The sequence below is a fragment of the Ornithorhynchus anatinus genome, chromosome X1 (assembly GCF_004115215.2).
Source record: "Ornithorhynchus anatinus isolate Pmale09 chromosome X1, mOrnAna1.pri.v4, whole genome shotgun sequence".
NCBI lineage: Eukaryota > Metazoa > Chordata > Mammalia > Monotremata > Ornithorhynchidae > Ornithorhynchus > Ornithorhynchus anatinus.
The window spans coordinates 831,099-903,187 of record NC_041749.1 but is presented as its reverse complement, the minus strand read 5'-3'; positions in this window follow the sequence as shown (position 1 = coordinate 903,187).

The following is a 72,089-nucleotide window of genomic DNA, read 5'->3' as shown; positions in this document are numbered from 1 at the left end:
ATTATTATTATTATTATATTTATTGAGCACTTATTGGGTACAGAACACTGTTCTAAGCACTTGGGAGAGTACAGTATAACAGAGTTAGTAGACGTATTCCCTGTCCACAGTGACCTTATATTCTAGAGGATGAGGTAACCAAGGCACAGAGAAGTTAAATGACTTGCCCAAGGTCACACAGCAGACAAGTAGTGTCAGAAGATAGGCTCTGAACCTGTCCTCTGAGGGAAGAAAGACGGATGGACCCTTTCACAGCAGTGACCTAAGGTCTGCTCCACCATGGCTTGTTGTGTGCCCTTGGGCAAGCCACTTAACTTCTCTGTGCCTCAGTTTCTTCAACTGCAAAAAATGGGGACTCAATACCTGTCCTCCCTCCTACTTGGACTGTGAGACCCATGGGGGGCAAGGACTATATCTGGCCTAGTTAACTTGTATAGACCCTAGCACTTAGAACAGTGCTTGACACACAGTAAGCTCTCAACACACAGTGAGCGCTTGACAAATACTATTAAGAAAAAAACCCTCTCATCCTGAGGAAGCCATTTATGCACTGAAAATGCCCTCTCCATTCCCCTAGGTTGTTTTTGGCATTATTCAGGGCTCGCATGCAGTCGGATCTGTGGTCGAGACCACATGCCCGTTCTAAACTACTCCAACTTTCTGGGTAGTTACAAAACGAGGTTTCTGCCCAATATCTAGCTTTTGCCTTTCAAGATTCAAGTGAATCAATGAATATTTCTCTTCCTTTAGTTGTAGAGTGCGCTTCTTTTTTTTTTCACCTGAAAGGAGAAAACATTCCAAGTATATTGCTCTAGCACCTGAATTGACTATTTCAGTAAAGTACTGCAATTCAAAGTTGGGGTTGATACAGGCAGTAAGGTAATGTTCCCCAGAGATATTCAGGTAAAGGGCAGTGTTTTAGGGGGCCCTACAAAAACTACCCTGCTCCCTGAATTAGCAACACACACATAAAATCTTCCTCAACATAAGGGCCACTGAGGGAGTGCCACAGGATCGCCATTACCACCCCGACCTTCAAGAAGAATGGCTAAAAGTCAGATTGCAGCATTTACAAATAAATACAAATAAGGGCCTCGTCATTCTCCATTGCCAGCAAGATCCTAGCCAAAATCCTCCTAGATCGGCGGCTGAATAATGTTATCAACCAGACGCTTCTAGAATCACAATGTGACTTTGGACCACAGCATAGCACCTGTGCAACTCTAGACTTTAAGCTCGTTGTGGGCAGGGAAGGGGAAGGGGACGGTGTCTGTTTATCGCACTGTGCTCTTCCCTAGCACTTAGTATAGTGCTCTGCACACAGTAAGTGCTCAATAAATCTGATTGAATGAATGAATGACTGTAGCTAGACTGTAAGCTCATTGTGGGCAGGGAATGTGTCTGTTTACTGTTATATTGTTCATTCATTCAGTTGTATTTATTGAGCGCTTACTGTTTGCAGAGCACTATATTAAGTGCTTGGGAAAGTACAGTACAACAATAAACAGTGACATTTCCTGCCCACAGTGAACTTAAAGACCAGACAGAGGAGACATATAACAGCTCAAATTTATGAAATTACAGATACATACATAAGTGCTGTGGGGCTGAGCGGGGAGAAGATCAAAGAGAGCAAGTCAAGACAATGCGGAAGGCAGTGGGAGATGAGGAAAAGTGGAGCTTAGTCAGGGAAGGCCTCTTGGAGGAGATGTGCCTTCAATAAGGCTTTAAAGGGAACTAGGAGAGTCACTGCTGGATTTGATGAGAGGGTGTTTCAGAGGCAGGCCGTGGGCCAGGGGTCAGTGGCAAGACAGACAAAATTGAGGACTGATCTCCCAAGGGCTTAGTACAGTGTTCTGCATACAGTAAACGCTCAATAAATATGATTGAATGAATGAATGAATGAATGAATGAATGAATGAATGAATGGACATGACCTTTGGTGGGCATCTGATGCAGGAGAGCTGAATAGAAAAGCATCAGGACATATGCACAATTTTCATAGACCTGATAGCTGGACATGGGCTCTGGAAAATCCTAGGCATGTTTGGCTACCCTGAAAATTTCATCAAGACTCTGAGACTGCTTCGTGATGGCACAGACTGGCCATGTCAATGATAGAAGGGCCCGGTCCAAGCCATAACCCACTGCCCTTAGTGTAGAGATAGACTGTGAGACTGGTTCTCTTTGGCTCATTCTATACAGCCCTGCTGGGGTACCCAACAAGGGCCCTGCCTTGATTCAGATGTTAAAAGTCACTAGTCAGTCAGTCATTGGTATTGAGCACTTACCGTGTGCAGAGCACTGTACTCAGCACTTGGGAGACCACAATATAACAATGAACAGGCACATTCCCTACCCACAATGAGCTTAAGTCTAGAGTAGGAGACAGACATTAATATAAATAACTTACAGATAAGAAAATAAGTGCTCCCTCTCTCTTTATAGCTGCATTGTACTTTCCAAGTGTTTAGTATAGTGCTCTGCACACAGTAAGCACTCAATAAATGCGATTGTATGAATGAATGAAGTACTGTGAGCCTGGGACGGGGGATGAATAAAGGGAGCCAGTCAGAGTGATGCAGAAGGGAGTGGGAGAAGAAGAAAGAGGGCTTAGTCAGGGAAGGTCCCTGAGAATTTCCTTCAATAAATTAATCAATCAATGGTATTTATTGAGCTTTTACCATTCCAGAGCATTATGCTAACTGCTTTGGAGTGTACAAAACGACAGAGTTTTTGGTGGATGTGATCCCCGCCCATAGGAAGCTTATAGTCTTCAACTCATTAGACTTTGAGTTTCATATAAAATCCTAGAGACCTGAATTCAAGAGTAACTGTCTCGAGATGATTGTATCCTAGAAGCACACACCTCTCGGTTATAAACTCCACCTCTAAGCTGTAAATTCCTTGTGGGCAGGGATAACATCTCCTGACTCTGTTATACTCTCTCAGGCGCTTAGTACAGTGCTCTGCACACAGTGAGTGCTCGGTAAATACCATTGAGGAGGAGGAGAATGCTATATTGTACTCTCCCAAGTGCTTTGTACAGTGCTCTGTATAAAACATGTGCTCAAGCTCAATAAATATGATTGATTAATCGATTAATTGATAGATCATGAGCCCTATGGGGTCTAGGCACTGTGTCTGTCTCAACCATGTACTTTTTTCTCAGCAATCGATCACTCAGTCGTATAGCATTTAGCACAGAATAAATTTGATTATTACTACTATACTTGTGAGTGTGTGTGTGTGTGTGTGTGTGTGTGTGTGTGTGTGTCCCCATCTGTGAAATTAATCCAACTTCCTACTGGAACAGTTAATTTCCATTTCATTGGAACAACACTCCCCATATTTGGCACCAGCAGTCTCACTTGCCCAGTTCCTACCTTCCCATGGAAGACAAGAAGGTTGCGAATGTTCAACCCATCCCCTGGTGCCCCTGTGCAGTACAGAGCACAGCTTAGCGCAGGCTCTCGTAACATGCTCATCCACTCCACCAAACCTACCCCACCACGAATGTCTACCCAGTAAATTCAGCCAAGGAAGGGCTTCGATCGCTTCAAAAGTGATCTAAACTTAGAGACTTGAGTTGAGCTGGAGATGGGACTTGCTGATTCCTGAGGAGATTTTCTCCTCCCCTGCTGTTAATTTTATTCCATTTCATGCTGTCAGCATTTCCCTCCCAGGCTATCCAACTTGTACCCTCAAATTCAGTGCCAGATTTTCACCCTTGGTGCTGTAACGTAAACCTCACGACACATTTTCCCTCCTTCCTAAGTCACCAATGAGAACCTGCCTCCCCTTCAGATGTTGGGTTATTCACTCTGCACTCATTAAACTCTGCAGCACTTGATCAATCATCACCTCTCATTCTGTGAGATCCCTCCCCACCCTCCAAAGTGTTACAGATTATTTACAAACTATACTGGAATTTATGGTTCCACTTTGCTCTTTATCCCCTATGTTGTATAGGTTTCCATAATGTCTTTGAAATTTCTCTTGCTCCTGCTTCTCTACCTGCCTTGCTTTTGTTGTTTTTTTTAAAAAAAAAAGTGTTAAAATTTCCCTTTTGTCTGCAATAGCTTCTTCCAGTGTTCTGTATTTTCTTTGGCCTGGTCCACCTTAGAAATGTCCCCGCTATGACCTGCAGGTTCTCTGTTGGGATAAAGTCCCTCTCCCACAGGCATTTTGTTTTTCTACACCGCACCAGTTTTCTCTTGTTTCTCTAGGTCTTTATGCTGGTTTCACTACTCAATTGTTATTTCCTCCTCACAGCCCATGTGCTTCTTTTAGCTTTTTCTTCCTCCTCCTCTGCAGCTGTGTGAGCAGACCCTGTATTTCTATTTTATATCTTCAACTATGTAACCAGGAAAAAACTAATAGCTTCAGATATATTTCATGGGACTTCTTGGATCCACACCAGCGTACCAGCAGCGGACACAGTCATACCAGCACTGCTGATAGTGGAGAAGTCTGGCCGTGTCCTCCGGGACAGCTGAATGAACCTTAAACTTGGAGATCGAACACTGGGTTTGAACATCAAAACTCCCTTCAACCACAGGTTCAAATTGCCGCCCAGCTGACTCAGCACTTCAGTTTTCTGAGGTGGTGACTCTGAGCATTTATGTGGTTCTTGGTATTTTTATCAAAGGGTCTTGCAGTCACTAATCAATGAACACCCACAACATCCCTGGGTAGTGGGGTCAGCTTTCCTCTCTCCATTTGATAAATGGAAAGCCCGAGGTTCTCTACAAATGGCTAATGGCTTGGGGACCCGCTAGCAGGAGAGAGCCAGAAGTGAGTTCCTGGCCCTTCCACTGTGTTCAGGCCTCAGACCAAGGTCCACCAGGTTGACCCTCTGACCTAGGACAAACGCCAACTCTGGGCCTCCTTCTGCTATGGCAGCCTCACTGGACCGGCTGACACCAATGTCTCCGGGGTACCTGAATGCAGTAAGCTCGTTATGGGCAGGGAACCTGTCCACTGATTCTGTTGTATTGATGCTAAGTGTACAGCGCTCAGCACATAGTAAGTGCTCAATAAATGCCACTGACAGATTGATTCATGGAAATGGAAAAGCCAAACCTCTGCTCGGGGCTCCTGCCAGCACTTCCTGGTTGGTTAGTGGAAGGGGACCGCTTCCTGGTTGGATGCCACAAGCAGCACCAGTGGGCAGTAGCAGTGAGCAGCAGCAACGGGAAGCAGCAGTGGGTTGTAGCACTGGGCAGCAAAGCTCTGTCCTAAGCACTTGGGAGAGAACAGTAGAAATAATAGACAGGAGCCCTGACCTCAAGGAGCTCTCTCCAGTATAGCTGTCTGTCACTGGATGTCACGGTCGATCTGTTCTTCCTCGTTATGATGCTGTCACAGACCCTACCCGGACAATGCCCAGAGATACCGTGCAGAGGAAACCATTGCAAGAAAACATCTCCAATCCCTTTTTCTTAGTGATGGAAATGGTCCCGCCTGTTTTTCAATGCAAGGGGAGAAAATCCACAGCCAATTTTAGTGTGGTTTAGGGAAACCGAAATGGTTCAGGTTCAGTTCAGCCCGACGGCAGAGCCCGAACCTGGCTCTTCTGTGCCACAGCCCCTGACTCTCCTGCCCCTCTGGGCCTGGACATCCCCTATCCTTCCTCACTTGGCTCTCGCTCCCTACGTGACCTAGCTCTGCCCCAACATTGGGCTTGGCTGTCCTCCATCCCCCTGCCCTGGCCTGGACCTCCCCATCCCTCAATCTGACTTAACTTGCCCCTCAACCTGACCTAACTCCCCCAACACATGGGTCCTGGCTCTCCCTCCCTCCCACACCCTTCAGGCCCCTTTTTTTTAAAAAAAAGGTATTTGTTAAGTGCTTACTCTGTAGCAGGCACTGTACTAAATGCTGGGATAGGTACAAGCTAGTCAGGATGGGCACACAGTCTCAATCTCCATTTTACAGATGAGGTAACTGAGGCACAGAGAAGTTCAATGACTTGCCAAGACAAGTGGAGGAGCCAAACCAAGGTCCTTCTGACTCCCAGGCTCGTGCTCTATCCACTAGGCCATGGTGTTTTCTTGGGCCAGGGAGGTCTGGCCCCCCTGCCTCTCTAGGCCTGGCTCTAATAATTATGATAATAAACTATGGTATTAGTTAAGCCTTACTGCGTGCCAACCACTAGCCTAAGCACTGAGGTAGAGCTAAGATTATTAGTTTGGAAACAGTCGTGTCCCAAATGGAGCTCATCATCTAATTAGGAGTGAGAACAGGTACTTGAGTCACTATTTGACAAATGAGGAAACTGAAGCCCAGAGAAGTTAAGAGATTTGCCCAAGGTCACACAGAGCAGAACAGGTATTTGAACCAAGCTCTCTGATTCCCAGGTCCACACTCCTTCCACTAGATCACACTGCTCTCTCCACCCAACCGGGCTACCCCATCCCTCACAACCCTCACCCAGCACTCTGGGAAAAAGGAAATGTGGCATACTTGAAACATGCCCACTCAGTATTGTGTCAACTCAAAACAAACTGGTATTTCATTACCCTGGGGCTCTGCATCCACAAGTCATAGATCATCTAGAGTATCTTGAGCCCCTGGGTTGGTCACATCCTTCTGAATCGTGAGCCCATTGTTGGGTAGGGATTGTCTCCATCTCTTGTTGAATTGTACTTTCCAAGCGCTCAGTACAGTGCTCTGCACACAGTAAGCACTCAGTAAATACAACTAAATGAATGAATTAAAGACCTGGGTCCACCTCGGGTAAACATTTTAATAATAATGATAATAATAATAATTATGGTATTTGTTAAGCACTTACTATGTGCCAGGGACTATACTAAGTGCTCGGGTGGTTACCAGTAAATCGGGTTGGACAAAGTCCCTATCCCACATGGGGCTCACAGTCTCGATCCCCATTTTACAGATGAAGTAACTGAGGCACAGAGAAGTGAAGTGACTTCCCCAAGGTCACACAGCAGACAAGTGGCAGAGTCAGGATTAGAACCCATGACCTCCTGACCCCAGGCCCATGCTCTATCCACTACGCCGTGCTGCTTCTCAATCACTTCTCTTCCTGTTCTGCTAAAAGCTCACACTTGATGCAATCACCCAAATTCAGAGACCAGGCACTCTGCCTCTACTGTTTGCTTCCACAAGCTCAGTCCAACACACTGTATCCAGTCTCTGTTCAATAAATACTGTTGGCTATTGATGAAGACCACTTGAGAAACTGTTGTCTCTTCCAATCTCTCCATATCCACTCTTGAATGCTAAATATTTGCTCTTTGCCCTCACTCCTCCTGTCCCTTCCTTCCGCTTCTTCCCTGCCTGGCACTGCAAACATTCACCCTCCACCACGTCAACCAGAGGCTGCCTTCGTGTGTGCACAATGTGGCCAGGGCTGTGAGTCCCCCCACTGGCCCTTGCAGTTGTACACACCCTCACAGGTGAATTTCACCATCTGTGGCATTGTCTTTGGGTGTGAAGGAGAACTTCTCCTTCTTTTTACCTTCTCTCCATGCTTTAATATCTCCAAGCAGCAACAGGAGAGGCAAAAGAGGGAGAGCACTTTGTGGTTCCCAAACCTCCCAACCACATTAGAGGCAGAAAAACTGGGCATCTAATCATCTATCTAGAGGCTGGCCAGGGCACTAGCAGTAGGTGACCCAGGCTATGGTCAGCTGAGGGGCACACGGTGTGGTTGGTCGGCGATTCCAGAAGCAGGCTCTGCAGCAGAACACAAGCCAGACAAGCTCCAGAAGCACTCCCATGGGATCCAGGAGGCAGGTTTACTCACAGAGTGTCTCATTTGTTCTGACTTGTGCATCTTCGAAGCAAATACAGGTCTTTAGCTGGAAATGCTGTATTGTCTTAAAAATAACTACTTTTTAAAAAACGGTGTTTGTTAAGCACTTACTAAGATCCAGGCACTGAACTAAATGTGGGGGTGGATACAATATAATCTAGTTGGACAGTCCCTGTCCCACATTCAGATGAGGTAATTGAGGCCCAGAGAAGTGAAGTGACTTGCCAAAGGTCACAACAGCAGACTAGTGGCAGAGCTGGGATTAGAACCCAGGTCCATTGACTCCCAGGCCTGCTGCTTCACACTTGTCCTATTAGGGGGCATCCATTCCCTCCACTGGCCAGCAGGTGTGGAATGAAATAAGTATGCTTTCCACTTGCATCATAGTTAAGAATATAATACCGAGATTTGGGTCCAAAATGTCAGCGCCTTGCTCCTCAGCGGCTACCACCCAAAAGTTTCTTGCCAAGCCACCCCTCAGGCACCATCTGAGTGGGTCAAGATCAAAAGCCTCAGAATCAATCAGTTGGTCAACCAGTGACATTTACTGAGCCTTGTTCTCAGCGACTGGGAGAGTACGAAGCAGCCAGTGGACATGACTCCTGCCCTTGAGGAGCTAACTGTCCCTGCTCTACCAAAACTGACCAAGAAAGATTTCTCGGTTCCCCAGGGGGCAGGGGGCAGAAGGTCCCGAGGGCAGAAGCTTGCAGGCTCTGACCACGTGGCCCCTCTGATTGCATCTGACTCAAAGAGCAGCGATCGTGACAACCTTGTCAGAGTTGGGATTAGTAAAAACAGCCCTTTCCTGTGAGAAGGGTCTTCGTGGGAAGCCAACGGCACCACACACCATTCAGATTGACGCTTGCTGCTGGGGAAGCAGTTGCTATTTCACTCCCAAACTGAAGAATAAAGAAACATACTTTCAATTTGACATAGGGAGGCTGCAGCCAGTCCCACCCCTCGCTTAGGTCACGGTGAAGAGAGCAACTCTTTCTTCTGGCTCACCGTCGCCAACACGGCCCGTCCCTACCTCAGGGCGAGGCGCAGAGGGATTGCTTACAGTGAACTCATTTAACCTGACCGGATGCCTCTGCACACGTCGCTTTTCCCCAGGCAGCTCTGCAGCTACGGCTTCACAGAAGGCCTCGGCCCCTCCTTCCCTTCCAGGCACTAGACCGGAGGTTCCCCTGCGCTGCTGAAATTTCAGAAGTAGCTCATCCATGACAGGCATCCAGTCCACTTGAACAAATTCTACGAGCTGCTCATGGGAGCCGGGCAAAGAGGGCCTTCAGTTTTTGCCATCCTGAGGCTGGAGGACCTGGAAAACAATTTGGGGGCTGGGGCTCCCTAGGCCAAGCTCCTCCACGACAGATTCAGAACATGGTTTTTTACCCCAAGACTTTCCAACCACAGATTTGTACCTCAGATTATATTTTCTACTTTGAGATGCTGCGGCACTGCTGAAGACAATAGGCAAGTCATTTGTAGCTGTGGTCCAGAAGATGTCTCGCTGATCGAAAATGCTTTCATTCTTCATTTTTCACCCCAGCTCCCACTATAAAGTCACTAATTCCCACAGCAGACATCGAGTCATCTTTCACTGAACACCCCACTGGGGTGGAGTAGAGGAAATAGTATCTCTCATCGATTTTTCAACTCTCTATCAAGCATGAACAATGTTGTGGTGGAGGGAGATGTTCAAAGGAGGTGGGGATTTTGTGATCTGCTCTGATCTTCCACAGCCTTTATCGCAGAAATGTGTGCAAATTTTTAACAGTTCCAGTATCTCCCTCAGACAGTAATTCCTGAGCAAAGGAAGCACTAGCCCAGTCCAAGAAAAGATTTTCATCCAAGCAACTTGGCTTCAGTATGATCCCTCCTGAGGGATTGGAACTTTCTGCCTGCCTGTCATTGACAGTTCTAGGGATCAGCCCCACTATTTCCAACTTCCAAAACTGTAGATATTGATTGAGATTGGGGGAGATTGTCTCCACATACCTACCAACTTTAAGTCTGATAGAGATTGAGTTGTCACTATTATTAAAATGATTATGAACATTTTTTAATCCATCATTATGTGCAGAGCACAGTTCTAGGTGCTAGGGTCAATACAAGATAATCAACTAGTCCTGCCCTAGCAGCAGCGTGGGAGCTAAGACGCATTCTCTCTTCTCCAAGGCTGTACCAAGTTCAGTCTCAGAAGTTGACGACCTCCTGCTCTCAGACAGTCTTCAAACATCCAACCCCATAAGCCCCCTGTCCCACAGAGTTAAAAGTGTCAATATTCCCTGTCCCTCCCTTTTCTATCCATAGGCAAATGGAGGCAAGACTTCTGCATTTGGCGAGAGCGCAGGCTTCTGTAGACTTCATAACCTAGCTGTCTGAGGCTCATCCCCAAAGAGGCATCTGCAAAACAAGATCCCCAGTACAGTTGATAAGATCCCCCAAGTGCAGAGAGTGAGTTCTGACTCAAGTGTCCATGCCCATTTTTTCAAGCAGTGTAATCTAGTGGTTAGAGCACTGGCCTGTGAGTCAGAAGGACTGGGTTCTAATCCTGACTCGGCCACTTGCCTGCTGTTTGACCTTGGGCAAGTTGCTTAACTTCTCTATACGTCAGTTACCTTATCTGTAAAATGGGCATTAAAATGGGGATTAAGACTATGAGTCCCATGTGGGACATGGATTGTGTCCAACTTGATTAGTTTGTATCTCCTCCAGCATTTAGTACAGTGGTTTGTACATAGTAAGTGCTTAACAAATGACATAAGAAAAAAAAGGGTCCCAGGAAGAGTCTCCAAGGCTTCACTACATCAGCTTGCTGCTCTGCAAGGTAGAGGGAGAGAAGGAAGCAGCATGGCCTAGTGGAAAGAACGCAGGCCTGGGAGTCAGAGGACTTGGGTTCTAATCCCAGTTCCTCTGCTTGTCTGCTCTATGACCTTGGGCAAGTCACTTCATTTCTGCGGGCCTCAGTTACCTCATCTGCAAAATGAGGATTAAGACTGTGAGCCCTCTATGAGACTTGGACTGTGTCCAATTTGATTATCTTGCATCTAACCCAACACTTAGCATGTAGTGAGTACTTAACAAATACCATTCAAAAAGAAGGAAAGTTGAGTGTGGGGAGTAAATGGCTAATACTGACTGTGCTAAGCGCTCTTGGGGGAATTTCTTAGTTTGAGCAAAGAGTTCTGGCCCAAGACTTCAAGATCTAAAGCCTTTGCTTAGAGCTCACATAACTATGGCCCCACATGGAAAGTTGCTGTGAAATGCTGAAACTGGACTAATGATAATAATAATTATGGTATTTGTTAAGCGCGTACTATGTGCCAGGCACGGTACTAAGCGCTGAGATGGATACAAGCAAATTGGGTTGGACACAGTCCCTTGTCCCACGTGGGGCTCGTAATCTCAATCCCCATTTTCCAGATGAGGTAACTGAGGCCCAGAGAAGTGAAGTGACTTGCCCAAGGTCACGCCCATTAAGTACCCCACTGCCCCACTTCTTGCTGGTTTCTCTTCTCCCGTTCCAGATCTACCTTTCAGAACATTTTCTAACACCGCCATACTCTCCCCTACAAATTGGCATTTCCCCAGGTCAAATCTCATTTTCCCATCAGCATTTTTTTACCTTTGTGGGAAGGGGGTATTCAAAGTCACTCAGAGTATGTTCCCAGCTGTGGAGATAGGTCTCTGTTCAGTTTGGAGAAGAATGCACCCCCGTGTCTCTTAGGTGGTCAGCCCCTGCAGGGCAGAGCTAGTGGCCGGGGCTCATTCTGGAAAGCCATTACTTACATTACGCTAGGGAAGACTGATCAACGGGTAAGCTGATCCCTACCCGCCGGAAACTGCCAAAGCCAACCTCCCCACTCTGCCATATTACACTCCCTGCCCTGCTTCCCCTGAAGTGGAGGTTGGGCACGTCACCTTCCCAGACTGGGGAACACTGGGAAGGACGTGGAAGCTAGAGCAGGGATAGGCCTGCCTGAACCAGTGAGAGATCAAAAGACCAAACAATAACCAACTGCTACTGGTCTTCTTAAGCACTCAATGAATATCATGGATGGGTTCTCTGGTTGGCACTTGCACTGTTGAATTTAGTCTGTTGTTTTCTAGTTCTCGTCAAATTTTCTCTGTGTCTAGTATAGTAATAGTAGTAGTAATAGTAGCGTTTATTGAAATGACAAGCCCCTTGAGGGCTGTTAATATCAAAGGTATTTCCTGAGCACTTACTGGGGGCAGAGCACTATACTAAGCACTTGAGAGAGTACAACACAATAAACTTAGGAGACACGATCTCTGCCCACAACAAGCTTACAGTCTACAAGGGGCAACAAATCTTAAAATATATTACAAATCATCTCAGTGTTTAGCACAGTATTTTGCATACTGTGAGCACGTCATGATATTATGACTGATTGACCAATTGAAACCTCCTACTCACCTTTCGCTTCAGTGAGATTTTAGGTGAGCCTGATGGTAAACAACAAGATGAACTTGGTTAGTTTCAGTCTTACAAATGGATTCAAACCTTTACCAACCAGCAAAATTGTCATCATCCCAGCCGCCTGGCCCGACAACCTCCGGATGCACCCTCAGGATCTAGGAAAACAAGAGGAGAACCTTGAGTCCTATTTCCAGTTGGGTTCAAATTGGAATGCATCGGAAGTTAGAGGACTCTTACTGCTTTGCTCCTTTCCCCACATGACCTAAGGTCAGAGACGGCCGCTCATTTCTTGATTGTTTTTTCATAATTTCTGCTTTCAGTGACATCTTTCCTTCGGACAGGCTTTGTTCCTCTTCTTTTTCTGTGTTTTGAACTTGGCTCTGACAACGTGGATACATTCCTGACCCATTCTGTCTTCACGCCAGTGAGCCTAGGGTGGCCAGGGAACCAGGGACTCAGCAGAGCAGCAGCACCTTGGTTCTGATCAGATCCAAACCTTTGGCCCTGGGAAAATAATCCTACCACTGGGGAACTGTGTAGGCAAAGGAGAAAGTGAAAAGCACAAGAAAAAATGGCTAAATTCAAGAGTAGCACTAGTACCAGGATTTCACCAGGAAGCATTAGAGCGATTACTGAGTAATATCAGGAGCATATATAAGATAATGCCTTATTTGACCAGTGTAGATGAAATAAAGGGTAAATGGAGCCTGAGCAACAGTTAAAATGCCTCTTGGACATTAGCATAATCACTCTCAAAGCCCTTGCTGCTCTTTAACATAGGAACAGCTAAAATCGAAAGAATAAGTGCACAACTTTCAAAGGTGGTTGCACAGTTAAAATTAGGGGGTTTTGGTGTACATGTAAACAGGAATTTAAGTCTTCTTGGCCCAGTACCAGAGACTGCCAAAATTTCACCCAGACTATTCATTTAGGGAGGAAAGGCAGGACCTCAAAAATTGCTTCAGGTCCATTTATACGGTCTATTCCGTGTCTGCAGCCAGCGAGAGCCGGCAAGTATGGGGCACCGGATTGTTGGAGGGAAAGTTCTAATCCAGAGCTAGGCCAGGGCACCTAAAGCTCCGGCCAAGCCAGCCACATCCCAGACCCATACGCTCACCCTGAAGCGCTGCTCGCTGCTGGCCAATCAAATTCAGACTCCTCCCTCTGGGTCTTACAGCTCGGTGACAAGGGCACGTTGGCCCCGCTCCTGCCCCCTGGCCCTGCCTGCTCTCTTGACTCTACCCAGTGAACCTGCTTAACACAACACACCCCAAAACAAAAGCTATTTGGAGTTTAAACCAAAACACACAAAACACACACATAGGCCAGGGAAGCTGGCTGGCCTTTAATACTATGCATTTTTCAATTTGAGATTTCTTGCCTTGCCACTGCAACTTTCTTCTTCTCCTCTTCCCCTCATCTTGGAGTAGAAGAACAGGTGGAACAGGTTGGAGGATGTGACTATTATTATTAATAACAATGATATTATTAGCGGTATTCGTTAAGTGCTTACTATCAAGCAATCAGTGATATTTATCCAACGCTTACTTAATGTAGAGGCCCTGAATAAGCATTTTGGAGAGTACAATACCAAGCACTTGGCTAAGCGCTGGAGTAGATGCAAGATAATCAGACTGACATACTCCCTGTCCCCTCTGGGGCTCACGGATGAAGAGAAGAGAGAACAGGTATTGAATCCCCATTTTATAGATGAGGAAAGTGAGGCACAGAGAAGTTGTGACTTGCCCAAGGTCACCCAATAGGCAAGTGGCAGAGCTGGTAATAGAACTCAGTTCTCCTGATTCCCAGGCTCCCAAGTAGGGCAAGGACTGTGTCGGACCTGACTGCATAGAGCACAGGCCTGGGAGTCAGGAGATCATGGGACTAATCTCTGCCACTTGCCTGCCTTGGGCAAGCCACTTCACTTCTCTGTGACTCAGTTACCTCATCTGTAATATGGGGATTAAGACTGTGGGCCCCATGTGGGAAAGGGGACTGTGTCCAGCCTGATTTGCTTGTAACCACCACAGCATTTAGTACAGTGCCTGGCACATAGTAAGCACTAAGCAAGTACCACGATTAATATTAAATGCTTAAATATGATAACAATAACAATAATAGGGATTCAATACCTCTTCTCTCCGCTATTTTAGACCGTGAGCCCTGCGTGGGACAGGGACTGTGTCTGATCTGATTATGCAATATTTTTGCCCCAGAGCTTAGTACAGTGCTTGACACATAGTAAGCACTTAGCAAATACCACAATTATTATTACAGTTATGATTATCATTATTATGATTATCATTATTGGTCCTATTGTCAGGGCTTCCTTTCCAACGCAACTAAACAAGATGTGTCAGTGCCAGCCTCTCCCATGATGACCCCGGCTGCCTGGAGGGTGGCTGGTTTGCAAACAGCCAGCAGGACTCCATTGCTTAAACCTAACACTAACCTAGATGTTCTTCTCACAGCAGTGATTTGATGGCCTTTGTTATCAAAGAGACCAGCTGGAAGTTGTACATTTTTCTCCTAGAAGACCATGGGTTCCAGTTTCAACACTCTGAATATTAACAGAGCCCTGTTGAGCACACCACAGAATGGACTGAGTTTGAGGCCAACTCTGCATTTATTCAGCCGGCCAGATCACCTGGAAAAATGCTCATAGGTGAGAAAGAGCCTGAGAACAAGCCCAGCAGATTTCCTTCCTACATAGCCCTTCTCACCAGCAGAAAAGTGATTATCATAGGCATGTTGGAGAAACTCAAGCCCAAACTTCTTCAGACGGCCTTCCGGCACCTTCAGGAAGGCCAAGTCAGAGTTTAAATTAGGCAGGTGTTTGCTGAAGTAATTCAGAGAGACACACAGCTTGTCAGGGCCTGTAGCCCCAGCCTCCATGTTCACAGTTCCACAGCAGGAAAAAAATGACAGTAGCATTTAACCTGCAAATCCTCGGATGTGGTTTCTGTCACTGTCAATTTGTAAAACCCAAGAGGCAATTTATGGCTACATCTCAGGACTTTAATGGTGACCAAACTTGTTTCTGGAGGCTCTCCCTGCTTCTCCCTTTCTTTTCAGCCCCAAATGACCCAGGTTTAATCAGTCTTTTTCTAGTGCAAGCTCCAGATGAGAGAATCTGGGAGAGACCTCAGTAATTCAGATTCTGGCACAACTTGTGCCACAAGTAAACAAAAATCCCAAGAAATCCTACATTGACATAAGGGCATTGCATTAGCCATTCCTTTTGTGGAAAATCAAGACCACCACCATCTTCCCCCTGCATTCTATTTTCCTCTAAAAATGTACCAAGAGGCAATGGCAGGTCAGAGAGGTGAAGTCTGGGATGAATCTATCTGAAAGCCTTGCTGGGGAACAATAAGTCCTGATTCGTACTCTGTCACGGTCACAGAGGTAAGCGCTTAGTACAGAGCTCTGCACGCAGTAAGTGCTCAATAAATATGATTGAATGAATTTATTGAGCTCTTACTGTGAGCAGAGCACTGTACTAAGCACTTGGAAGAGTACAATATAACAGACTCATTCTTTGCTTACAGACAGTCTAGAGGGGGACAAAGACATGAAGAGAAATCGATAAATTAGAAATATGTACATAAGTGCTGTGGAGGTGGGAGGGGGAATGAATAAAGGGAATAAGTCAGGGTGACGTAGAAGGGAGAGGGAGAAGAGGAAAGAAGGGCTTAGGGAAGGTCTCTCAGAGGAGATAGGTTCAAAGCTACCATTCCATGTTGAAAAGCCCCCTGGATCTCCCAGGGAGGCTTTAGGATGCCCAAAAGAGCTGCAAGGCACACCCAGCACCAGAAGGCCTTGGAGAACCTGACCAGAGTCTGGATTGGGATGGGCTCAAGAAACAATTCCCAGGAGCTTGACTCCAGCCATCCCACCTCATCACCTGCTCTAGGAACCTTGGGGCTGCCCTGCCTCCAGAGGAGAAGTCCCCAGACAGGGGATCAGAACTCAGGCCAGACCCATCTGGGCTGCCCAAGGGCACTTTGCTGGTAGCAGGGTCCTTTGAACACTTGGTCTTGCTTCCAGGACCTGCAATTATCTGTTCATCCCTGAGTGAACTCTCTCCTCAGAGCTGACTTCCATCATACCCCTGGGATTGTGCCTGATGGCCATTACCTAAATATGTATAATACCAGATTGGCACAGTACATCTTTGGATGATTCAGAGATTGCCCCCTGACCTTTCGGACACAACTAACTGGCCGGATCACTTTTCTGAAAACCGTTCAGTACATATCTCCCCCTTCATGGAAAACTTCCAGTGGTTATACACCTACCTTCACATCAAACAGAAACTTCTTACCACTGGCTTTAAGACATTCAGTCAGCTTTCTTCCTTTTACCTTGCTGATCCCCTACTACAACCCAGTCTGCATTCTCCACTCCTCTAATGCCAGACTAGTCTCTGTACCTTGATTACGTATATTAATGTCTGCCTTCCCTTCTAGACTGGAAGCTCATTCCAGGCAGGGAATGGGCCTACTAACTCTGTTGAAGTGTAATCTCTCACGTACTTAACAGAGTGCTTTGTACACAGTAAGTGCTCAATAAATACCACTGATTGATTGATTGATTGATTTATCTATCCTTCCTCTGGCCTGGAACTTCTTCCCTGCTCATATGTAAAGATAGTATCTGACAGTCCACCACTCTCCCCACCTTCAGAATTCTTTTAAAATCCCATCTTCTCCAAGAGGCCTTCCCTAACTAAGCCCTCTCATCTCCCCTATCAGCCCTCCCCTCTGCATCATTTGGCTGTGTACCACCTTAATCACTTTGATACTCACCCCAATCCCACAGCACTTCAGTAAATATCTTTATACTCTACTATTTCACCTATCTGTAATAATCTAAAGTCTGTCTCCCTGCACACAGGAAATGCTCAGTAAATATCACTTATTGATAGATTGACTTTTCCTGTTCTCTTCCAACACAATTTCAGTTTCATCCCTCCTCATTCTTCAAAGTATCTCCAGATAATATAAACGTGGGTGGGAGACACAAATAAAATTTGGAATGACCTCTGAAAAATTAGAAAAGTGGTCCTCCATAAAGAGGATGAGAACAAGGGCAAGGTAGTTTCTTATGGGACAAAATATGATGGACTGTTACGCATGACAGAGAAATCCCAGCCAGGCCCAGAGTCAACCGATAAAGATCTGGTGGTCACAGTTGTGCACAGGTTGAACAAGAGTCAGCAGTGTTGTGCCATTTTTGAAATGTCTGCCATGATCCTGTGATGACTCTGTGGGACGGGGGCAAACATCTAGGACACTGTGGGACACGAACGAGTGGGGAAGTTATCTTTCTTCTGTAGCGTGCACTAACCAGGATATTTGAGAAGGCAGTTTGGTCCCCACATTTTAAAAAAAGGTGGAGACTCCAGAGAGGGACCATTGAAATGAAAATACTGATCAAAGGATCATCTGACCTTTCAAGGGACGCTGCTTCTACATTTCTGATGACTCCTCCCTGACCTCCCTGCCTCCAGTCTCTCCCCACTCTAGTCCATAATTCACTCTGCTGTCTGGATTAGTTTTCTAAAAAATCATCATTCTGTGTCTCCCTATTCCTCAAAAAAGCTCCATTGGTGGCCCATCAATCAATCAATCAATCATGTTAATTGAGTGCTCACTGTGTGCAGAGTCTTGTACTAAGTGCTTGGGAAAGTACAATGTAAGAGAGCTTACAGTCCACCTCTGCATCAAACAGAAACTATTTACCACTGGCTTTAAAGCATTCAATCGCCTTGGCCCCTGCTATCTTATCTTGCTGATTTCCTAGTACAACCAGGCCCACTCACTTCATTCCTCTAATGCCAACCTACTCACTGAATCTCTATTATCTCGATCTCATCTATCTCACTATCAACCCTTTGCCCACATCCTCCCTCTGACCTGGAACTCCCTCCCACTTCACATCCAACAGACCACCACTCTCCCCACCTTCAAAGCTTTTTTAAAATTGCATCTCCTCCAAGAGGCATTCTCAGAGTATGGTAAGCCCTCTCTACCCCTACTCCCTCTCTCTTCTGCATCACCTTTGCACTTGGATTTGTACCCTTTAAGCTTTTGATATTCAACCCACCCTCAGCCCTACAGGACCTGTGTACAAATCCATAATTTATTTATTTTTTTCTACTTGTTAATGGCTTACTATATGCCAGGCACCGTACTAAACCCTGGGGAAGATACAGCTAATTAAGTTGGACCCAAAGCCTGTCCCTCATGGGGCTAAAAGTCTTAAACCCCCTCAGTAACAGATGAGGTAACTGGGGACCAGAGAATTTAAGTGACTTGCCCAAGGTCAAACAGCGGACAAGAGGCTGAGCCAGGATTAGATGACTGTTTACTTGTTTTGATGTCTCTTTCCCACTTTCTAGACTGACAGCCCATTGTGGGCAGGGATTGTCCCTCTTTATTGCTGCAATGTACTTTCCAAGTGCTCAGTACAGTATTCTGCATATAGTAAGCTCTCAAAATATACAATTGAATCAATGAATAAACCTACGTCCTCTGACTCTCTGGCCAGTGCTCTTTCCATTTGCACATGCTGCTTTCAATGTTTGTCTCCTACAAGCTTTTGTGGGCAGAGAACATGTCTCCCAATTCTACTATACTGTACTCTTCCAAGTGCTGAGTACACTGCTCTGCACAAAGTAAGCTCTCAAAAAAAGCAATTGATTGATTGATTGATTAAATATGGAAATCAATATATGTTACAGGAAGATTTACAGGAAGCCTGAAAAAGAGACTCGCCACAAATGACTGCCCTTCTTCACCCCCCTAATTGCCCAGCTGCACACTGCAGACATGCTGGGCTGGGGTGATGCTGGCAGAGTCAGGAACTCATGCCAGGAGGCAGGAACCAATATGCAAAGGAGGTTCCCCTCTCCTCTGTGCTTTCCCCTCCCTGCTGACCCCCCAGACTTCAGAGACTACTCCAGGAGAATTAACAGACCTGCCCCAGTGGATTCATCTTGTCCTCCAGGACTACTTGGAGTATAGAGCAGCATTCCTCCAACCGAAGAGCTTTGGCCATGTAGATACGGAAGGAGGTTGAGACTGTTCTGAGAATTCGAAAATTCTCATTAAAAAGGCATGGACCTAAAAATAGGCCTGTGCATCATCCCCACCCCTTGAAAATAAGTATATTAATCAGAAGCACAACAGAAAAAAAATCCAACAGTTCTGACTCAACTCCCCTAGTATAAATGATTTTCTTTAGAGTTAGGGACAACCCCATCACTACTCACATTTCTATTCAATATAAAAATATTTCCCCAGATTGCACAGGGAAAATTGACTTTGTCACCAACAGTCTGAACTGAAAAAGAAGAAACCTCAGTGTGAAGTGTTAAAATGATTTCTTCTCACACATTTTGCTGCAGAACAAACTATGAGGCACAATTTCAACAGCACCTGCCCTACCTAAAATACTTTCTGTAAAATCTCAAGGGCAAGGCTTGTCATCCAAGTTCCTGGTCTGATTTCCTGTCTTCTAAATATAATCTTTGTCCAATGCTATCTGATCCCTCCACGTCACAGATACAGTCACCTTTTACATTACAAATGTCTTGAGAATTGCTCAACGTCAAGGAAACTTAAGTGACAAAGCCAAACAATCTAATGGCCTCAGTAAATACTCAAGAGGCCACAATTAGCCACTGGGACTCTACTCTCTTATTATACACACCTCGGACATAAAGATGAAATCAAAAAACTTTCCTTTGGGGTCCTTAAACCAGCTGTACCTTTAATCGTTTTATCAAATTGATAAGCAAAGGTAGGTAAGCAAGCAGTCTATTAGCTAATCCCCTTCATGCTAAGCCCTTCTTTCTTTTTGGACCCAAGAAGGTACAGAATACCCAAAGCTACCTTCATCTCATCTATTTCACCACCGATCTCTCTCCCACGTTCTGCCTCTAGCCTGGAATGCCCTCCCTCCTCATATCCTACAGACAGTTACTCTCCCCATCTTCAAATTACTGAAGGCACATCTCCTCCAAGAGGCCTTCCCTGCCTAAGCTCTCCTTTGCTCTTCTCCCACTCCCTTCTGATCGCCCTGACTTGCTCTCTTAGTTCATCTGCCTACCCAGCCCCAAAGAACTTATCTATATCCATAATTTATTTATATTGTCTGTCTCATTCTCTAGACTGTAAGCTTATTGTGGGCAGGGAATGTGTCTGTTTATTGTTATACTGTACTCTCCCAGGCGCTTAGTATAGTGTTCTGTACCCAGTGCTCAAAAAATATAATTGACTGACTGGCCAATGATCTGTGACTTTTAATCAACCAATCCAAACATTGTTCTTCCCCTGACTATCCTAGAACCATAGACAACACCACATTCTTCAGGTCTCCTCATAAGCCTATAACCTTGGCATTCAAGGCATTCATAGTCTCCTCATTGACCTCCATGCCTCCTGCCTTTCCCTACTCCAGTCCATACTTTACTCTGCTGTCAGGATCATTTTTCTGAAAAAACATTCGGTCCAAAAAACACTCAGTCCATATCTCCCCATTCCTCAAAAACCTTCAATGGTTGCATCACAAAGGAACTTCTTACTCCTGGCTTTAAGGCACTCAGTCAGCTCCCCTGCTGTTACCTGACCTCACTGATATACCAATCCACCAATCCACACACTTCACTCCTCTAACCCCAACCTACTCATTGTGCCTCAAAATCATTTCTATCTCATTGCCCACCCCTTGTTCACAACCTGCCTCTGACCAGGAACTCCCTCCAGCATCATATCTGACACACCATGCCTCTCCTCACCTTCAAAATCCTCCTAAAATTGTATCTCCTCCAGGAGCACTTCTCTGACTGAGTCCTCATTTCCCCTATCTGCCCTCCCCTCTGTGTCACCTATGCACTTTCTGTGTAACTCTTAAACACTTTGATACTTACTCCAGCCCCATGGCATTTATGTACATATCCTTATACTCTCCCATTTCCCCTATCTGTAATTTATTTTCATTCGTTTATTCAATTCATTCAATTGTGTTTAATGAGCACTTACTACATGGAAAGCACTGTACTAAGTGCTTGGAAAGTACAGTTTGGCAACAGAGACAATCTCTACCCAACAACAGGTTCACAATCTAGAAGGGGGAGACAGACAACAAAACAAGTGGACAGGCATCAATAGCATCAGTATAAATAAATAGAATTATAGATATATACACATCATTAATAAAATAAATAGAATAATAAATATGTATATGTATACACAAGTACTGTAGGGTGGGGAGGGGGTAGAGCAGAGGGAGGGAGTAGGGGTGAAGGGGAGGGGAGGAGGAGCAGGGAAAAAGGGGGGCTCAGTCTGGAAAGGCCTCCTGAGGAGGTGAGCTTTCAAGAGGGCTTTAAAGGGAGGAAGTGTGTTAGTTTGGTGGATGTGAGGAGGGAGGCCATTCCAGGCCAGAGGTAGGACATCGGCCAGGGTTCGACAACGGGACAGGCGACAACGAGGCACAGTGAGGAGGTTAGCAGCAGAGGAGCGGAGTGTGCCGGCTGGGCTGTAGAAGGTGAGAAGGGAGGTGAGGTAGGAGGGGGCAAGGTGATGGACAGCTTTGAAGCCAATAGTGAGGAGTTTTTGCTTGATTCTAAGGTTGATAGGCAACCACTGGAGATTTTTGAGGAGGGGGGGTGACATGCCCAAAGCGTTTCTGAAGAAAGATAATCTGGGCAGCAGAGTGAAGTATAGATTGGATTGGGGAAAGACAGGAGGTTGGGAGATCAGAAAAGATGCTGATGCAGTAATCCTGTCGGAATATGATGAATGATTGTACTAATAAGGTAGTGGTTTGGATGGAGAGGAAAAGGCGGATCTTGGCGATGTTGTGAAGGTGAGACGGGCAGGATTTGATGATGGATTGGATATGTGGGGTGAATGAGAGAACAGAGTCAAGGATGACACCAAGGTTGCGGGCTTGTGAGACAGGAAGAATGGTACTGCCATCCACAGTGACGGGAAAGTCATTTCATGTCAGTTTCCCTCTAGACTGTAAGCTCCTTGTAGGCAGCGATCGGGTAAACCAGCTCTGTTGTACTGTACTTCCCCTAGCCCTTAGCACCGTATTCTGGCTCTGCCACTTGTCTGGGTCTGTCACTTGTCTGCCGTGTGACCTTGGAGGGTCTCTTATCTTCTCTGAGCCTCAGTTACCTCATCTGTAAAATGGGGATTAAGACTGTGAGCCCCATATGGGACAACCTGATTACCTTGTATCTCCCCCTGTGCTTAGAACATTGGTTGACACATAGTAAGCACTTAACAAACACTATAATCATTATTATTGTTATTCTGCACCCAGCAAGCAATCAATAAATGCCAGTGATTGACTGATTTATTGATTGAGTTCTGCCTTGATCTCTTAGTGGGTCGGGGCAGCGTCAGACATTCCTGGGCTGCAGCATGGACGTTTACCAGCCTCTGAGTTCCTGGAATCTCCACCCAGGATCTGACTCAGCCTACAGCTGGATCCCTAGCCCCTCCATCTTCATGCATGGCCAAAAGTGGCCAAACATCCTCAGCTGGCACTGGCAGGACAGAGAAGGATGCTCTGTGATGAGCGGGACCAGTGGTCCGAGGGAGAATAAAGCTACCCATGGCCAGAAAGACTCTAGCCAGGATTCTTCCAAACCATCTCCTAGAAAACACATTCATCCCTGCCTGTGAAAGCACAGTAGGGAAATAAAGCATTAGACAAATTAATTATATCATTATTATTACATTGTGATCATGCAGAATGAGAAATATAGGAAAAGCTCAGACACAACACTAGGACCACTATGCTGTTTTCATAAGCGCTTAGTACAGGGTTCTGCACACAGTAAGCACTCAATAAATATGAATGAATGAATGAATGAATGAATGAAAGCATAATGAAATAATCCTCACAAACACATTTGGCAGGCTCACCAGGTCAGGTCTCTGACAACTGTTCAGTCCACCCAGCTGTCCTGAGAAATCCAGACTCTCAGGCTAATAATAATAATAACTGTGATTTTTGTTAAGAGCTTTCTATGTGCCAGGCACTGTACTAAGTTTTGGGGTAGATACAGAATGATTGGGTTGGATGCACTCCCTGTCCCACACAGGGCTCACAGTCTCAACCCACAGTGAAGTGACCTGCCCAAGGTCACATGGCAGACAAGTGGCAGAGCCAGGATTAGAATCCAAATCCTTCTGATTCCCAGGCCCACACTCTATCCACTAGGTCACTGCACTAAGCACTTGGAAGGGGACACGTTCCTTGTCAAGTTAGAGCTGAAGGCATCCTGCCTGACCCTTTCCCAATCACCATCAGAGCCAAGTCAGACTGTATGGTCGATCCAGTCTTGGTCAACTTGTTCTAAACTGTCTTCTCACTTGCTGCCCTGCATGCTGCAGTGGAAGCTTGACAGGCAGGGACAAGAGAGTACAAGCAGTGCTGTGTTTGCCACGAGTACTCATCAATTCCACCACACAGGGTCTTGGGGAGAAGCACGTGTCATTCTTAGAGGAGATTCCACCAGGCACCCTTGAGGGGAGGTTTCTGATCACTAGGAAACTCTTCCAGCTCAGCGGGCTGTGGACAGCATCCACGGTCTTCAAGACAGTGGTTCAGGAGCTATTGCAGGCCGACGAATGTACATGAGAGGTGCCAGCACAAGAAGACCTGCAAATAGGTGGGAATCACTTTGCAGAGTCAGTACGGGACTGTACAATGTACAAATAAGAAGAAAAAATACCCGATTACACCCAGAAAACTCTACCCAGAAAACTGTCTTCATTATCAACACAGAATTTAATGCTGTCACCAAATTCTAACCCCCAGCCAGTTCATTGTCCAAAATGGCAGAGATGGTCAAAAAAGTAGGAAACAGAATAACAAAGGTCTTAAAGACTTCAGCAGATGGACAGAAAGTGGCAACAATGAAACAGCTACCTCAGTTCTAAGCTGAAGATTTACCAGGCTGTTGGAGGGTCAATCTTCACTGTGAGACTTGAAGCTTCTGCTAAAGACATATCCAACTTTTTGAGCAGTTTCATCAATTTAACGAATCACATGGCACTTCGAGGTGCAGGACCAGATTACTCCCAACAAGGTCTGGGATGCAGTCAGGTAAGCAGTATTGCTGAGTATTGCTGCAGCCGCACACCTCTGCCAGCCATGGCACAGGAGGAGATTGGATGACAACAGAATCCTCAAACAGGGGCTATAGGGTAACAAAAAAGAAGCAACCGCAAGCCAGCAGGATGGAATGGTTCTTTTAAAGTTATGGTGGAGCACAGTGTGACATTATAATAATAATAATAATTTTGGTATTTGTTAAGCACTTACTATGTGCCACGCACTGCTCTAAGTGCTGGGGTAGATACACGATAGTTGGATTGGACACAGTCCCTGTCTCACATAGGTCTCATGGTCTTAGTCCCCATTTTGGAGATGAGGGAACTGAGGTCCAGAGAAGTGAAGTGACTTGCCCAAGGTCACACAGCAGACAAGTGGCAGAGCCAGGACTATAACCCATGACCTTCTGACTCTCAGGCCCGTGCTTTACCCATTAGGCCACACTGCTTCTCTGTACCACCCCATGGGAATAGAATAGCACCTGCAGCCTGAGACGTCATCGAAGCCCGGGAAGCCTACTGGCTGAGGGAACCAGAGCTGTGGACTCTTGAACCATGTCAAGAAATTCTGCTTCTCAAGACGTGATTTCCTATTGACTTTTGTTTTTATTTTGTCCACTGCGTATTTGTCCTAGTCCCTTAGGTCATTTTAATATTCTAGTCTTTTATCACGCCCAATATGTCTGTCTCCCCTTCTCCTTCTCTCCTCCCCACTTACATTCATGATTGTCAGCCCCTTGAATGATAAGGTCTGTGTCTAATTCCCACCTGTGTACTCTTTCTCAGCGCTTGGTTGAGTCCTCTGTACCCAATGAGGGTTTAAAAAATGCTATTACTACTCCTCTAAGAAGCACTTAGCATAATGCTCTGCACACTGAAAGTGCTCAGTAAGTGCCACTGATTGATTGATAACATCAACAAAGCCAGAAAAACAACATTTAGGATGCATGTTCATTTATTCCAGCTCTGCAAGAAAGTCAGCCCTCTCTCTAGAGACATACTTAGTGACCCGGAAAGTTAGTTTGTATGCTTGTTTGTTTTGCTTAGTGCATTGCATTTCACTTGACAAGCTCCTTCCAAGAATTAAAAATCTTCAATTACATAACTGCAGCCTGCCTACCATGAGCCCTCCCTTTTCCTCTGCTCCTCCTCCCCTCCCCATCTACCATACTCCCTCTCTCTCCTTTATCCCCTTCCTCTCAGCATTTGTGTGTGTTTCTACATATTGATTACTCTATTCATTTTATTAATGATGTGTATCTATAATTCTATTTATCTATTTCGATGGTATTGATGCATCTACTTTTTTTGTTTTGTCGTCTGTCTCCTTCTTCTAGACTGTGAGCCCACTGTTGGGTAGGGATTTTCTCTGTTGCCGGATTGTACTTTCCAAGAGCTTAGTACAGTGCTCTGCACACAGTAAGTGCTCAATAAATAGGACTGAATGAATGAATTTAAAGGGGTAGGTGGGTTTACAACATTAATCAAATAAATAATAACACAAAGGTATGTATGAAATTGATTTGTTTTCCAATAAGAAAATACAAGTTTCAGACTGCAACCCTGGTCACTCCAATTGCTTCTTGTGTCATCTGTGATTTCTGAATAAAAAAGCCTCATTTCACATTGGCGATTTCTCTCACTGACAACTAGGCTATTGTGTTATCATCACCAAAAAGCCACCAAACCTGAATCGTGTCAACCAGAGTCAACTCCAGGCCCAACTGGGATAACTGGCAGCAGGTGTTTCCTCACCTCTGTGAGCCTTGACAGGTTCTGGCTCAACTCTGACACTTTCTGGACAGAGAAAACAACAGGACAACACCAGTGAACTTCAGAGACCCCAAAGGCATGGAGTTTTGTTTCCATATCTGAATGTGGGGGCACGATGTCCGATAATCACAGAAGCATAGACTGAGCCTTCAGATGTGAGGTTGAACTTCAGGGGATCTTCTTCAGCCACACAGAAGGAGTACCAATGGGCGAGACACGGAAATGCAGCTTTGCTGCTGCTTTGAATGTTTGTAGCTCCTTGGCACCCTGCAGGGCCCAAGGCCTCCCTCGGGTCTCCCCACAGGCCCTTAAGTCTCCTTTGGATCTCCCTACAGGGACCAAGCCTTCCCTTGGCTTTCCACCATCCTCCACAGGCTCCCCTCTAGATTGTAAGCTCAATGTGGGAAAGGAATGGGCCTGCTTTACTGTTATATTATACTCTTACAATCTCTTAGTATAGTGCTCTGTACACAGTAAGTGCTAGATAAATACAGTTGACTGACGATGAACTGACTGACTTCAAGTAGTCAATAAATACGATTGCCTGAATGAAAGTAGGTGCTAATCTAAAAAGAGGAAGCCAAAGGAATTCTGAGAAGGAGGGAGGCAGGCAGGGTCCCTGCCCCCCACCCCCTTTCAGAACTGTGTGTGTTTCAAACATCAACAGCCCAAAGGCTCCACATCAAGCCTAACCTCCATTTGCCCTCCATGAAAGCCAAGGAAATGACATTGTATTTATGGAAACTGCAGAATATTTAATACGCTTGAACCAAAGCCCCCACAGAATTTCTAAGGCGTTCCTTTAAGCTCCAAGAAAACACAGTGGAAAGAGCGGCACATAAGCATTCTCTCTTGGTACAAACACTGAAGCAGCAGAGCTTCAGGAAGAGAGCACAGGACTGACAATCAGGAAACCTGGTGGTAATCCCAATTCCACCATTTGCCCACTGTATATGATCTAGGTGAATCACTTAATTTCTCTGTGCTTTCACTACTTGATCTGTATAATGGGGATTAGATATCTACTTTTTCCCCTTTGTAGATCCTAAACTCTATCTGGGTCAGGAACAGTGTCTAATCTGATTTGCCTGTATCTACTCCAGTGATTGTCTGGGAGAGGTATCTAGAAGTGAATCAAAGAAGAAGCGTAGCTCAGTGGAAAGAGCCTGGGCTTGGGAGTCAGAGGTCATAGGTTCGAATTCCGGCACTGCCACTTGTCAGCTGTGTGACCGTGAGCAAGTCACTTCACTTCTCTGTGACTCAGTTATCTCAACTGTAAAATGGGGATTAAGACTGTGAGCCTCACTTGGGACAATCTGATTACCCTGTAGAGAAGCGGCATGGCTCAGTGGAAAGAGCACGGGCTTGGGAGTCAGAGGTCATGGGTTCAAATCCCCGCTCTGCCACTTGTCAGCTGTGTGACTGTGGACAAGTCACTTGACTTCTCTGTGCCTCAGTTACCTCATCTGTAAAATGGGGATTAACTGTGAGCCCCATGAGGGACAACCTGATTACCCTGTATCTACTCCCAGTGCTTAGAACAGTGCTCTGCACATAGTAAGTGCTTAACAAATACCAACATTATTATTATTATTACATAGCACAAAACCAGACACACAGTAAGCACTTATTATTAATTACATAGTTTGTTAATGGGCAATTTTCAGGGGCAGTGAAGAAAGACAATCTATTCGGAAAAAAGATGGACATACACTTATGCCATACGTATAAAGGAAAATCAATCAATCCATCATATTTACTGAGAGCTTACTCTGTGCAGAGCACTCATACAAAGAAATATTTAATTAAGACTTTACTATCTCATGGTACACATCAAAAATTCCCCGTCTCAGATATTTTGGCTGGTCCATTGCATTCCTAGAGAACAGGACCAAGCCATCTTCCCAGTTTACACCTGAGTTTTTCCATCCCCAAAGCCACCTTGGGAACTGCTATACAAACCAACTTAAACACTGAACTACTGAAGCACATACTCAGCTATGTACTGGCATTTCTACTCTTCTCTTCTTCCAAGCTGTGTTCTTCCTCTTTCGTGTCTAGCTCCCCCCTAGAATGTAAGTTCCTTAAAGGCAGGAATTGTGTCGTCTCACTCTATCATAGTCTCCCAAGTGCTTAGTACAGAGCTCTGCGCACAGTAGGTGTTCAATGGTTACAATTGATTAACTGATTGATACAGTGTTCTGCACCCAGTAGGTGCTCAATAAATGCTATTGATTGATCATTTGGCACAGATCTCTGCACACAAAAAGTGTTCAATAAATATTATGGACTGATTGATGGCTTCTTTGGTCCTGGGAAAACTTAGTTTTGGCATGCAGTTTCAGCCCCTACAGAACAGGGTAGGGGAAGAGATGTTCAGAATGAAAAAATACTATTGCAATTACTATCAATTAATCAATCCTATTTATTGGGTGTTAAGTGTGTGCAGATCACTGTGCTAAGCTTGAGAGAGTTAAATTAACAGAGTTGGTAGACACATTCCCTGACCACAGTGAGCTTACAGTCTAGTCCTACTACTACTAAAAATAATAATAATAATAATGATGGTATTTGTTAAGTGCTTACTATGTGCCCCGCACTGTTCTAAGTGCTGGGGTAGATGTAAGGTAAATCAAGTTGTCCCACGTGTGGCTCACAGTCTTAATCCACATTTTACAGATGAGGTAACTGAGGCACAGAGAAGTTAAGTAGCTTGCCCAAGGCCATACAGCAGACAAGTGCTGGAGGTGGGATTAGAACCCACATCATCTGATTCCCAAGACTGGGCTCTTTCCATTAAGCCACGCTGCTTCTCTACTACTACTAATAAAAATAATATTAATGACTGCAATGGCCCCTATCCCACAAGGGGCCCACAGTCTAAGTTGGAAGGAAGACAGGTATTGAACATGGGAGCCACCATCATGGAGAGAGGGGAGCCACCATCATGGAGAGAGAGGAGACCAGGAGCAAGTATGGAGACCTGAAGAAAGCATCACCCACAAAATGAGACTCGCTTTTAGGTCATAATTTTTCAATATCACTTACTATTGGAAGGTAATTCTCTGTCTCCCCACCTGCACTCCCCTCCTTTCAGGGTATTCCGACTACCTCACCACTCCTCCTCCAGCAGCGAGTCCTTAGTTGTGCTTTTAAAGCAACCACCACCATCTTGGATTCAACAGCCTGTTCATGCAGCCTTATTTATCAGGCATTTCTGGGCAGTGCAATTGTGAGCAGAGCACACAAAGTCTGAAAACTTGGTCACGGTGCTCATCAACTTACTTGCAAATTTCATTTCAGTCATCTGATGCACAGAACTGTTCATCTTCCCATTTTCACTTCACGTTGTTGCTATCAAAACCACTTTTACGGCAAGTTAGCAGAAACCTGCTAACTGTGCCCCGTCTCAGTGGGAAAAGGAAGAGGAAGAAACTTCCCGAGTGTCTAATGTCAACACAACCCTCGGAAACGATGATGTAGCAGACTCTAAATGATGCTCCCTAAGCAAATATCCAATCAGCAGGTGGGAGCTGGCAGAGAAAAACAGAAATTTCGCTTCTCCCCACCCTGCTCTCCACTTTTTAAGCTATGTGTTGTTACAGGCACCCAGAGCCACCCAAAACCAGTGGTGCTCACTGCCAATCAAACCAGAAAACCACCTGAGACAAGCTGAGCGATGACACTGGTGGGTTCCCCACTGGCCTTGAAGGGCATAATCCCAGAGAGAGGCACACTCTGCTTTCTTGTCGAGTGTCTGTCCCCCAAGCTAGAATGGAGGCTCCTTGAGGACAGGGATTGTGGCCACTAACTAATGTGCTCTCCCAAATGCTTTGTAAGACTCCCCTTCCTTTTATGCCTAGGTCTAGCACTGAATTCTACTTCAGCTTGAAGACAAAGTTGCTGAAAGGGAGGTTTCATACATGATTGTGAGACTCTTTTGCACCCCAATCCCCATGTAATTGCAAATAGAATCAGGAACCTTTTCTGGGCCCTTTCCATTTGGGGGAGCACTGCTCAGACACTGATGGCAAAGAGGGGAAAGTTTTGTTCCACCACCACCAGGACACGTGTTTGACTTCTGTTTACAATAGCGGTGATGGTTTGCATGGAGCCATCCACACTCTCTCTCTCCCAGTCGCCCAGTGGCACGGATTGTGAGACGACCAGTAGGGAGAATGGGGGCCCTTACTGCCCTACAATAGGGCATCTCTGAGACCTCAACAGCAACAAACACCACTGTGCCCTCTCCGTTATCATAAATCAACTCCAAATATAATATTCAGAGTGGCTTAGTATGGGTAGCAGGAGCCTTTTCCACCTTCTTGTCAAAACCAAATGAAGAACGAAAAAGAAGAAAAGAAAAACAAAGGCCAACAACAGCTACAAGAAAGACGATGCAGTTGTCTTTTCATCCCAGTGGCCATCTGTATGCACTGGAAAACAGCTGTCCAGAGCTAGAGAGTCAGCACAGTCTGTGATCGTAGAACAAAATATCTCTTTGTGCCCTCCTGAACAGAAGGTACAGCTGTGCTCTCTTCTTCTTCACTGCTGAGAGCGCAGCAAAAATCACTGGCGTCTGTCTTGGTGTAATAGAATCTGGCAGGTACCTGTCAGCTACGTGCATTTCAAATGAAATGACTGTCCTTCAAATGAAAGGTGAGTTGTCAGAATCCTACCATTTAAACAACAGTCAACTCCACCAATCAGTCAATGGCATTGACTGAGCACTTACTTGAGCAGGGCACTATACTAAAGCAACAGAGTTGGTGGTCACATTCCCTGCCTACAAGGAGCTTGCAGTTTAGAGGACAAGCCTGAGTAGTTAGGTATCATGACTCGTAGGTACAGTACAGACATGGAAAATTGGGAGGACCATGTACACACCACTGCAATTAGAAAGGTTAGCTTTTTTATCTGTAAAATAATAATTTTATTTGTTAAGCACTTACTATAAGCCAAGGACTGTTCTAAACTCTGAGGTCGATACAAGATAATCAGGTTGTCTCACTTGGGGCTTACAATCTTAATCCCCATTTTACAGATGAGGTCACTGAGGCACACAGAAGTTAAGTGACTTGCCTTAAGTCACAAAGCTGGTAAGTGGTTGGAGCCGGGCTTAGAACCCACAACCTCTGATTCCCAAGCCCGTGCTCTGGCCACTAAGCCTCACGGCTTCTCTAAAATGAGGCCTGCTCTCCCTCCCCCTTACATTGTGAGCCCTGTGTAAAACAAGGACTATATCTGGTCTGGTTATCTTGTACTGACACCACCTCTTTGCACCTTGTAAATGCTTAATAAATACCACAACTCACTGGTACCGACATAGACACCTACTCTGTATCACTAAAAAATTATCTTTAAGAAGGGGCTCCCACCTCTGGCCTGGTCACAAGGGCAGAGTTCCTCCAGGTCAGCCATTCCAGACCCCTCCCTTCCCCTTCCCACCATTTACCTCAACTCCACATACCAGTGAAATCTCACTGCCAGGAGCATCATCATCATCACACACATTCCCTTCCCACAAGGAGCTTACAGGCTAGAAAGGGAGACAGACACTGAAATAAATTATGGGTATGTACATAAGTGCTCTGGGGCTGAGGGTAGGTTGAATATCGAGTGCTTAGAGACTACAGATCCAAGTGCACAGGCAACACCGAAGAGAGATGGAGTAGGGGAAATTAAGGATCATTAAAGGATTCTCCTTCCCCACTCCACCATCTACCCTCCCCGCCCCCTCCAAAAAAAACCCAGTGGTAACGGTGATTATTTCTCTTGACCAGGCTTGCTGGCAGCCCGGCTAGGTCATCTCACTGACCACTGATCATTTTCCAAACAAGCCATGTTACATAGTTTTTCAAGAACTGAAAAGGCTCTGCTGCAAGTTATCATGATTTTTTTCTTCAAGACATGCCTGAAGATTTTATTACTAAACTTACACTGCCTTTTCTCTCCTTCATCACCGATTTTCTTGGATCACAGTCAATCCATCTGTCTCCCAAAAATGGAATACCTCTTGTCCATCTTAGGGTCAAGAGAGCACTCATCTTGTCCCGTCTAGAAGAAGAAATCGGTTTCCTGTTTCAGTCCTCCAGCTCTCCCTATGCTCACGCTGCTCCGTGCTTGGTTCCTCCCCTGTTGAATTGAAATGACGAGTGTAAGGAGCAAGGAGAGTTCAGCATCTGAGGTTGGCAGAGCCCCGGGGGAGAAAGAGGTGTGGGTGCTGGAGCTACCGCCATACAATAGGAAAACAAGTTAGAATTGGGCTCGAAAAGGTTCTCAAACAGGCACAGAGCTGGAAAGAAAACAAGAGGTATTTCAGACTGGACCCTGGCCAGCTGGTCTGTATATGCCAGGCAACATATACCTGAACAGGGTAAAAGAATAGATGTGGGTAAACATCATTTGAAAAAGAAAATAGCTGTACAAATACAGCACTTGTTAACACAGGTGTGTAGAGGTGGAGTTATTTTCCAGGGCTGCTCTCTGCAAACCCTCTTTGTGAGTCCCATCTCACACCTGCAGGAACTTTCCTATTAAACCATCTCACAAAGGGAACATGGAGAGACCAATAGCCTGGAAGAAACTAGATGTCGGTAATAGGCTTTCTGGCTTGGAAGTTTCAAAACAATTCCCTTTTGGTGATAACTTTCATTTTCTTACCCGTTTTCTGCTCTAATTGGATTGTACCAGCACTCTGCTTGTGGCTTTAGAAGGAGTGGCACCTTTTACCTGCAAGAGAATAGGAATGGCAATAAAACTTCCTAGTTTGGGCTTCTGCTTCCAGTACTCACCCTCAATCCTCCCATGTCTTCCCACTGGTAAGTAGCAGTAATAGGACCAGCACTTACTGATTGCCTACTTGATGTGGTGCACTCTCCTGGGCACTTGGGAAGTACAGGATAACGATAAAATCATAATCATCAGTGGGGTCTTTTGAAAGTCTTTACTATAGGCCAAGTACCATACTAAGCATTGGGTTAGATACAAGATAATCAAACCGGTGGAATCCCTAACCCACAAGAGATTCACCTTTAAAGGGTCCGTGGCAAAAGAGGCATTGAATCCCCATTTTACAGATGAGCAACTGAAGTGCAGAGGAATTAAGTGACTTGCCCAAGGATATACAACTGGCAAGTGGCAGTGCCGAGATTAGAAGCCAGACTTTTTGATTCCCAGGCCTGTGCTCTTCCAGCAGGCCATGTCGCTTCTCAAAGAGTTCCCTAGCTTCACACAGCTTATGGTCTATAAATCATTCTAGAGAGGTTACTCATGGACTCCATCCCTGAGGGCAGCAAACAAGCAAGGGAAATGGCAAAGTCAAAGAAGAAATGTTTCCTAGGAACCTATTGTTTAAAAAAATATGACTGAGAAAAATGAAATTGGGTATAGAAAATTCACAAGCAACAAATCATAAGGTTTTTCCACTAGACCCTCTTTCAAGTATATGAAACATAGGTTTGTGTCTAATTAGACATTATTTTACATCAACATAATTAGTATGACCTCATATGACAATTAGTGATATGCTAAATTACTTGGAAAACATTAGGGTGATTGGCCATACACCATTTCTGCCCATTTGGAAGCTGTAGCATTCACATGAATTGTGTCCACTTGAGTAATTTTCAATCAGAATTTGCCAGTTTGAATGAGTCGGGGAACCTGAGCTGGAAGCGAAAAAACTTTATGAAACATGCATCCTTGGCCCGGTGGACTCTCTTAGCTTTTTCCCCATCAAGTAACCAATCCACATGAATTGTCCCAAGCCATAGTAACATATTTTAATATTTTCCCCAGTTTGAGGGTGGATTTTTTTGTAGAATTTGTTAAGGGCTTACTATGTGTCAAACACTGTTCTAAGTGCTGGGGTAGATACAAGTTAATTAGGTTGGACACACTCCCTAACCCATATGGGGCTCAGAGTCTAAGTAGGAGGGAGAGGTTAAGTGATTTGCCCAAGTTCACCTGGCAAGCAATTGTCAGAGCTGGGATTAGAACCCAGGCCCTCTGACTCGTAGGCCTGTGCTCCATCCACAAGACCATGCTGCTTCTTCCTAGTTCTCAGATCCACCCCTTCCTCTCCAGCCTAGAACAAGCCATGCTGATCCCACACTCAATGCCTTCCTGTAAGATCACTACAGCGGCTCCCTGATTGCTCTTCCTGCTTCCAACCTCTCTCCTCTTCAGTTCGTCCTGCAAAGAGCTTCATATGTCCTCTTCTTTCTTCATACGGTGTCTGTTAAGCGCATACTGTGTGCCAGGCACCGTTCTAAGCACTGAGGTATATACAAGCTAATCAGGTTGGCCACTGTGCACAGCAGACAAATGGCCAAGTTAGGATCAGAACCCAGGTCCTCTTGACTCCCAGGCCTTCTTTCTATCCACTAGGCCACACTGCTTCTTCCAACTCCACCTTTCCCTTCATTGGATGCCAATTTTTTCTGACACTAAAAAAGTATTTCTAATAATTGTCTTCAAGGTTTTCAGTCCACGGTTCCCTCTTTCCAATCTATTCACATATTCTATAACATCCCTGTTGGTTCTCTTTGCTCTTCCCAACTAACTTCCTAAATGATGCCTTGCCTGCAGTTTTCTCGTTGTCTCCCATGTCTACCTCCATCCCTCACAATAAATCAACTAATCAATTGTATTTGTTGAGCACTTACTTTGTGTGGAGCACTTGGGAGAGTATAATCTAGCAGAGTTGGTAAACACGTCCCCTGACCATTCATAAATTCATTCAATCATCCTTATTGAGCACTTACTGTGTTCAGAGCACTGTACTAAATGCTTGGGAGAGTACAATATAATAATAAGCAGATACATTCCCTCCCCACTAAGAGCTATCTTATAGTGAAGAGGGGGAGGCAGACATTAATATAAATAAATAAATTACAGATATGTCTATAAATGTTGAGGGGCTGAGGGTATGGTGAATAAGGTGTGAAAATCCAAGTGCAACAGTGATGCAGAAGGGAGAGGGAGACAAGGAATTGAGAGTTTAGTCTGGGAAGGCCTCTTGGAGGAGATGTGTTTTTAAGAAGGCTTTGAAAGGGGAGGGTGTTCCAAGCCAGAGGCTGTATGTGGACGAGGGATTGGTGACCAGATAGATGAGATCATGAGATCAAAGTACAGCGAGTAAGTGGGCATTAGACAAATGAAGTGGGCAGGCTGGGTTGCAGTAGGAAATCAGAGAGGTAAAGTAGGAGGAGACAAGGCAACTGAGTGCTTTAAAGCTGATGGTGAGGGTTTAGTCTTTGATGCGGAGGTGGGTGGGTGGGTGACCACTGGAGGTTCTTGAGGAGTGAAGAAACATGAACATGAACAGCTTTGTAGCAAAATGATCTGGGAGGCCGCTTGAACTATGGACTGATGGAAGGAGAGACAAGATACGGGGAGGTCATCAGGGAGGTGGATGCACTAATCAAGGCAGGATAGGCTAAGTGCTTGAATTATCATGGTAGCCATTTTGACGGAGAGGAAAGGGCAGATTTTAATGGATGTAAAAGTGGAACCAACAGGATTCGGGTGATTGAGGGCTCACTGTATGCAAAACACTGTACTAAAGGCGTTCTCGGACCACTCTTCCCTCCCTCTGATTACATCACCACGATGGCGCTCCTGGGTCCAGCTATGGATTCATCCATCACCCAAGTTCTTGTTTACATTTATCAGCTGTTACTAGGCTCTAACGCTTCCAGCTATTGCATCTTGGATGATTTAAGTCCTCCCCTCTCCATTAGACTGTAAGCTCTATAAGAGCTAGGACCACCTCTTTTTTAAGGTATTTGTTAAGTGCTTATTATGTGTCAGACACTGTACTAAGCATTGAGGTAGATAAAAACACTGGAGTTGGACACAGTCCACTTCCCATCTAGGGCTCACACTCTTCATCCCCATTTTACAGATGAGATAACTGTGGCACAAATAAGTTAAGTGAATTGCCCAAAGTCCCATAGCAGGCAAATGGTGGGACTGGGATTAGAACCCAGGTCATCGGACTCCCAGACCTGTGCTCTTTCCACTATGCCACACTACCTCTTTTTTGATTCTACTGAATGCTGCCAAGCCATATCTGTGCTCAATAAATACTGTTCCAAATGACAATGGAAGGGATTATGGACTTCCTGGGTAAGGTGGCAGGTGTCCAAACATAGAGGGTGAAATCTCCTCCGAAACACAGACATACCCTCCAGCAGACCTAACACAGTTTATAATGACTGAGGTAAGAATATGGTCTTCCAGTTAATATAACATCCCCGTCCTTGTCACCTGTCCCCAGAGAACTAGAGCGTTTGTAAGTCATTTCTTTTTGTGGCTCTTTACACCATCCTAGACCTGGAATTGTGACAGGAGAGGTGGATTTGAAGAGACTCCTCTCAGGATCTGAAATATCCAATGAGCTCTATTAGTTGGCATTTTGACTAGGGGTTAGGGTAAGTTAAGTTGGGAGATGCTACTCTAATACCTAACAGCAGTGAATTATTACTCTGTGCTATAGTGACATTAGTTAGCATCCATGAATAATCATGAAATAAAGATATAATTAATATTTAACTTTGCCAGAGGGAAGCACTTAGGGGAAGCCATCTTTTAGTCAGAGTAGCTGATATTTGTCAGCTGGAGGGCAGGACTAATTAGATGCATCAGGCAGCAGTGACAAGGAGTTGAAAAACAGCTTGTCAGCTCTAAAGTGACTTAGAGCAAATGATTAAGTACTGTATAAAGTTATATACATGCCTGGTAATACACATGCACACGCAGGTGTGTTTTCCCTTCCTCACAGACCTCCTGCACTCTTTGTTCTGGTGATAAAAGCAGGTGCAAAAGCAGATTTCCTGCTCATCAGTCTGCTGTCCTGCAATGATACTGGAAAACCCCAGATTCCCCAGCAAAATCCTAGCATCCTCTGGGGTTCTAACCATAGATCCTCCAGAAGATGGTAAGGAAGTAAAATGGTCAGTGCTAAAAGCCCCAATAATAAATATAAATGAAGAAATAATAAAAGCAAATGGATTTTGGTGAAGCCTAATTAATTCTACTGCCACAGGCTCAACCAATCCTGTGACGGATGGGAGTAGACTGCGAAGTGACCAAACCCCTCAAGCCTTGGCCAATTAAAGAACCAGCTTCAACCCTTGAATGTCCTACCACTCGGTTGGCTGGCAGGTGCTAATGGAGTCCTCATCAAATAGTCTATCAGTTGTATTTATTGAGCACTTGCAGGGTGCACAGCTCTGTACTAAGTCCCTGGGAGAGTACAATACAACAATATAGCAGATATACTGTATTCTCCCAAGCACTCAGTACAGGGCTCTGCACCCTACAAGTGCTCCGTAAATACAGCTGATTGATTAGAGTACAACAGAGTTGGTAGACCCATTACCTGTCCACAGTAAGCACCTCATCATATGCTGGGGTTGAATGTATTGTGAAGGGAGGAGTGGAGGGGAAGCAGGAGAAAGCTACCAGAAACATGAGGGGACTTGGCAGAAGAGGGCAGATTGTATCAGGGTTCATCACCTGCTAGTGACCGAGGGGTCGGTGTCATGCAAAGCAGACACACAACTGCCTTAATTCAGAGCTGCCAATTCAACAACCTCTAATCATGCCAAAAAAATTCACATCGAAATATTTATACCATAAAAACCTTTGAAACCAAAACCATAATAATTCCTTCAGAGTAATTTGCTCAGCTTGCTAAATACAAGATTTGGTCTGCTTCAAAAGAAAAAGATCATATTCTTCACATCTGTAATTCTCAAAATGAGAAAGCAAACACATTTTGGCAACAGAAACATATTTTAGGCATGCAGGAGTCTCTGTGATGCTTTTCTGTGTTTCTAGTTCCCGTTTAATAGGTGCAGAAGGGAAAGGGATTTCCCGTTTCAACAGAGAACATGCTTCTTTGCTAATCATTTGACAGACTGACAACTGTACTGCAGAGAACCTCCTTCCTTCCCTCCTTACCCCCTTCCTCCCCTCCTTACCCCCTTCCTCACTCCCTGCCCCCCATTGCCTCCTCACCAGAGGAATGGTTTCCACACCCTCAGGGGTCTGTCAGACCCACCCAGGTTTTTAAACACCAAAGCTACACCTTGGAAGCAGCTTTGAGATCATACTCTCATATAATGTCATAAAATGTGAAAAAAAGGAGAGAGAAAAAATATAATGATAATAATAACACTTGTGGTATTAGTTAAGTGCTATGTGTCAAGCACTGGATTCAGTGCTGGGTAGATATAAGATAAGTAAGGTGGGCACAGTCCCTGTCCCACATGGGGCTCAGCCTAAGAACAAGAGAGAACAGATAGTTAATCGCCACTGGAGAAGCAGCGAGGCCTAGTGGATAAGGCACTGGCCTGGGAGTCAGAAGGAGCTGGGTTCTAATCCTGTCTCTGCCACTTGTCTGCTGTGAGAACTTGGGAAAGTCATTGAATTTCTCTATGCCTCAGTTACCTCATCTGCAAAATGGAGTTTAAGAGTGTGAGCCCCAAGTGGGACAGTGACTGTGTCCAACTTGATTCATTTATACCTATCCCATCGCTTTGAACGGTGTTTGGCATAAAATAAGCATGTAACATATTATTATTAAAGTGGGGATTAAGACTGTAAACCCCATGTGGAACATGAACTTTGTCCAGACTGATTAGCTGGTATCTACCCCAGTGCTTAGTACAGGTCCTGACACATAGCAAGTGCTTAACAAATACCATAAAATACAAAAAAAGTTTAGATGAGGAAACTGAAGCACAAAGAAATGAAGTGACTTGCCCAAGGTCTGATAGAAGGCAAGTAGCAGAGTCAGAATTAGAACCCAGATCCTCTGACTCCCAGGTCCATGCTTGTTCCATTAGGCCACACTACCTCCTGATAACAAAGACAATATTCCAAGAGGATTTTTTTCCCCTTTCTACCCCACTTTTCTAAGGAGAGGATGAGTAGACTGGTCTTCGCTTTACCACACAATGAGTTCCATTTGAAACCCTTGTAATTTTTTCATTTTCATTTATTAAGTATTTACCATGAACTAAGTACTGTGATAAGCGTGCGATAATCACATCTGGCACAATCCCTGCCCCACATGAGTTTCACAGACTGAGAGGAAGAGAGAATGAATATTTAATCCCCCTTTTACAGATAAGGACACTGAGGTCCAGAGAAATTGTGACTTGATCAAGATCACAAAGCTGACAAGTGGCAGAGTTGGGACTAGAACCCAGGTCCTCTGACTCCCAGGCCGTTCACCTTCACTTCTGAGTTACGACAAGGTTGTCATTTCCATGTCCTTCGGGCATCCCCACACCATGGATCCAGTCTCGTTCCCAAGAATCACCATTGCCTTAAAAGTCCACAGGAATTTCCTTGGGAAAACATTTCATTGTATTCACTGATTAATTACAGTTCTGGACGAAGATAATGCCAGTAAAATGCAAGTAAGAGTCTTACAGAAAGGCCTAGTCTTACGGAAATGCCCTAGTCCTAACCGTACGACTGTCCAGTCACCTGCCTGCTAATCCAGAACTGCTAAAGTAAGAGTTGAGAAATGGCAGAGGTAAAAGCCACACCTATAGTTGTGACACAGACTCTGCAAACCTCCAGTGGTTGCCTATCAACCTTCGCAAGAAGCAAAAACTCCTCGCTCTAGGCTTCAAAGCTCTCCATTACCTGGCCCCCTCCTACTCACCTCCCTTCTTTCCTTCTACAGCCCACCCCGCACACTGCACTAACCTCCTCACTGGGCCTTGTTCTCACTTGTCCCACCGTCGACCCCTGGCCCACATCCTACCACTTACCTGGAATGCCCTAACTCCTCACATCCGCCAAACTAACTCTCTTCCCCTCTTCAAAGCCCTACTGAGAGCTCACCTCCTCCAGGAGGCCTTCCCAGACTGAGCCCTCCCTTTCCCTCTGCCCCTCCTTCTCTCCCCATTCCTCCTACTCCTTCCCTCAGTTCTATCCCCTTCCCCTCCCCACAGCACTTGCGTATATTTGTATATATTATTTATTACTCTATTTTATTAATGATGTGTATATATCTATGATTCTATTTATCTATCTTGATGGTATGTTGCCTGACTACTTGTTTTGTTTTGCTGTCTGTCTCCCCCTCTTAGACTGTATGCCCGTTGTTGGGCAGGGATTGTTAAGAATAGCTCCTCTCTCTATATATATATTGTACATAGCTCCTCTATATACAGAAAGTGCCTTGAGGGCAGGGGTCATGTTTTCTAGCTCCACTGTACTCTTCCAAATGCACAGTACAGTGCTCTGCACATGGTAAACACAATGTATACAATTGCTTGCTGTGCACATTATTATTATTACTATTATATTTATTAAGCACTTAGTATGTGTTAAGAGCTGTTCTAAGATGCATGCAAGATTGATACAAGTTAATTAGCATGGGAAGCATGTGAGAAGTAGTGTGGTTTAGTGATTAGAACACAGGCCTGGGAGTCAGAAGGAAGTGCGTTCTAATCCCAGCTTCTCCACTTGTCTGCTGGGTGACGTTAGCCAAGTCACTTCACTTCTTGAGGCCTGTTACCTCATCTGTAAAATGGGTATTAAAAGTGTGAGCCCCAGGTGGAATAGCGACTGTGTTCAACCTGATTAACTTGTATCTACCTCGGTGTTTAGAATAGTGCTTGTCACATAATAAGCTTTTAACAAGTATTATTATTATTATTATTAATGATAATAATCAGGTAGAAAGAGTCCCTGTTCCACATGGGTTTCACACTCTAGGCACTCAGTAAATACCATTAGTTGATAGATTGAATCTGGCCTTAAGTTTGTGGCTGAGGATCTGAAAGAGACATTATAGAATATAAGAGCCCAAGTTTGTTTGCACTTCTGTCCCAAAACCTGTTGCTTTGGTTGTCAAACTGAGACTGGAGCCCTATTGAGCAAGGATTACATCTAATAATTCTGATTTCTGATTAGCGTCCAGCCTCCTGCTAGCTTGTGCCTGTGAGCCCGGAAAAGAGCCAGGTGAACTTGGAGAGAGTCTAAACCACTCTGTGATAATCCAACCTTTTCCCAATCTCCTAGGTCCAGAGTAAGGTAGATCCATTGAGAGCCAACAAATTTTCACTTTGTTAGGTTCCAGAGCAAGTTTTGTCTTTCAGAATAATCTCAGCTGGATTTATGGCATTTATTAAGTCCCGACTATTGCTGAGCTCCAAGAAACAAATATTGACCAAAGGGCAGAAGCCCAGGTCTCCCAGAGGTTGGCTAGAACAATCCAAGCCCTTAGATGTTAAATGGACAAGGTCTTGTGAAAACTAGTTCTGTTAAAAGCACAGTGCTCTGCATACAGCAAGTACTCAATAAATACTGATTGATTGAAGGCTATATGCAGCCAGACCCATACCAACTTCCACCACCCATACCAACTTCCACCCAGAATCCATGCCTTCAAAGATTAGTCCATAGACCAAAGCACCTCCACTGATTATCCCATTCTCTCTGCTCCACAGTTTGTCTCTGATTTCTGGGCTCCCCTGGAGAGCTCAGCCATCTTGCCCTTTTGAACATTACCAAAACATCAACAATGACACTGTCCTCCGATGCCTTATTTGTACAATAAATGGAGAGCCACCACAGTCCAGTCTCTGAGTTGCTTCTGTGGAAACTGCTTGGTGGGGCAGCCGGGTGGCAGGGAGCTCAGTAACTCTGAGTAACTGAGCGGTAACTGGGCCAGATTTGGTTTCATCTGGACTCCCAAGTGCCATTAAGCCAACTACAGTGCACCCAAAACCCTCTTCAGCACAGCTATCACCCTGTGACTCACTCCTTTTCTCTAGCCATCAACATATCTGGATGTTTAGAGCACCAGTCCATTATAGTGTTCAATAGACAGTAAATGATCATAGCAATTGGCAGATTTCTAACAGCTTTCCACAGGCCTGACAATGAAAATGGGGGTGATATATATCGGTTGCCTGTTTTTCCCCTTGTGCTTTTTAAATTTCACAGCTCCTTTTCTTGACTGTAAACCCGTCAAACGGCAGGGACTGTCTCTATCTGTTGCCAACTTGTTCATTCCAAGTGCTTAGTACAGTGCTCTGCACATAGTAAGCACTCAATGAATACTATTGAATGAATTCTTCAAAATTATAAAGAAAATCAGAGAATATGTATTCGAAAGACAAAGGGAGAAAGAAACGGGAGTGAGAGAGATGGAAGGAGAGAATTAATGAAATTTCCAGAGAAATATGGAATCAGAAACATATATAAACCACTCAAGAAGCTCAAACTACAACTGAGACCAGTGAAAGATGAATAATTCCCTCCACTCTGCCATCTCCTTATAGGCTGGATCATGTCTACCTACTTGATTGCATTGAACTCCTCCATGGGCTTAGTATAGTGTCCTGTACATAGTAAGTGTTCAACAAATACGATTGATTGACTGATTACTATTCCCCCTCCTACTCCCATTGCAACTACTACTTCTCCAGGGGTTGCTGCAGACTGTCTGCCTTTCAGAAAGTCACTGTGGGCTATCATGATTGGCACTGGATGATTGACTGATAACCCACAGAACTGGAGGTGCCTGTGCCATAGATGGAAAGACAGGTGCCAGTCGGGGAGAAAGTTCCTTGGCCCACAGTGAACCCACTTCTCTGAGAAAGAAGATGGGATAGAGACATCCATTTCAGCCCTAGGGCAATCCATATATGAAACGGGACGTGGGGACCACTTTGAAGGAGCCCCGACGGACAGGTGAACCCGTTCAGGAGGCAGCATAAGCAGGGGAACCATCAAACTGAGCCAGCAGAGATGAGGGCCAGAGAGTCTCTCAGACCTGGTAATCTCTCCTAGAACAACAGGAACTTGAACAAAACTCCAAAGCTATCTAGAGACCTTTCAACTGCAGGGTTCACCCCTCTTCCCAGATGGGAAACATCAAAGCCACGGCCCCACCGGCTCCACTGAGGCAACAGGGATTTTCCGCTACAGTTAATAAGTGAACCCTGACAACTTCCAGCCAGGGAACCTCTCCCTCCCCATCGGCTGTTCTTCGGAAAGGGCCCCACTTTCTGCAGGATCCAGGGTCGAATCGGAAGGCTGCTTTCAGAGGAGGACGGGGTAGAGGAGCCCAGTCTATGATCTTTGCAGCTGAAGCCATCCAGACTGCCAGGGAAGCAGCATGGCCTAGTGGATGGAGCACAGGTCTGGGACTCAGAAGGACCTGGATTCTAATCCCAGCTTGGCCACAGGTCTGCTGTATAACCTTGGGCAAATCACTTCACTTGTTTGGACTTCGGTTACCTTATCTGTAAAATGGGGATTAAGACTGTGAGCCCCATGTGGGACAGGGACTGCGTCCAACCTGCTTAGCTTGTATATACCCCAGCACTTAGAACAGTGCTTGACATATAGTATGTGCTTAACAAATACCAACATTATTACTGGGCTGCTGCAGACTGATTGCCTTTCAGAATGTCATTGTGTGTTATCATGATTGGCACTGGACACTACATATGGCACCTAGGTTAGGTTATTGAAGTCACAAAACATGGTTCACAGTGTTTTAGAAGGCTGAACACGCTCTATGACGGATCTGCTCTCTTGATGGAGTTTGATGTCACATTCATGCCACACTCCACCTCTGCTTCCTAAAGGACAAGCCGGACTTCTTGCTTCAGTGCTCTACATTTTGTCTATTGTAGCATCATTAGACTGACGAACTTCCAATGCCAGCCTCCAGTACCAGTCTTCACTGCCAGCTTCCAGTGCCAGTCCTCATCACCAGCTTCCAGTGCCAGTCTTTGATGCCAGATTTCAGTGCCAGCCAAGTGAATTTTACTCTTAAAGTAAAGCCAGAGTGACATGGTGACCCACCCAAACCTCCCTGGCTGATAATCATGTCAGGTCCATCCTTCTTAACCCTACCCACTCTGCCTCTTTCCTGTGCTCCTCTGTCCCTGCAGCCCTCCCCACCCCTCATGTCTCCTTGTCTCCTCCTTTCTGCGTCCCACCGCGTCCATATGGCTGCTTTGTTTAGGTATTTAGCTGCACCTGCCCCTTTTCTGATTTAAAGTCCACCCACCTGGGACTGCCAGAGGTGGGCGCAGCACAGGTGGTGGGGATGGGGAGGACTGGGAGGGCACCACAAAGGTTGCCTTATGCCTGTCCCCTCCAAGTCTGCCCCAGTTGTCCCCAGTCTATCCCAGCCTAGTTCAGTCCACTCCAGACTGCTCCAGTCTACCCCACACTCTAGTCCTCGCCAGTTCACTTCAGTCCAGTCTAGACCATCCCAGTTCACCTGGGTCCTCTCCAATCCACCCCAGTCTGCCTCAGTCCAATTTGGCTCAGTCTGCCCCAGTCTATCCTAGTCTGGTCCAGTCCACCCTAGTCCATCCCAGTCCACCCCAGTCCAGTCCCATCCTGGAGGCTCTGACTATGCTATGTGGACTTTCAGCCAGGGAAGTGTTAGAAGGCCGTGAGACAAGTTGAAATTAGATAAATAAAGCTGGCATCAAGCAGACAGTTTTGAGCTTGCGCCAATCTGGGGGTGGGGGCTCAGGGGGGTTTGTCGGGGCAAGGGGTGGGGAACCAGGCTTGGATTGAGGTGAGGTGAATTTTTCTGCTGCCATGTGAAGGGTCCCACGCTACTGAATCTCTGTGTCTTTCATGATGATTCCTCTTTGCTGGCTGATTGATTGGTTGAACATAGCAATACATGGCCCCCTACTAGTTCTAACACCTGCTTACTAGAATTGGTAATTTGACAGAATCTGCAATGATAAATATGTCTTGTCCTGTTCAAATTCAACACAGTTGGGAGAAATTAATAAAGATACATCTTTACCAGACAGGAAAAAGAGAGCCCTCCCAGGCTGGGGGAGGTAGCCAAGTCTTTGAGTGGCCAGATCATCACTAAAGTAAGCTTTGCGTTAGCTTCCCACCAGCTTACCCATGGAGTCAGGGGGGTGGATTTCAGGGTCTCGTATCTGGGATCTAACTGAAGGCTTGTAGCACTGATGGGACCTCGGGCACCTCCTTGCTCCCAAGGCCAGGCGGGCTGCCACCAAACCATCCCTTTCCCTGCCATAGGCAGAAAATCTCCTGAGGAACAATTCCATCATTTCCTTAAGAATACAATTCTAGGTTCCATAGCCCTTCATTAAAAAGGGCTCCTGTCACCTGCCTCCTGCTCTACTTAAATTCATTTTCTATAGCTCTTCTCCCTACATGGTTCTCCCATCCCTGCATGGCTCTCCCTCTCCTGTATAGCTCTCTCACCCCTGCATGGATCTCTCTCACCCCTGCTTGGCACTCCCTCACTTGGATGATGATGATGATGATGACAATGATGGAATTCTTTAATCACTTGCTGTGTGTCAAGCACTTTTCTAAGCACTGGGGTATACACAAAGCTAACCAGGTCGGACACAGTCCATGTCCCACATGGGGCTCCCAGCATTAATCCTCATTTTCAGATGAGGTAACTGGGGCACAGAGAAATTAAATGACTTATCCAAGGTCACACACCTCACAAGAGGTGGAGCTGGGATTAGAACCAAAATCCTTCTGACTTCCAGGCCAGCTCCCTCCCCCTTTCCCTGTCCTAGACAATTAGCCCCTCAAGCAGATGAGGAAGCTTGGGGAGTTGACTGAAGAAGAGCGAACTTTGCTTAGGCCAACTGTGGAAAGAGATTAGGAATCACCATCCCTGAATTTCCAAAATGTTCAAAACCTCTGTTTAGCCAAATTGTAAATAAATGCCTTAACAGACATGCAAATTCCAATTATTTCTACCTTCTTCCTTTAAAAAAATCTTTTATTTTAAGCATATCGCCTGGCTTTCAGCTTCAGATATCAGCATAAACCTCAGAAACCAAACGGAGGCATGGAAACAGCCACTGGCACCTCTGTAGCAAATTCCTCCAAGGAGGACGGAAGCATGAAGGGCTCTTGGTCGCCTGACAACTGGAGAGATGACGCGCTGCCTGTTCTGATGAAACTGTGTTCTCTCTTTTCACATAGAGTTCATTCTTTGGAAAAAGAATCCGGTAAGTGCAGAGGTTAATTGGCTTCCCCGACATGTTGTTACTAAATACATCTGGGTGACAAAATTAATTTCCTCAGTAGCTCTTTTAAAGTTAAGGGGCCAAAGTTCCTCATGCAGAAACTGTGTGCTCATGTTCTTACGTGCTTGTGTTCATAGCAGTGTTTGCCTCTAACATGTCGGCTGAAACATATGCCTGTTGGCTGAGCTGAAATGACTGAGGCCCCTTCACACTCTCTGTCTGTTTCCTTCATCTCACTCTACCTCATCTCCTGCCTTCTGCCCCAGCCAAAGAAACCTGCTTCCCAGTCTCTGATCCCCAGGTCTCCCGGAATGTCTCCCCTTCTCCTCTCCAAACCAGCTCCCTTCCCTTCTTGAAACAATGAAAAAAAAATCTCCTCTTCTGCAAAGCCTACCCAGATTGACCCACCTGCCTCCACTCACTTCAGAACCTCTTTAGTCTTCTACATCTCGCGGCATTTTGAGTCCCAGCGGGAACATGGCTGGTGGAGAAGAGTGTGAGTGGCACTGTGCCAGCCACTAATGGATTTCTTCAGGAAATCTCAAGACCAGGGTTCAGGCAAGGCTCTTGATGGGAGAGACCCATCATGGATCGCTGTACAATACGCCTCCTCACTTCTGTCACTTAGGCTTTGTAAAGTGCCTTGGCGTTGACCATAAACTGTCCTCTGGGCTGTGCGTGTTTGTGTCTAGACTGCGTCATTAGACTCTAAACTCTTCAAGGACAGGATCTCTGCCTTGTGCTTCCTTTCCAACCTAATTTCCTTTGAGATTTCATTCAGAGCCCAGCGCAGAGGGTGCAGTAGTACTAACAGCAGCTGCAGCGGCAGCGGAAGCAGAAGAAGCAGCCTGGCTCAGTGGAAAGAGCCCGGGTTTGGGAGGCAGAGGTCATGGGCTCTAATCCCTGCTCCGCCACTTGTCAGCTGTGTGACCTTGGACAAGTCGCTTAACTTCTCTGTGCCTCAGTTACCTCATCTATAAAATTGGGATGAGGACTGTGAGCCCTATGTGGGACAACCTGATTACCTTGTATCTACCCCAGTGCTTAGAACAGTGCTTGGCACATAGCACTTAACAAATACCAACATAATTATTATTATTATTATTGCCAGCTGCAATAGTAACAGTAGTAGCCACAGCAGCTGCTGAACTAGTAACTGCTACTGCATTAGTAGCAGTAGGAGTCACAGCAGTTTGGCCTAGTGGATAGAGGACAGGCCTGGGAATCAGAAGGACCTTGGTTCTAATCCTGGCTGTTCTACGTGTCTGCTGGGTGACCTTGGGCAAGCCATTAAACTTCACTTTGTCTCAGTTACCTCATCTGTAAAATGGGGATTAATACTGTGAGCCCCTATGTGGGACAGGGACTGTATCCCACTTGATTAGCTTGTATCATCTACCCCAGCGCTTAGCACAGTGCCTGGGACATAGTAAATGCTTAACAAATACCATAAAAAGCTTAAAAAATACCATTAAAAACAAATACCATAAATAGTAGTAGCGGTAGCAGCAGCATTTATTGCTTGGGAAGTGCAGAATAAAGTGACACATCCCATGTTGAAATGTACATCGCCTTGATTCTATTTAGTTGCCATTGTTTTTACGAGATGTTCTTCCCCTTGACTCTATTTTTGCCATTGTTCTTGTCTGTCTGTCTCCCCCGATTAGACTGTAAGCCCGTCAAACGGCAGGGACTGTCTCTATCTGTTGCCGACTTGTTCATTCCAAGCACTTAATACAGTGCTCTGCACATAGTATGCGCTCAATAAATACTATTGAATGATTGAATGAATGAATGAATGTCCACGAAGAGTTTATAGTCTAGCTGGGGAGACAAATATAAAAATATTTACTACTAAAGATGTCAAAATAAATAAATTGAGTAGACATGTTTACATGAGTACCGTGGAGGGTGTAAATAAGTTCATGAGTGCTAGTGTTACTAAAGGGATGATATGGCTCTTCGTGTTGGGAAATTAATAGGGGAAAGGGTGGTGGAGGAGGTGGGATTTTAGGAGAGGTTTTAATGGTGGAAGAGCTGGGGTCTGTCTGGCATGGGCAGGGAGGGAGTTCCAGGCCAGGGGAACAGCAAAACAGCATAAGGGAATAATAATAATAATGTTGGTATTTGTTAAGCGCTTACTATGTGCAGAGCACTGTTCTAAGCGCTGGGGTAGACACAAGAGAATCAGGTTGTCCCACGTGGGGCTCACAGTTTTCATCCCCATTTTATAGATAAGGTAACTGAGGCATAGAGAAGTAAAGTGACTTGCCCACAGTCACACAGCTGACCAGTGGCGGAGCCGGGATTCGAACCCATGACCTCTGACTCCAAAGCCCGGGCTCTTTCCACTGAGCCACGCTGTGGGGGACAGAAGGTGAGAGCATCAAGCACAAGGTACTGCTAAAAGATTAGGTGGGAGGAACAAAGACAGCAAAAGGGGAAACAGCAGGTGAAGAGAGCAGATAGGCCAGGTGTGGCCAGATGGCAGAAAGCCTGGAAGCCAAATGTCAGGGGGTTTTGTTTGATGTGAAGAGACACGGGAAGCCAGTGGAGGGTTATGAGGAGATGTGGGCCAAGTGATGTTTCAAAAAGACGATCTGTGAGGGAAGGAGTAGTAGATGTCAGAGGGGAGAGAGGCTAGAGGCAGAGAGACCAGTGAGGAGGCTGATGTTGTTGTCTAGCCAAGGCCGCATCAGACCTGTTTCCAAGGTGGTAGCAGAAGAATCTATGTTTTGTACCAAAGCTCCAAAAGGAAGCAATTATTGCCAGCTGAACGGTTTCACAAATTGATATATTCCAAAGGCAGGTCCCATTCTAAGTGTCATGACAGTAATCCCCCTCTAGAATGTAAGTGTTTTGTGGACAGAGAATGTGCCTGTTATTTTGTTATATTCTACTCTCCCAAGGTCTTAGTACAGTGCTCTCTACACAGTAAGTGCTCTACAAATATAGTTGACTGATTGATTGATTGATCGACTGGCTGGGGCAGCAGGGGGTGTTCACTGAGCACTGGGGGTTGTACTGCCCATGCCCCACCCGGCTGAAGGTGAACGATTCCATCCAACTGTTAGATAAGGAAACTAATGTTCTGGGAGGTTAAGTGCCAGCAGAAGGTCACAGAGTGAGTCAGAGCTTGAAACAGCAATTAGGAATCCCGGTGTTTTTCCTTAGCCTAGCTCTGGGAAAACTTGTTTCATCATTGCGTTTCCAACTTTCCTTTCTAGAGAATAAGGAAATGCGACTGTAGGGTCCTTGAGGGCAGGGGTCACGTCGGCCAAATCCATTATTGTTCACGGAGTGTGAGGGTGAGGAACATGGGGTGACAGGCATTGAGTGACAGGATGGATACAGTCAGCCACTTAGTCCCCAGTCCCGTACTCTGCATCCAGGTCACTACTCTGGGCACAGGATGGGCCCAATAGAGAGCTTTCTCACCCGAGAAACATGATCCAGAACTGGGATTCCCAATGCCTCTCCAAATGGCTAACTTCTCATTGTCTGTCTCTCTCTTTCTAATAGTAATAATAACCACTGTGCCACTTGTTATGCGCTTACTATGTGCCAGGCACTGTACTAAGCACTGGGGTGGATACAAGCAAATTGGGTTGGACATAGTCCCTGTCCCACAAGGGGCTCACAGTCAATCTCCATTATACAGATGAGGTAACTGAGGCCCAAAGAAGAAAGTGACTAACCCAAGACCACACAGCAGAAAAGTGGCAGAGCCAGAATTAGAACTCATGACCTTCTGACCCCCAGGCCTGTGCTCTACCCACTACACTGTGCTGCTCTTTCTCCCAATCCCACCACCGTACCTCCCATCCATCCAGTCTCTGCACTGGTGGGGGTTATGGAGTGCAGCTGGGCTATGGAGCAGGAGGATAGGACAGGGCAGGGCAGTGGTGGGTAGGGCAGGCCGGGCTGTGGTGGGGAGGGGGCAGAGCAGACCGGGCCAGGGAGGACAGGGCAGAGTAGTCCTTAGGAAGTTGGACTAGATGGGCCCGTCCCTCTTCACCTTCTTCAGGGTGGGAGGGGAGACCCCCAGATGTTCAGCAGTGGGGATCAAATGAAATGAACATAAAGAGGAGGAGGGCTGCTTGGCCACACTTTGCCACTCAAACCTCAGCCACCTTATCCCCGGAAGAGAGGGCTCCTCCTGTCCCGGGGCCCAGGGGCTTTGTTTTGGGTCTCTCGTGCTTCTTCCCCTAGTAAGGTGGCCTCACATCCCTGAATCATCTGAGGGTCTGCTAGGAGGCCACTTGGCCTTGTGGATAGAGCATAGGCCGGGGTGGGGGGTGGTCAAGAAACCCAGGTCTGAATCCCAGCTCGGCCACGGATCTGTTGTGTGACCTTGGTCAAGAGGCTTATCCTCTCTGGGGATGAGATAACTGTTCCATCCTTCTGAGACTCTGAGCTCCATGTGGAACAGAGGTTGTGTCCAATGTGCTTATTTTGTAGCTACCTCAGTGCTTAGCACAATGCTAGTTCCAGAATAAGTACTTAGTAAATACTAGGATTATTGTTATCAATATCACTATTAGACCACTCTTCCAGAAGTCCCTTAAGTCAAGGTACTAAAAATATCCCCAGGCAGTTTCTCTTGGAGGAGAGGAAACACATTTGGCTTTTTGCAATATGAGGCTGATCTTAGCTTGGTAACAATCCAATCCTTCTATCCTCACATTTCCTCCTTGAGATTTCCTCGGGGCTCAGTTGCAAAACATTTTCCAATGTCACCCAGGGTTTGCAGCTACTCTTGAAATCCAGCCTGGCGACTTTACATCTCATCACAAGGGAAATCCCGATTTAAGAAAGGCAAACGAGCCCTCGTTTCTCCTCCATCAATCAATCAATCATCGGTATTCGTTGAGTGCTTATTCACTGCAGAGCACTGTACTAAGATCTTGGGAGTATCAAACAGATAAGTAGACATGATCCCTGCTCTCAAAGAACTTAGAGGCTCAAGAATAGGAGAGGTCAGATACTTCAGGCCAACTACCACATGCAATCAGCAGCCTAAGCTTATATGAGCCTCCTCTAGGCAGTTTAACCAATCAATCAATCATATTTATTAAGTGTTTACTAGGCGCACAGCACTGTACTAAGCACTTGGGAGAGTACAATTCAACAGAGTTGATAGAAAGATTCCCTGCCCACAGTGAGCTCACAATTTAGAGGGGGAGATGGACATTAATATAAATCAATCAACTATGAATATGTACATACCTCCTATGGCTGAGGAAGGGGTGAATCATGGTAACAAATCAGGCCACACAGAAGGGAGTGGAAAAAGAGGAAATGAGGGCTTAGACTGGGAAGGCTTCTTGGAGGAGATGTGTCTTCAATGAGGCTTGGAATAATAATAATTATAATTAAGGTATTTGTTAAGTGCTTACTATGTGCCAAATACTGTCCTAAGCGCTGGGGTAGGTACAAAGTAATCAGGTTGTCCCATGTGGGGCTAACAGTCTTAATGCCCATTTTACAGATGAGGTAACTGAGGCACAGAGAAGTTAAGTGACTTGCCCAAGGTCACACAGCAGATGAGAGGCAGAGCTGGGATTAGAACCCACGATCTCTGACTTCCAAGCCTGTGTTCTTTCCACTAAGCCACGCTGCTTAGTGGTTGTCCTTGAGAAATGAAGAGGGAGGGTGTTCCAGGCCAAAGGCAGGATGTGGGCAAGAGGTCAGCAGCAAGATAGACCACACTCTCCACTGCCCCGGCCTCCTCCGAGATGGTTACACAAACTCCAGTCCCAATGGGGTGGATGTTTCTGAGAGGTGATCCAGGTTAGGGGCTCCACCTCCAGGACCCCTCTCCCCATCCCTGCCCTCAAGACAGAGGACAGAGCCTGAGATGTCAGAGTACATCTCCACCTGGCTCCTCCTGGATCTGCATTGAGCAAGTACTCAATAAAGGTCTCTGATCAACTGATTGACTGTAAAGAAAGATCAAGAAGGACAACAGACTGGCCAAGCCCGGAACTCAACAGAGGCCTGAGAGAAATCTTAAATCTACCAAAATGAAAATTGGGTCAGGTCACTGCAGAGGGTGATAAAAAATGACACAAAAAATGAGGGGAGGGACAAAATGAGCAAACCTGAGTGGAGGGGAGCCCCAGCTAGTCGGAGGCCTAGGAGATAACCCTCACTCCTCAACAACATTAGGCTAAAGAGGAGGGCAGAAGGCACTGAGAGAGGCAGAGACACTGTCCAGGCTCACTGTCAAGGAAGCATCAATGTCACCACTGACACCAAGACACATCCCATCTCCAAAGGACAGCTGGGAGGTGAATCAGGAAAGAGAATGAAACTGTTACAGGGAACTTGAAAACCACAGACAAACTGGGCTCACAAGAGTTAGAAAGACCTGATGACAGGCATGATCTTAGGGGGTCTTCAAGGTCTGACTGTTGGGGGAGCAGAGCCTTTGGGGAGCAGTCTTATTGAGAATTCACAGAGGGCAGAAAAAGGCTCAGAGTAAACTCTTCAAGGGCAGGGATCGTGACTAGAAAATCTATAGTATTATATTCTCCCAAGTGCTTATTACCAGGTTCTGCACACAGAAAGTACTCACTAAATACCATCGATCAGTTGACTGAATAAACATATTTAAACGATGGATAGAAATACATGTGTCCAAAGCAGCAGTTAGCTTGTTGCAACTCGGTTCCTGGGAATTGGGGAAGGCTTCCTGGAAGAAGTGAGATTTTGAGAGGGCCTCGAAGATAAGCAGAACTGAGGTCTGGCATATTTAGGGGGAAGGAAGGGAGACGGAGGACAGTGTGAGACAGTGGTCAGAGGTAGAAGAGACAAGAGCAAGGTACAGTTAGATGGGGAACTCAAGAGGAGCTAAGAGTGTGGGGTGGGGAAGGGCGAGTAAGGAGAATCACCATGTCAAATGGAGGGGGCTGCTGGTAATAATAATAGTGATTGTGGTATGTAAGTGCTTACTATGTGCCATGCGCTGCACTAAGTACTGGGGTAGATAAAAGATAATCAGGTCCCACATGGCGCTCCAAAGAATAAGGGAGAAAAGGTATTGAATCCCCGTTATGCAGATGAGGAAAATGAGGCACAGAGAAGTGAAGTGACTTGCAGGCAAGTGGCAGAGCTGGTTTTAGACTAAGATGCTGCTCTGACTCCCTCGTCCATGTTCTTTCCATTAGGCCATGCTGATTTCCAGCTTTGAAGCCTTGAAGCCAGCGGTAAGAAACTTCATTTGATATGGCGGGAGAAGCCCCTCCCCTGCATAACTCCACCTCACACTGCCATCACTACAACTGCTAAGCCAGTTCTGGAACACCCCTTTCCAGCTTCTATGAAGTTGGACACATCCCTGTCTTACATGAGGCTGACAGTCTCAATCCCCATTTTACAGATGAGGTAACTGAGGCACAGAGAAGTGAAGTGACTTGCCCAAGGTCACACAGCAGAGAAGTGGCAGAACCAGGAACCATGACCTTCTGACTCCCAGGCCCATGCCCTATCCACTATAGCACACTGCCTCTCTTCCTGCATTCAGCTATCATCCTCTGCAGAGGCTGCTTCACCTCATCTACCAAAAGCTGACTTCAGAAGTGGGTAGGCTTCTCTCAACCCACAAAAAGGAAAATCCAGTAGAGTTGACTTCTGCTGCCCACACTCCAGTCTGTCATAAGTCAGCCAGGTGTCATCACTTTTATTTAATGGTCAGTGAATACTGCATCCTACTCAGTAGTCTGTCGAAAGGGTATGTTTTCGGACTAGGTGAACCAAAGGCCGTTCTAACTCAGCACTGTCATTTGAGCCCTCCCTTCTAAGAAACCCAAAGAGAGGCAGTACTTACAATTGTTGTCATATAAATCCTCACAAACCTCAGAAGGAAACCAAGCAGAAAGAGAAAGAAAGATTAAGAGAGAGGATGAGGGCAAGAGAGGGCAAGTGAAAAGGAGAGGGAGAGACACAGAGAGAGAAAGAGAGAGACAGTGGTCAGAGGTAGAAGAGACAAGAGCAAGGTACAGTTAGATGAGGAACTCAAGAGGAGCTAAGAGTGTGGGGTGGGGAAGGGCGAGTAAGGAGAATCACCATGTCAAATGGAGGGGGCTGCTGGTAATAATAATAGTGAGGGCCAGAGAGAAAGGCAGAGCTAACAGGGCAAATCATGGCAGGTAGCTGAAAATTCCCAGGATCCCTCTGGTGTCTCCAGAATGCTAGAGATTCTGATTCATTAGGGAACTAATGAGAGGAGGATTTGCTGCTGTTTTTTAATTGCAATCATGTAACTGGTGCTGAATCTGATCTTCCTAAAATCACTAGTGACCTCTTTCTCGCCAAATCCAAAGGTCACTATTCCGTCTTAATCCTCCTAGACCTCTCAACAGACTTGATAATAATAATAATAATGATGGTATTTGTTAAGCATTTACTATGTGCAAAGCACTGTTCTAAGCGGTAGGGGGGATACAAGGTCATCAGGTTGTCTCCCGTGGGGGCTCACATTTTTAACCCCCATTTTACAGATGAGGTAACTGAGGCCCAGTGGAGTTAAGTGACTTGTCCAAAGTCACACAGCTGACAAGCGGCGGAGCCGGGGTTAGAACCCATGACCTCTGACTCCCAAGCCCGGGCTCTTTCCACTGAACCACGCTGTTTCTCTGTGTTCTCTTCAACACTGTGGACCATCCCCTTCTTCTGAAAACATTCCCGAACTCTGTCTTCACCAACACTATCTTCTCTATGGCTACTCCTCTGTCTCCTTGCAGGCTCCTCTGCCTCCCATCCTCTAAGCATGGGAGTCCTTCAAGGCTCAGTTCTGGGTTCCCTTCTATTCCCTATATAATCAATAATCAATCATATTGATTGAGTGCTTACTACGTGCAGAGCACTGAACTAAGCATCTGGGAAAGTATAATATAACAGAGTTGTTAGACCTATTTCTCCCCACAACAAGCTTACGGTCTATGCTCTACGCATGCACTTGGGAACATATTCAGCTGTATTATTTTTTTAAAGATGTCTGTCTCCTCCTCTAATCTGTATAGTTCCTTGTGGGGAGGGATTGTCTCTTCCTATTCCACTCTACTATACTCTCCTAAGCACCTAGGAGAAGAGTATTCTACACACAGAAAGCAGTCACTAAATACCACTGATTGATAGTACCAAGTAGCTTGGGTAAGGGCCCACATGCTCAATGGGCCCAAATGACCTGGGTGTCAACAGCCACTGCCCGAGGGTGGTGGCAGCTCCATCCCTTCCTTTTGTGCCAGCGCTGCCCTGCCTGGCCCTGAGGCCAGCCCTTGGACCACCCAGAGTGGCAGAGGGTAGTGAACCAGGGTTGGAAGTTGGAAAATCCTGTTGTGTCCTCAGGGACTCTGGTGGACTTGATGGCTCCCAGGTACCGGGGCAGCCTTGGACACAGGCCTAGCTGTAACTTCACAACACGGTGTGATCTGTACAACCCAATCACCACCGACAAAATGTGTGTACATTCTTCCACCCTCACCCTGGCCAGATTGGACCCAAACTATGATTTCGGGCTGATAAGTCATCTTCCAAAAAACCTGCCTGCCCTTTGCAAGCAAAAGACCCATTAGTCATAGTCAGTGCCAGGAATAAGCCTGGCTCCCACTTCATATCACAGAGGCCTTTCATGTGGGATTTCGGCAGGGGCACACATTTCTCTGTGAGCACCCTTGGGCTCCTTGTCAAAAATCTGAACCTATTCAGTTTGAAGGAACCCTAGCGTATCTCTCTCCCCCAGCAGCACTTGCCAATTATTCATTCATTCATTCAATTGTATTTACTGAGCGCTTATTGTGTGCACAGCACTGTATTAATTGGAAAGTACAATTCAGCAACAAATCTCTGCCCACAACGGCTCACAGTCTAGAAGGGAGAAGACAGGCATAAAAACAGGTAAACAGGCTACAGTAGCATTAATATAAACAAATAGAATTATAGACATAGCCTCATCATTAATAAGAGTATATAGAATTATAAATATATACATATATACACACAAGTGCTGGCAGGCGGAGGGGGGAAGAGCAAAGGGAGTGAGTCAGGGCAATAGGAAGGGGAGGGGGAGCAGAGGAAAAGTGGGGGCTTATCCTCTACCTGCAGGTTTGGTTGCACATTACCTAGAACCCAGGCTTTTGAGGCACACTGAGGAGAAGAGGCTATTCGTAACCAATTTTTTTTAATGGCCATTGTTAATAAGCACTTACTATGCCGGGCATTGTACTAAGTGCTGGAGTAGATACCAGCTAATCAGATTGAACACAGTCCCTGTGCCACATAGGGCTCACATTCTTAATCCCCATTTCACAGATGAGGTGACTGAGGCAAAGAGAAATTAAGTGAGTTGCCCAAGGTCACACTACAGACAAGTGGCAGAGCCGGGATCCAAACCCAGGTCTTTCTGACCCCCAGCCCGGGGTTCTTTCCATTAGGCCATGCTGTTTCTCCCTTACTTGCCAGAAAATTGAAGGCTAAGTCTGGAGAGGTGAAGAGGGAGACCAAGTGGTCAGTTAATCAGCAAGGCTGGTTCTGGAGTGCCGCTTATGTAGGTGCTGGTAGGCGTTTAAAGGCCAATATGGCACTGCCTAGGACTATTTATTTTTAAATACCCAAAGAATTATTTTAACCTCTCCCTTCACTTGGTTGGGTTTTTTCCTCATGGCTCAATGAAGCGATTCTGTTAAATTTATTCCCAGAAATGATTAGGTAGTCCTTTCAGTCTGTATTTTCAGTGGTTTTGTGTGTGTGTGCACGTGTGCGCACACGGTCCCCAAATCAGGCAAGATGCATATAGCAGTCAATCAGAGGGCTGTCAGAATGTGAAGGGCAATGACCTGTTACTGTGAACGAAAAGGCATCATCCTTGTCCGCCTCAATTTTGGAGCCCACTCTTAGCTGTGTGAAAAAAATTACCCTTTGAACTGAACTTTCTCATATTTAAATTCAGGCCAAAAAGAAACTGTTGTGGAAAGCTTAGCCAGAGCTCGTAGGCTTTTAAGGTTCCAAACTGCAGTGGAAGGAGATAATTCAAGATGTAAGACATTTTTCAGATGCTTTTCTGGGTATTCACAAATTTTAAAATGATTTCATTCCAAAATTCAAGCCCACGAAGAGCATTATATTCCCCAAGGAGTTGTTGAATAAAAGTTATTTATAAGCAATGGAAAATACCTTACAACTATTTTGCACATCATTCTCCTCCCAGCTGATGCACACAGTGAGCTATGTACAATTAAAGAGTAAGAGTGACACTGAAACAGTTCAATGGCCAACCCAATCAACTGTGTGAGTCCCAGCATTTCTGACCACGAGGAAATGAAACACAGGCCAAGTGACTCACGACACAAGGAGAAGGGTAAGCATAGATAGTATTCTGGAGGTACCATGTGTGCAGCCATTCGTTGTAATCTGCTGAGATTTTTATGGAAAAAGACTGACCACAATGACATGAGAAGGCAGCGTCTGAGTCCAGTCTGTCCTAGATTAAAGGCGTACAGTCCCTGCCCATAAAGGGATAGAAAAGTTTTCATGAAAAAAGTGAGTCAGGTTTTCAGGGACTGATGATTTTTAATGTTCCGACTTCTATCACTTCAAAGTAGCTCAGAAGCAGTGTTTTATCAGCACCGTCTCTTTGCTCTCCCCGGTCACTAAGAAATGGTGTGGAGAAGCACAGAGGCGACGCAGAGAGAGGCCGAGAACCGGAGAGAGGCGGAAAAGCAAAGTCCATTAGCAGCCGGAACGGCTGCGTTCGTAGGTCGCCCGCCTGCTCCCCGGGCTAGAGTCAGTGAATCATGAAGTTAAAAGCTGCCTCCATGCTTTCCCAATTACCATATCTATCAGAGCTGACTAAAAGACCAGTAGCAGCTGGCAGGAAATGGGTAAGAAAGCTGACCACAGATAAACTGTAGGATGCTAAAGAGTAGCAGAAGATAGACTCTGGGACAGGAAGTCAAGCTGTCAGGCCTCTGCCTAGTGTACTGCACACAGTACATTGACACGGCTATTGAAGAATGTGGCCTCCAGATAATGGCCAGGGGACACAGCTGTCAGTCCGTGATGAAGTAACCCCAAGGAGCCCAAGGCCCCACTGTGGTAAAGCAGCGGATGTTTGTTCAATAGGATAGAGCCCACTGGTCACGTGACAGGGATTCCTTACGGCGGGGTCCTAAGGAGGAGAGAGAAAGGTCGATGGAACTGTCTTATTGATTAGGTCTGGGCTGCTTAGGTGACCCTGGATGGAGTGAAAGGGCTCCAGTGATTTGGGGTGTGAAATGCCGGCAGTGACCCGCGGGCCCCGGCTGTCCGAACGGTGCCATCTCCCCTCTCCGCACTATTTCACCAATATCTCCACGGGACGGGACGGGACAGGGCAGAGCAGGACGCATGGGGATGTGCAGTCCTACTGCTCTTAACCCCTGAGGGCCCAAGCGTTAGCCAGGCCTCTGCACAGCATCCAGCTGGCCAAGCGAGACTGGACCTCGGCTCTTGGACTCCATCACCAAACCTTCCGAGAAACTTCAGGATGGCTCTCTTCTTAGATAGTGAGCTCATTCTCAGAAGTGTTATTTCAGTGTCAGAGGTCCTTGAATTAAATCAAAACGCCCTAAAGTCCGAGGTGAAGGGAGAGGGAGAAGGCATGGGGAAGGAGGGCAGGACAGAGCTGGTGAGGGGCCCCCACCCCTGCCCCGCCGGCACCTGCTCCATCGGCACCGCAGCCCCACTGGCACCCCTGCTTCATGGGTTCTAATCCTGGCTCCGCAACTTGTCTTCTGTGTGACCTTGGGTAAGTCAATTCACTTCTCTGGACCTCAGTTACCTCATCTGTAAAATGGGGATTGAGACACCAACCCCACTTGGGACAGGGACTGTGTCCAACCCTATTCGCTTGTATCGATCGAGCACTTAGTACAGTGCCTGGCACATAGTAAGCGCTTAACAAATACCACAATTAGTATTAGTATTATTATTACAGGCCCATAGGCTCACATGGGGCATTCAATGGTTACTGGTACCTAGTTGGTGAACCAGACCAGAGCCCCGCCAGTGGGAAACTTTATGAAGACTTTGTCCTTCAGAAAGCCCACAGGGGCCAGACACACCGCGTCACATTCAGGCCCCTGCTGACTGGCAGCAAAGTCGGTCTGAAAGGTTGTGCCTGGGGGAAGGGGTGGGAGGGTGCGGGAGGGAGAGGAGTGGGCACTGCTGGAGACAGCCATGACCCCTCCAGGCCAGTTCGAACACCAGCCCTGGGCCTGGCAGTCTAACGTACTAACAGCGCTTCTGTCACACGCATGTTTTCCGGCTGGGCAGTGGGGGCGGGGGAGGGGAGGCAGGGGACTTTCACCATTCTTCTCAGGCACACAATGAGGGCTCTTTGCACGGTCATCGGGCAGAGTTTTCCCTTGACTCATGAAATCTGGGACAGAGGAGGGGCTGGAGGGACATTCCCCCCACCCCCTGCCTCACGGGCCGCACCTGCAGGGGCAGTTGTGTGGGTCCCTCTGTGGCCTGCAGACACCCGGGTTCGCTCGATGTGAGTTCAGCTGTGCGCTGACTCACTGCTTGTTCCTGGAACTGCACTGAGGAGGAGGAGGAGGAGGAGAAGGAGGAAAAGGAGGAGGAGGAAGAGGAGGAGGAGGAGGCAGAGAATGCTGTGGGCAGACTCCAACTGTATCATCTGGGTTGGGGCCGGTAGCAGATGGTCCTTAAAAAAAAAAATACTTCCATGTGGGTTTAAAATAGAACAGCACCCACAATCAGCTGAATGGGGAAATGTGAACGAGAGCTTGTCATATGTCGAACCCTTTTCTGAAAACTGTAGGTTAGAAAGTGAGGTCCAAAGCACTCTCTCTCTCTCTCTCTCTCTCTCTGTGCACGTGTGTGTGTGTGTGTGTGGTGCAGCAGCATTCACAGAATCCTTTGTGCAGGCTAGTTCAGTCCAGGAAAAATATTTTTGGATCCACAAGGTCAAGGAAGGTAAGAAAAGGGGGGGGTAGGGAAGGGGGGCACTCATTGTTTGGTAGGGAAGCTTTCTTCCCTTGCTGAATCTTCAGGGCTAGATATTGCGTGGCCAAGGTGACAGGGACAGGGCCATTAGCATGGGACTTCTCAATTAGCCATTCTAACTTCCTGTGGGCTAGGATTTGGGAAGTGGCTGACAGCTCTTAGCATTCTGAGTCTAATGTTACAGTCTCTTGGCTGCTCCAGTGCCACACATGGAGTAAAAGAGGTGGCGACAGCAAAGGAATCCGACGGCTGTTCCAAGAGGCGGGCGGAGAGGCAGACCAGTAGGTGGGCGGGCAGGCAGGCAGGAGGCAGATGACCAGCTCTCTGAAGAACGAGCGGCAAGCAAGCAGCCCCAGACCTCTGTCCAGCGCTGCAGTCTACCAAGGTTTCCAGGAACCAGGACCTCAACCTTTCCACTCGGTCACTCTCCTCAGCACGGTGAAGACCCCATTTCTCTTCACGTCCTATCCCACCTTACAAATGAAGGGTTGCAAACTCATCCCAATCCCAAGTGTTTCTAAAAGCTGACTTATTGGATTCCTCCAAAAGAAATCAGGAAAAACCGTGATTTCTTTCACTGTGGTTCCTCAGAGAGTCTGCCCAAAAGATCCCTTCAGAGACAGAGAATGTGGGGTCATGCATGTATGTGTTGTCTCTTCCTCAGAGAGAGGGCGCCTTGGAAAAGAGAGAGCAACAGAGAGCTAGATTACATATCTTCCACTGTATTTTTGATAATGTGTCAGTAGGAAGCATGACTGGGCCAGACCCCACCCACACACTCCTTTCCAGTGGGAAGAGTCCAAGCAGATTGCAGTACACGGATTATTAGTATGGGATATTCGCTTATGTATTAGAAAATCAAAGGCTAAGATCCAGATTATATGAAGGAGAGATCAATTTTACACACCTGCTACCGACTGATTCTGAGTTTCATTCAGGCAGGATCTCTGATGTGGTCCCCTCTTTTTGATAAGCACCAGAAGACAGGATGAGAAGCAGCATGGCCTAGTGGAAAGGGCACGGGAGTCAGAAGGACCTGGGTTCTAATCCCAGTTCTGCCACTTATCTGTTGTGGGACCTCAGGCAAATCATGTAACTTTTCTGAGCCTCAATTACCTCACCAGTAAAAAGAAGATTAAGACTGTGAGCCCCATTTGGGACATGGACTGTGTCCAACCTGATGAGCTGGTATCTATTCCACTGTTTAGTATAGTGACTGGCACATAGTAAGTGCTTAACAAATATCATTTTTAAAAGGGGCTGGGAAACGGCTTTCTAGTTAGCTTCGGAAGGTGTGAGATTCACCCTCTTTCACCTACTATTTATTGAACTTTTGGTTGCTCATTTGATGACTGCCACCACCAATATGGTACCTGTTTCTGATTTTCAATAGGAAAGAAAGATTGTAAATGTATGCATTCAACTGAAGTTGTCAGCAGCAAAGGGAAAGTAGCGTAGAAGACGTAAGGAGCTCCTGTTCTCTTAATTTATTTCCTCAGTGATAATAACGCCTTGCATTTTTCAAGTATGCATCTTTGATTTCTCAATTGTTAATCTGGAGGGCAGTGAGACAACTATTTGGCGAGATGTCCCTGTCCTCAGAGGAAGATGGCATTTGCCTCTGCCTGAGTCCTTAAGTCATGCCATCCCAGAGAGCTGAGATTCAGATCAGTATCTGGATAACCTGACTCAAAGATCCACTAAAACTCCAGTTTCTCACTTCCTCCCACTCAACATAATCCAGGATGGAGCATTTCCACCCTCTGAAAATCCAGCCCTGAGCCCATTCTCTCCAGGACAATTTCCACAACAAAGCAATACTTCTCCAACCTCTCCTCCCTTTATTTTGTGGGATCCTCATTTGCCTTTCATTCCCTGGGCCCGAATGCTTCATGAACCTCTGGGTTGGGTGCCCCCGACTCTTCTCCCTCTAAACTCACTCTCTCGGAGAACTATCCTCTTGAATGAGTCCAGCTCTCAGCTCAATATGGATGACTAGTAAAGCCTACCTCTCTTTTCCTGACTTTTCTCCCCACTAACATCCTTCCTGCCTCTAGGGTACATCCACTAAGGTGGCACCTTAAACTCAAAGTGGTCCAAACTGAACTTCTCATCTTCTTTCACAAACACTTCTCTCCGCACAGCTTTCCAATCTCTAACAACAACACTCTTCCATTCTCCCTTAAATAGAAGCCCTCAACCTTGGTGTCCTAAGCACTCAGTAAATACCAGTGATTGATTGGCCATCCACTCCTCAGCTTCGACTGGCTCTCACATCCAACAGACTGTGAAATCCTGCCAATTCTTCTTCAGTAACTCAGATTTGTCCCTCTCTTTCCCCCTAAGCAGCCACCCCTCTGGTTCAAGCATTCATCATATCACGCTGAGGCTGCTGCATCAGCCGTCTGCCTCTCTGTCACCTTGCCTTCAGTCCTCACTCCGCACTTCTGTCCTCATCATCTTCCTGAAACTTCACTCAGCATACATCTCCCCCTCCTCTCCTCTAAATCCTTCAGTGATTGCTCAATCCCCTCACAAAAATCCTTCCTAACCTATCACCTCCCCTTTCCCACTATTCCCTAGACTATCAATCAGTCCATTGATGGTATTAATTTAGTGTTTACTGTTTGCAGAGCACTGTGCTAAACTTTGGTACTCTCTCCACAATTTCTGCCCACAAAGAGCTTACAGTATAGAAGGGGAGATAGGCACTGAAAGACATTACAGATAGGGGAAGCAGCAGAATAAGGAAATGTAGCAAAGTGCTGTGGGGCTGAGGGTGGAGTGTGTCTCGCTGGAGAAGCTGTGTTAAGGCGAGCAGAGCTTCAGTGCTTGGAGACTGACTACGTTCCAGAACTTTCTTGTTCATGATCCTGTCTTGCTGTTGGATATTTGAATATAGCAACAGGGAAAATTCCAGGAAGCTGTCCCAGAGGTGGCCTAGTGGAAAGAGTCAGGGCCAGAAGGCAGGAGAGCTGACTTGTAGCCACAGAGAGTTTTAGTGAGCTGCCCAAGGTTTCAGAGAAGGCAAGTGATGGAAGCAAGATTAGGACCTGGTCTTCTGACTCCCAGCATTGGGTAAGCCATGCTGCCTCCAGGGAGTAGCCTGGAGACACCAGACAAGATACAACACCAAAACAAGAGCTTGGCTTCCTTATTCATATGATAGGGAGGAAGATCCCTGCCTCTGTTTCGGGGATAAAACAAGATTCTCCATATGGAGGTGCCCTTCGGTCAGTCCTGCCTCCAATCCAAGCTCCTGCCCTGGTGTCATGTCACAATAAAAATAATAATAATAATAATAATAATAGCAGTATTGGTTAAGTGCTCACTTTGTGCCTGTTCTAAGTGCTGAGATAAATACAAGCTAATTGGATTGGATACAGTCTCTGTCCCACACTGGGGTCACAATTTTAATCCCCATTTTACAGATGGGGGAACTGAGGCACAGATAAGTTACGCGACCTTGACCAAGGTCACAAGCAGACAAGTGGCAGAGATGGGATTAGAATCCAGGTCCTTCTGACTGCCAGGCCCATGCTGTATCCATTAGGCCACTCTAGTTCTCATGGCTGGTGTCCCCAGGCCACTTCCCAGAGGCAGCCTGGCTTACCCAAGACTGGAAGTCAGGACACCAGGATTCTAGTTCTGGCTCCATCACTTGCCTGCTCTGCAACCTTGGACAAGCCACTCAAACTCTCTGTGCCTCAGTTTCTTCATATGTAAAATGTGGCTCAATGTCCTCTTCACCCCTTGGACTGTGGGACGGAGACTATGTTTGACAAGTTTGCTTCTACCCATGCCAGCACCTATCACAATGCTTAATACATAATAAGCATGCTTTAGTCCCATTAATACAAATATGGTATTTGTTAAAGGCTTATGTACCAGACACTGGACTATTCACTGAGGTAGATACATCCTAATCAGTTTAGACACTGTCCATGCCCCATATGGGGCTCATAGTCTTAATCCCCATTTTACAAATGAGATCACTAAGGCCCAGAAAAGTGAAGTGCCTTGCCCAACGTCACACAACAGACAAGTGGCAGAGCCAGGATTAGAAGCCAGGTCCTTCTGATTCCTAGGCCCATGCTCTGTCTACTAGGCCATGCTGCTTCTCAAGTCACATCTCCTCCAGGAGGCCTTTCGTGGAGTAATCTCCTTCTTCTCAGTTGTGCTCATTCCAACCCCTGCCCTCAGGACTTTCATTTATAAACCTACCTTTGCCACAGATGACATAGCACTTTGACACTTAGTTATTTTTTCCACTTCTACTGCTCTACTCCTGCTATCAGGAGTTGCATCATTGTTCTCCTGCTCCCCGTATTTGTAAATAATGGTGTCTTCCTGTGTCCACCATTAGATTGAAAACTCTCCGAGGGCAGGGACAAGGTCACCTACTTCTAATATTTAGTACAATGCTCAGCACCCAGTGGGAGCATTGTTGACTGATTAATGTTTATTATTCACAAACTTGGTCACAAGTAACTGTGAATGAGGACTTTGGCTACACTGTTACTATTTCTACACAGATCATCGTAATGCGGCTTTGAGGAAGGGTAAAATATGTTTGTTTGTTTTTTAATATATGTGTTAAGCACTTACTATATGCCAGGCACTATTCTAGTTGCTAGGGTTGGTACAGTTTGGACCCAGTCCATGACCCACATGAGGCTCACATCTTAATCCCCATTTTACAGATGAGGTAACTGACACCCAGAGAAGTGAAGTGATTTGCCCAAGGTCACATAGCTGGAATGGCAGAACCAGGATTAGAACCCAGGTCTTTCTGACTCCCAGGCCCATGCTATGTCCACTAGGCCACTCTGCTCCCCTGAGTTAATCCACTCTTTCAGACAGCCCCTTCAGGCACTCTCAAAAGAGCAACTCAATGTCCCCAGATTTTAAAGGTGAACTTTGGCTTATTCGATTCAGGGGAAAGATGTGCTAAAATTCAAGCCACCAGACAGCTTGCTTTGCACTCCCTAACTGTTGCAACCACGGGCTAGCAGGGATTTTCACTCTTAGCTGGCTTCTCAATTCAAGTGACAGCAGCTAGTTTGGGCACTCTTTTTCTCGTAGCCTGTGTAACTTGTGGTTTGCATCTCCAGAAGAGGGCACAATGACACAGGATCGGCAGGAGCAGTGTGATCTAGTGAAAAGAACATGGGCCTGGGAGGTGGCCCTGCCACTGGTCTGCTGTTTGACCTTGGGCAAGTCACATTTCTTTCCATTTTTTCATCAGTAAAATGGGGACCCACTACCTGCACTCTCTCCCCAGGAGACTGTAGGCCCCACGTGGGACTGGGACTATGTATGTCCTATCTCCTTACACTGTATGTACCCAGAACTTAGTACAGTGTTTGGTGTAAAGAAGTATCACAATTATCACTGTTAGTTTGCAAGTTTAACCCTTAGAAGACAAGCTATTTTTAGAAATAAGCCTGTGATCTGAGGGCCAAATTTGGCCCATAGTAGTGCATGGCACAGGAAGTACATGGCAAAATAATATGTAATGTGTGGGGCCAAAATACATAAAACACACGTTCACGATGGGATTAAATAAAATTGACACAGTGGATGTACTGCCAAGTTTAATGAATGTGCTTAATCTGTGAAGCCATCTGTGTTTGCTCTTACCTGGGCTCTGTCCCACTCAAAGTTTTGCCGATTAATAACTTTAGTGTCCCTCAACTTGCTGTGAACCAAGACTCGGCTCTGAGATTTTCCATGTAGAGCCTTCCTCAGGAGTGCTGTTCACTGAAACCAGGAAAAGCAAGTCAGTATTGGACACAGAGAACCCACACAAATGCCCTCAAGTTGTCTTAAGGGGATTCTGTGGGGATAGCCAGCAGAAGGGTCAAAACAATTGAAAAATCTCCTTTAAAAAGGATGTACAGAAATGGAGTCGAAAGAAAGAAAGACTAAAGATTAAGGAGGATGGACAGCTGGTCCTGGGAAAAGCAGATAAAGTGGACCATCTAAGTCTTGGGTTCTAATTCCGGTTCTGCCACTTGTCGGCTGTGTGACTTTGGGTAAGTCACTTCACTTCTCTGAGCCTCAGTTACCTCATCTGTAAAATGGGGATTGAAACTGTGAGCCCCATGCAGGACAACCTGATTACCTTGTATTTAACCCAGGGCTTCGAACAGTGCTTGGCACATAGAAAGTGTTTAACAAATGCCATCATTATTTTAGTGTTACCTAAAATAATTTTTTTGATTAATCTCATGTCCCCTCCCCCTATTGCCACTGCAGGACTTCCTCCCCTTCAGGTCGCCTACCTACTACAGCAGCAGGCAAGCACTGGGTACTCCCTATGGAACACTGGAACACTTATGTACATGCCTTTAAACTCCATTGCTTTCTTTCCCTTTCCGTAATTTCTTTTAACGTCTATCTCACCTGCTAGATGGTAAGATCCTTTGAGAGCAGAGATTAACTCATTAGTTAATTAACTAATGATGGTACATGTTAAGCACTATGTGCCCAGCACTGGTCTAAACACGGGGATTAACCACATTGGACACAGTCCATGTCCCACATGGGACTCACACTCTTAATCCCCATTTTTCAGATGAGGTAACTGAGGCCTAGGGAAGTTAAGTTACTTGCCCAAAGTCACACAGAAGACATGTGGTGGAGCCGGGAATAGAGATCATGTCTATTAATTCTTTTGTATGCTCCCAAGCACTGGCTTTAAAGAACTCAATCAACTTGTCCCCTCCTACCTCACTTCACTACTCTCATATTCATTCATTCAATTGTATTTATTGAAATCAGTACTATACTAGGTACTAAGCACAGCAATAAACAGATGCATTCCCTGTCCACAAAGAGCTTACAGTCTAGAGGTGGGGAGACAGGCATTAATATTAGTTCAGTGCTAAGCGCTTAGTACAGTGCTCTGCAACAGTAAGCGCTCAATAAAGATGATGGATTGATTGACTGACTGATCTGCACAGAGCAGATGTGCTCAGTAAATACCACTGAGTGATTGACTGATCGAAGACAAATTCTGCGTTCAATATTTGAAGGGGCTTTATGGAGGAGGATCCGGGTCAAGGTGATCTCCTTTTTCCACTGAGGCCTGGACTGAGGAAATGGATATAAGAAAGAACTCACACCAGAATAACACACCAATGGAGGTTGTGGACTCAATCTCCAAAGACCTTTAAGAAAGAAATAGAACTGATCTGCCCCATCAGATGGTTTGGTCATTCAGCTTCTCCCAGGAAGCTAAGGGTGAGGCCTGGCCCAGGGATCTGTATGGACCCTTCCCAAACTGCTGTGCTGCTGCAGTTCTGGTTCAGTGAGGAGCCAACTCTCTATTCTCCTGGGTTAGTCTGTAGCTCCCATCTAGCTTTTAATTAAATCAATCAATCGTATGTATTGAGCATCTACTGTGGGCACAGCACTGTGCTAAGTCCTTGGAAGAGCACAGTACAATAGGGTGGGGAGACTTGATCCCTGCCCACAGGAGCTTGCAATCTAGAGGGAAAGACTGAAGATAAAATAAATTACAGATAGGGGAAATAATTGGCCTGAAGTCTGCCTGATTCACACTGACACCAGAGTTAATGTGCTAATTGTTCTTTATCTGATATCATTTCCTGTTCTTTATCTTCCAACAAGGTGGGAACACCAGGGAGCGAAGCCCTTTTCTGTCTTTTTTTTCTGTTTAGGAATCACATCTCTTCAGCGGCTTCCTGCTGTTTTAGAAAACAGTGAACTGGCCTCTTCTAACAATCTGCTCTCCCTGAAGTTCTGCTGGTGGCTTCAATTGGAGGCCTTGGTCTCTCCTAACTTCCTTCCTAAAGCAATCAGTCAGACAAGGAGGGAAGTCCCTGGGAGCCAAGATCTAGTGTGCCTCTGGGAGGTAGGGGTCTGGAGCCTGGGGTTCTCTGAAGTCAGACTACTATCCCAGGATCCCAAACTGCAGGACTGTATGCTTCTGGAAGCCAGGAATCATGTTGACTAACTCTATCATATTCCCCCAAGCACTTAGTACGGTGTTCTGTCCATAGTAAGCACTCAGTAAATACCACTGATAAATCAGTTTTGTCTGCAGAGGGCAATCTCCCCAAACCTCACAATCTCCAGAGGTTTGTTTCCCCCCCTTGCAGAGGCTGTGTCCAAGGTAGATATTTCAATGGGGGAAAAAAATATCAAAAAAATATTTAGCTAGTGTAGATGTGCTCAGTTTTGGAATAATAACTCTTAAGCACTTACTATGTGCCAAGCACTGTATAAAATATAATGAAATCAAACAAGTCCCTGTCCTACATGTCTTCCAACTCTGTTATATTTTGCTCTCCTAAGCACTCAGTGCTCTCCACACAGTAAGTGCTCAATGAATACCACTGATTGACTGACTGCTGGGCCTCACAGTTTTAGGGGGACTGAGAGAATAGGGATTGTATCCCTATTTTTCCATTCCACTTTTCATCCACACACTCCAAAGACCCCGCTCCTGAGAGGTTTTCAAGCTCCCCAGCTTTCCTCCCAGGAAACACCAGCTTTCAGGGTAACCCTGTTAGCAGTGGCAGTGGCAGCCTTAGTGTTCTGAACAAGGGCCCACCTCCCAAATGCCCAGCTGACCACCTGGCTTACTTCCACGGCCACATCTGGCTCGTTTCCACAGCCCACTCTGGCTCAGGGTTTGTTCTTGGGTGAGAACAGTGAAACCTGACATCATGACCCATGCCCAGGAATCCATTTCCGAGGCCAAGCTTAAGCAGTGTAGTCAGAAAGAAATGTGGTGCCATTGCCGTGCCCAGCATGGGCCTGGCAGGAATCCTCATGGAGTGTGATTTCTGATCATCCAACTGATGCTGCAGTTTTTAAATGTGGGCATTGAAAAGTTAGGGTCTCCCCGCCCAAGTGCAGGGCACAATAGCGAGGCGGCCAGAAGGCCAGCGGGCACTCAGCTCCTCCTTCAGGAGCCCAAATCCTCCTGCTTCCTCCCCCTTCTGTCACCGGGCAGTGCAGACCACCCTTCCTCACTGGCAGACTACACAAGACCTGTATGCAAATGGTAGCTTTTTTAATAGATGGGTTTCTCATAGAGAATAACAGTCCATAGACAGCTGGCCACCTGAACAGGTCTTGTATTTCCTAACCATAGATGCAGATGATCACACAACCTTCTCAATGTCCATTGCTCTTGGAAGACACCAGACAGCACAAGCATAGAGAGGAGGTTCCCGTCAGATCTGGCAATCCACTTACAGTTAAGGCAATGGGAATCTGCCGATGCACTTGCTGAACCAAGCGGGTTTCTTCTTCTGTGCTGCCTTCTTCCTCTTCCTATCTCTTACTTCTTCTTCCTTTTAATTCTTCCTATTGACCCAGTTGCTTCACCGAGGTGAAAAACCAAATGCCCAGTTTAAATTCAAATAATTATTGGTAGTATTTCCAAGCAATGACATGAGGCATCGCTAAGGTTATTGTCTCCTATCCATTCTTAAGCTGCCCTGATATTCATTGCAAATGGACACTTTCTAGACACTGACTGTGTCTGCACTTGGCAAAGTCAAAGCTTGCTGGAAAACCAAACCCAGACCAGCTGAGACCAAGCGGCAGCTGGGCTTTTAGCTGAGTCTTCATTTCCAGAAGGGAGCTATTGGAACCGGCCTCTCAGAGCTCATTTAAATGGGCCACTATGCACTGGGGAAGGTACAAGATAATCAGAACAGGCAAAGTGCCTGCCCTTCATGGGGCTTACAGAAAGACCAGGAATGTCAGGGAGAAGAGGTAGTTTATCCTCATTGTTCAGAAGAGAAAACTGAAACGCTGAGAAGTCAAGTAACTTGCCCAAGGTCATGGAGAGGGCCAGTGGCCAAGCTGGAGCTAGAACCCAGGTCTTCTGGTCCCACACTAATTCCTCTAGGCCATGCTCCTCCCCTCTGGATGTGAGCTTGTCTGGGCAGGGAACTTGGCTACCAAATCCATTTTATTGTACACAGTGCTCTGCATGCAGAAAGTGCTCAAAAAATATGGCTGATCGATTAATTAACTGATTGATAGTAGTGACTCCACAGACATTTGGAGAGCTGAAGGAAATGGTGAAAATGTCTGTGGAGTCTCTACCATCAATCAATTATATATCCTGGGCCAATTTGGGTCAAAGGGCCATTTCCAGTGGAAATATCCAAGTCAAAACCCCCACCTATCTCTTGCAGCTCTAGCCAGTGAAAGGAGAATGAATGGGCCTGACTGTCTGAGAGCCAGTCTATAAACACAACTTCCACTGCGCTCTCTCATGTATGTGGGACCAGGCCATTTGCTAAAATGACTCAGTCTGCAACATTAGAGACAGGCCTCTGAAACCCAAATCTTTCCACTCGGCCCATCCTCCAACAAAGCAGGTCTGTCTGATTGTCTGTGTTTGTCATGTCACCTTTACAGTTGGGCAGATGAAGGTGAAGACGGGTTCCAGGTCCAGGCCTAAAGTAGTTTAGTCGTGGAGGTGCAACAGAAAGAACTGAGAGTTTGGGATTCTGGGCTCTGGGCTCAGGGCTGGAGGCTCAGGGCTGAAGCTCGGTTGGGGTGGATTCCAGGGCCTTCGGGAAGTGCCAGAGCAGTCCAGAAGCTCACTGCCCAAGGGCACTGGCTGAGAAGCCTAGTGGACCAAGAAGCCAGTGGACAAAGAAGTCAGCAGACCAAGCGGGCAGTCTGTGCTCACGGTCTGTGAGCCAATCAGACTATTCTGCAAACCGAGGACCACTTTGGGGAGTGAGCATGGTACTGAGCTGCCTGGGAGCTGTGCCCGAGGCAGGCCCGGGCCAGGAGGGGAGTGAGTCCGGGAGGACCGAAACATCTAGAGCAGCTAGAGCAGATGGAGCAGTGGGCAACTCAAGCAACTTGAGCAATGAGAGCTGCTGAAGCAGCAAGAGCAAGTAGACCAGGTAGAGGAGAGAGCACAGTGAGAGAACCTAGAGCGGGGACAGCAACTAGAGCAGGTAGAAGACCTATGGTAGTGCATAGCCAGAGCAGGGAGAGTAGCTAGACCAGCTGGAGCAGCTAAAGCAGTGATAGTAGAGAGCAGGTAGAGGTGCAAGACCAGGGCCGGGGTTGAGCTGAGTTCTCCACAGGCTCTTCTAGGCTCTTGGGAAGGCTGAAGTCATGAGGAGCTCCTGACCCACTCCCAGAGGCCTCTCCTCCACCCGGGCTTCAAAGTCACATGGGCAGGGAGGAGCCTCCGGGCCCATTACCCCACCAGTAGGCTCCAGGGGCCCGGCTGGATGCAGAACTGATTCCACCAGGCTCATCTCCCTCCAGGTTCCACCTACATGCCCCCAGATAATGCCCCTGGGCCATTTCTTCACCCGCCCCTCCCACGACCCCCACCTCGACCCAGGGCCGGGGCCTCTGCAAGAAAGGGAAAGAGATTTGGGGCAACGTATAATCAGCCTACTCCTGGGGTCTCTGAATGGTCCCAGCCCAGACTATGGGGCTTATGACGATCATCGATCGTATTGATGCCCGAAATCCCCAGTGCTTATTAAAAACCAGGCAGTTTCTATGGGAAGATCCTGGAGCTGGCTGATGGACACTGGACCCCATTATTTTATTGCATCCCCAGCTCACCCATACTTCTAACTGCCCTTCAGTGTCAGGCCTTGGAAGATCAAAAGGGCACAGAGGGAAAGAGGACAGTGAGGCCTAATTATTATTATATCATTATTATCATATTAGTTAAGTGCTTACTATGTGTCAAGCACTGTTCTAAGTACTGGCATAGATACAGATTAATCAGATTGTGGTATTTGTGGTATTTAAGAACTTGCTATGTGCCAGGCACTCTACTAAGCACCAGGTTAGATACAAGGTAATTGGGTTGGACACAGTCTCTATCCCACTTAGGGTTCATGCTCTTA